At 41.9% G+C, this 72,089-nt stretch overlaps 2 protein-coding genes across 3 annotated transcripts; both read left to right on the forward strand.

Annotated features, from left to right (window-relative positions):
- The first annotated feature begins 21,457 nt into the window (after positions 1–21,457).
- Positions 21,458–22,878, forward strand: LOC147886005 (uncharacterized). Its single transcript, XM_087396811.1, has 2 exons — positions 21,458–21,863; positions 22,054–22,878. The coding sequence occupies exons 1-2, from the start codon at positions 21,487–21,489 to the stop codon at positions 22,334–22,336; spliced, it is 660 nt and encodes a 219-aa protein (XP_087252937.1). The 5' UTR covers positions 21,458–21,486; the 3' UTR covers positions 22,337–22,878.
- A 21,984-nt stretch (positions 22,879–44,862) lies between these two features.
- On the forward strand, positions 44,863–56,660 carry LOC147886006 (uncharacterized). Of its 2 annotated transcripts, none has more exons than XM_087396649.1 (6): positions 44,863–45,291; positions 45,402–45,454; positions 45,562–45,599; positions 45,739–46,047; positions 54,791–55,270; positions 55,486–56,660. In XM_087396649.1, exons 1-6 carry the CDS (start codon positions 44,940–44,942, stop codon positions 55,655–55,657), a joined length of 1,404 nt encoding a protein of 467 aa, XP_087252775.1. In that variant the 5' UTR covers positions 44,863–44,939; the 3' UTR covers positions 55,658–56,660. The 2 variants fall into 2 exon arrangements, with proteins under 2 accessions (XP_087252775.1, XP_087252777.1); XM_087396651.1 differs by having other exon boundaries at positions 45,739–46,030; positions 54,801–55,270; positions 55,486–56,654.
- Positions 56,661–72,089: the final 15,429 nt, after the last annotated feature.

Here is a 72,089-nt window from a genome sequence, read left to right on the forward strand (position 1 = left end):
GGAGTGATGGAATGTAATGCTCAGTCCTTCTTCGATTCCCCAGAATCATCATCTTGAGGGAAGGCCTACTTCATGATGTTGATCTTGAGGGAAGGTGTTGAGAGTTCACGCTCAACATCATGTGATCATGTGTGCATAGCACCATCACGTGATCATATGTGCATAGCACTAACCTTATAGAGTGCTATAAAGGAAAGGGTTAGCTCCCCTAACCCTAACCCTAAAAGGGTTTGTATATATTCTATTTTTTTTAACTAATTCTAGTGTACAGTTAGTCATTTGTGGTGTGCTCTCTAGCTGTGCCCTCTCTCCTCATCTCCACTCTTCTCCTCTCCCCTCTTCATATTTTGTCAGGAAGCATGTTAGGTAAGGCTTATGGAGGGAGGCGCAAGAGGGTGTCATGGAGGCAAGCCCTTCTCACACTACTTCTTGCATTGTTTCTTTGTTTTTTTAAACCTCACTTTTGAGAGCTTTGTGTAGGTGACACATGTAGAGAGAGTGTCAAGTTCTATAGAGAGAACGATGTCAATTACATATAGTTTAGATTTAGACACATACTTAAGGGTATATAAATATCCCTTGAGTGCACGCACATGCTATATAGGGTTCTTACAGAGTGAACGCCTCAAGTATCAATGCCATGAGCCAAAGCCACAAGCGTTCAAGACTAGTTGTGCTTCAAGGATGCCATGCACAAAAATACTATACCATGGCTTTACTAATTGCTTTCAAGGAGATTTACTGTCAGGAGCCTTCTACAAGGCCATCTATCACCTCTTACAAAGGTTTCTTCCTTCCCTCACAATCAAACCCCTGCAGTTCGAAAGAGTTATGATGCTCATCAAACCCTCACACCCAAAGGTGCATGTGGCTTGGCTCTATGCTCGTGATAATATCTTTCCATTTAATCCTTGTGCCATTGTCAATAGGACCCCCAAATGTTGCAAAAGTAAGTACCTATTCATTGCTAACTTTGGAGAATTTAGAGTCAATCGATTGATCTTCTAGAAGTTTTCAATGCTCTTGCTCTATTTTACTACCACCTTGCTATTCAGCTTTGAATATTCAAGAACATTGAACTTGAAGTATTATATACTCAATTTTTCAAGAAACCTAGTCTCGGATGACTGAAATTTTCAAAAAGCCTAGTCTTAGATGTATTGCATGTTAAACAATTTGTTTGCATCAATTTCATTTTCCTGCAAACTTATGGTTTTTTCCTTTGAAGGATCCATTAGGTACATATCATATCGTGAGGCGAGATGACATTCCCTGCTGCACAAAATATCAATAGCTAAAGTGGCAATGCATATTGATTGAGAGCCATATAGGATGGATCAAACAAACTAAGATGTGGAGCTTTCATATCTAAGAAAATGATACAAATGTAAACCTTGACTCGATCTTTGTTCAACCATGAATTTCATGCAACATCTTCATTAAGTACCATATCATATTGAGAGCTTGGCGAGATAACATTGCCTATTGCACACAATATCGATACCTAGTGGCTATGCACACTACTTGAGAACTATATAGGATGGATCAAATAAATCAAGACGTGGAGCTTTCGTATTTAAACAAATGATGCAAATATGAACCTTGACTCAAGCTTTGCTCAACGAAGAATTGCATTACCATCTTCAAATCAGAAAATTTGTATGCAGCATCTTCAAGTGAAAAAATTGTGAGTTCTATTAAGTCATATAACATGTAGACCTTCTCAACACCCCTAAAGGCTCTCACCTTATTCCTTCATTAGATTGCTCATCTATACTTCCCATCTACCTATTCTAAATGCCCTTAATAGCAACAAATTAATCCCCGTATATAACTTACACTAAGAAGAAAAGGCCTTTATTTTTCAACCGAGAATTTCAATTGATTATTAGGTGAAAAGGTGGAGTATGCCAATTAGGCTAAGGTCAAAGAGATAGCTTCAAATTTTCATGTAAAAGGAAGACTTCAACTCAAAACCTCAATTAGTCACTCTCAAGGTCTTACCACAATACTACATTAAGACATTGTATGAAAAGTATAGTATGAGGGCCATAATTTCTCACACTCATAAATAAGAGGAGAGTGGGGGCCATGTTCTCATAAATAGAGGAATGTCCTCGTGAGCCTTCTCTTTCCTTTCCACCCTTCCCCTCCTACCTTTTCCACTTATTAATACTTTTTTAGTTCTTTTCAATTGGGTTGGCCGATTCACTATTGAATATGATATAATATATAGCAAACTCTAATTGTGGGTTGCCTTACGTCCCTAAGGACTATTTCCATGAAGATTAAGTCCTTCAGGGACCAATAATCTCTAACCCTCTACCCTCTGTATGCATGCTATTTGCACATGGGTTGACCATATCTCAACACTCCTATGTCATTGGACACTCTCTACACCATTGGACACTCTCTACACAAATAAAGAATTGAAATTTTCAAACTTCTCTCAAGGATTAAATTTTCAGACTTCTCTTAAGCTAAGGCTTTAGTGAACAAGTCCATTGCTTAGGTACTCAAGAAAAGAATAGATTGACTAGACATCCCCTTCTTCCACCTAATGTTGTATGAAATGGTAGCAAATATCAATATTCTTTAACTTCTCTTATCCATTGGGTTCTTGGCCATTCAAATGGCAATGTACTTGCCAGAAAAAGATAACCATGGCATCATCTTTCACTGCTCCAAGATAACAAGTATATTGCCAAGATCCTTTAACAAACAATGTAGCAAATGTCCATGGGTTTTTGGACAATGCGATGGCACTCTACTTGTCAGAAAATATAACTATGGAATCATCTTTTATTGCTCCAAGGTCCATTGACAAACATACCAACCATATAGCCCTGCACAGACCCCAGGTAAGAGAGTTGTACTCTACCTCTATTGTAGATAATGTCATGGTTGCCTATATTGATTTCTCCAACAAGATACACAATGTGAATTCAACATCAATGTGTATCATGAAATAGACTTTCTCTCAGGGCCACCTTCCTGATTTGCCTGACATAACCCAACCAAATATGATTTCATGCCATGGCTATCTTTAAGATATACAACTTATGGTTCATAATCCTACTTAGGTATTTAAAATTTTGCTTTACTCCATTCCAAGAGTGGCCACACAACTTTGTCACAAATTGGATTACAATACTTGCTACGTAAGAAACGCCTGGTTATTCAAAATCATGGATTGCACTTGATGATACAATTTATGATCTAAGAATGGAAAGTATGTTGAGAGTTCATGCTCAACATCATGTGATCATGTGTGCATAGCACCATCATGTGATCATATGTGCATAGCACTAACCTTATAGAGTGCTATAAAGGAAAGGGTTAGATCCCCTAATCCTAACCCTAAAAGGGTTTGTATATATTCTATTTTTTCAACTAAATCTAGTGTACAGTTAGTCATTTGTGGTGTGCTCTCTAGCTGTGCCCTCTCTCCTCATATCCACTCTTCTCCTCTCCCCTCTTCATATTTTGTCATGGTATCAAAGCTCCCTTGCCTTCCGTTGAGGCATTGCGATTCTTGAGAGTTCTCTTGAGTGATTGTGAGATCCTTCCATTCACTTCCATTGAGAGAATTTTTGTCAGTTCATTTGAAAGAATTTCCTTTCATTGGTTTATTCATTTCGAGGGAGAGATTTCTTCCTCTTCTGTTGCATCCACTGCATGTCTGAGAATTCAGTTCATTCTTATTGTGAGAGAGGGATTTCATTGAGATAGGAATCCATTGCTTGTGAGAGAGATTTGGAGAGGAAATCCATTCGGGAGAATTCCTGAGATTTTGTTTCGAGAGCTCTATTGTGAAGAGATTCATCTCTTGTCACAGAGGTTCTATTCTATCACAAGCCCAACTACAAAAGCAACTGCAAAGGAGCCGACACAGACGACCTCCAATAAAGAAGCAAACCAGCTGCTGGTAAAGCAGCTCTAACCTCCGAGATCTCACGGCCTTCTACAAGGCAGCACTGACCGTGAGTCTCCAAAGCTCTTGAGGCGAGCTCCATCTAAGGCTCTACCACCACGCAGCAAATGGCTCCAAAGCTACTCCTCGCCAACAACTACAACTGATCGCCGAAGCCTCTTCATCTTCAACTACGCGACCCGCACGATGACCAACAAAGGCTCTCAGCAATCAACACCTTCTGCAGCAATGAGCAATTGTCTCCATTGACAGCAACGATCCGCTCTCTGCTTCAACAACTCGCTCTTTTCTTCAATGTGGATCTCCTGGACCAAGCGCCTCCTTTCACAAGCCTCACAACCGAGACTCAAGGCACCCCTGTAGCAGCGAAGCCCAAGCCTCCTACATTTTAGCCTTTTCTCTGAAGCCCAATGCCTTCATAGTCAGCCGCACCGACTGTAGCCTCCTATAGCCTCAAAGGCCATAGAGTGCACAACCAACCTTCCCTAAGGCTGTGCCAGCTCTAAGGCCATCGCGACGAGCCTCGAGTGATTTAAGGCCATTGCCTCTCCATCGCTCACAAAGCACAAGCTCAATTGCACGACCGACCACGCTCTCGGTCCTTCTCCACTGCACACTACTCGAGCGCCACCCGTGACCTGCAGCACCGACGGACTCCCGACAGCCATCAACTTGCAACAAGGCTCCTCCACTCAAGTTTGCAATAAGCACAGCCTCGACGGATGACAACCCTTCAAGCCCCTGCGGCGAGCAACATCTCCTTGAGCTTCATCTCCGTCCTCCAGCGATGACTCATCGAACTAGTGACGGAATCTAGAAGATTCTATCAAAATCTAAAAGATTCCGAAAGGCAACCACATCCCAACATGTGGCAAGCTGGCCACCCTTTATCAAGATAGGATAGGGTCTAGCTCAAGGATTGACACGTGGCACCTTATCTGCCACATCAGCATAGACACATCATCGATTGCCACATCACTTGTACCATGTCATCAAGGACACATCATTAGCCACATCATCACTACCACATCACCCCTACCAACTCAACAAGCCATGTCATCAACCACGTCAGCATTACCACATCATCTGCTGACATCATCAGTAGTGCCACCTTAGTTGTCCAATCAACACTGACCTCTGCAGGCACACAAAGTGCATGTGGCTCACAGTGACACATCATCATTGAGCACATTTGCACTCCTTTTGCTCCTCCACCTAGATCAAGTCATATCTCTTGATCCAGGAAGAATTTGAAGGTGCTCCAAAAAGGAAAGTCGCTCGTTTTTTTGTGCTCTACACGGTTGTCACATCATGCGCACATTTTGGTGCAAGTTACACTCACATTTGAGCCTTGTCGACAAAACCACTTCCTTCATGCACATTTGCCTCTACATCGACGCATCTGACCCAGCACTTAAACAAAAGAAAAGGAATTATTTGTTGTTCTTTCATCGATCGACAGTTGGTTTCGATCTAGATCAGAGTAGACTAGATTTCCATAGAGGGGACGCTTTGAATTTCCCCAAGTTGCCAATCTAAGCCATGCCCGAAATTCCCGACTAGTATCTACTCGAAGTTAGTCCATACGCTCACATACAGTTTCACATCATTACATTACCTAAAACCTTAGGTTCATCAGTTCAGTGAGTAGACTTCAGAGAGTACAGAGGCATTGCAAATTGTTTCAGTGGGCAGATAGAATTTGATTTCACACACACATGCTAACATTGTAAAGCCTATTCGGCTATTTCACGGCATCGTGCACATCATTTCAACCTTATAAAGCCTCTTGGCTATTCCCGGCATCATTGCCACAAGCCTTGTAATATAGATCAGATTTTATATACTACAGTTCTATCTTCACCGACGGTACAGAGATTTCACTTGGCATAGTGAGTGTATTTGCAATTGATTCATAGAGAGATTTTCACGACACTTTTCAGTACATTTCTTGCACCATGTCGACTAGCAACCTCAATTTGGAGGCATCTGCTAAGTTAGACAACTCCAATTACGGTACATGGAAATATCGAATGGAGACCATTCTTGTACTTCAAGACAAATGGGAGTATGTCGATGGGTCTACACCTAGACCATTGGACGATCTAGCTACCGATAGCTCTACTCCATTTGTTGTCATAGCACCAGCAACGAGATCTACATCGAAATCTACATCTACACAAATAGTTTTCGCACCAGTAGCAGATCCTACCATTGCCCGATCTCAGGCAGAATGGGATAAGAAAGACAAGTATGCCTATCACCTGATCAAGTAGAATGTGCAAGATGTCATGCTAGGACAACTCAACACAGTCAAGACATCAAAAGAAGCATGGGATATGTTCGCAGCTCTCTACGAATCCAAAAACACATCCAGGATTCTCACCCTGAGAAACCAAATCAACCAGAGTTTCTGCAACAATAGTGAAATTGGTCATGCTTATGTACTCTGCATAAAAGACTACAACAATCAACTTGCAGTAGCAGGAGAGACTATGAACCCCGCAGAAATGGTTCAAGTCATTCTGAATGGACTAGGAGAGGGATACGAGAATCTAGTCCAGAGTATTGCCATCCAATAGCAAATTTCGACACTGGAAGAACTTCAGTCACAGTCCTACTTGGTGAAGAACTCAGGACTTAGGCCATTCAAGCACATAAAGGTCATTCTAATGATCATGCATTCAGAGCTTCAGATAGAAGCAAAGGCAAAGGCAGAGGTAGATCATACCAGAAATGTAGTCATCATCAACAAAATCAAAGTCAGAATCAGCATCAGCCTCAGCAACATCAGAATCAGCAAAGAGGAAATCATTCCAATCAAGAAAGATTACAAGGACGAGGGAATGCATCCACCAATGTGTCAAACATTCAGTGCAACTACTGTTACAAGTTTGGACACTATGAAAGAGATTGCCGCAAGAAGCAATACGACCAAGGCAATCAATCCAATAATAATCGAGGGAATTTTTGAGGCAGAGGAAATCATCGTGGTGGACATTCTAGTCACAGTCATTTTGTAAATGAACATGGAAATATGTTTCTTGCAAGCGAGAAATTGCATCAGACTGATACAGTGTACCTAGACATTGATTTCAATCCCAAAGAGGATTACAGCTATCAAGTTGACCAAGTGGAATAGGATCCTTGGTACATCGACAGCAGTGCATCATCTCATATAACAAATCATCAGGAATGGTTCACAGAAATGAAGCCATTAGAAGGACAAAAAAATGTCATCTACACAGCAGACAATACACTGAATCCAGTACAAGGGACATGTGTTATCCCTATGAACAATTTCACTGGTACAAAAGGATTAGTCAAAGATGTGCTCTATGTTCTGAAGCTCAGTAAGAACCTTTTGTCAGTAGGTCAAATGATGGAACACAACTACAAGGTCATCTTCGACACTGATGAATGCACTATCAGAGACAAATCCAAAAGATGTTAGCTAGTGGCAAAAGGTGTTAAGGAAGGACGCTTATATAGATTGCTAGCTATAATACCAGATAAGCATGCCATGTCAGCTCAACCACAACAGATGCCACTATCTGCAAAATGGCACAAGAGATATGGTCATGTCAATTTCAAGTACTTGTTAGATCTCAGGAATCAGAATATGGCAATTGGGATTCCAAAGCTACAGTTTCTTGGAAAGGTTTGCGAAGCATGCTGCTTCAACAAACAAAAGCGAACCAACTTTGGTAGAAGTACCTCTCGTGCACGAGGTATTCTTGATTTGATACATACAGATGTATGGGGTTATGCCTAGACCCACAACATCAATGGTTCACTTTACTACTTGACCTTCATCGATGACTACAGTAGATATTATTGGGTCTACTTTTTGAAAGAGAAATCTGAAGTGTTTTCCAGATTTCAAGAATTCAAAGCCATGGTAGAAAACCAGACAAGCAAAAAGATCAAAGTCATGAGATCAGATAGAGGAGGTGAATACATGTCTTCAGCATTCATGAACTTTTGTAAAAATCATGGCATACGAAGACAATTCACATGTGCAAATACTCCTCAGTAGAATCAAGAGCTAAAAGGAAGAATGGGACTTTAGCAGACAGTGCTAGAGCAATGCTTAGTTAAAAGCATCTTTTGAATCAATATTGGGTAGAAGCAATAGCCACTACAAACTATTTGCTTAATTGGCTTCCTACCAAACTGATACAAGGTATGACTCCTTATGAAGCATTCATTGGACACAAGCCACACATTGGGCATCTCTGCATATTGGTTGCATAGCATATGCCCACATACATGATGATCATCGCAAGAAATTAATGTGAAGTCATGCAAATGCATCATGGTTGGCTACAGTGAAGAAAGCAAAGCATACAAGTTGTATGATCCCATCAACCACAAAGTCATTAGCTCGAGAGATGTAATCTTTGATGAGGAATCAGAATGGAAAACCTCACCTACACAGGAGATAGAAGCATCGACTTCACAGTCATCTATAGAATAGATTGATGAAGAAGAGTAAGAATTGCCAGCAACACCCCAAGTAGAGCCACAGTAGCTCAGACAGTCTACTAGGGAAAGCAGACGTCTAGCCAGATTGACATATGCTTAGAAAGGTAAAGCAATTCAGGTGGAAACCACCAACTATGCTCTTATGACTACCATCATGGCTATAGAAGAGCCAGTGTACTTCGAAGATGCAATAGACAAGCCAGAATGGAAAACTGCTGAATGAAGAAATGGATGCTTTGTATAAGAATAATACTTGGGAACTATGCGACCTTCCACTAGGAAAGAAGGCCATAGCAAACAAATGGGTATACAAAGTGAAGTACAATCCAGATGGCAGTATTCATAGATACAAAGCCAAATTAGTTGCAAGACTATGATGAGACTTATGCTCCAGTCGCAAAGATGGATTCCATACAATTCTTGATATCACTAGCAGCAGATGGAATGTGTATCAGCTCAATGTCAAGAATGCATTTCTCAATGGTTATCTAGACGAGGAAGTCTACATGCAACAACCAGCAGGTTATGTTGAACCAAGAAAGGAGAATAAGCTTTTCCATCTCAAGAAAAGTCTCTATGGCTTAAAGCAAGCACCCAAAAGTTGGTACAGTAGAATTGATAAGTATTTTGCTGATCTGGGTTACATGAAATCCAATGCAGATCATACTCTCTACTACAAAGTTCAAGGGGAAGACATTACTATTGCACTTTTGTACGTAGATGATTTGATTATGACAAGAAGCAAGGATAGCTTCATCAGAAAATTGAAACAAGACTTATCTGTAGAGTTTGACATGAAAGATCTTGGACTTATGCATGATTGTTTGGAGAGATTTAGATAGCACATTCATGAGTCAACTCAAGTATGTGGACAGTCTTCTGAAGAAGTTTCATATGGCAAATCGATTATCACAGTATATTGTTATTGGCTTTCACTCATCAAAGTAATCTATTTCTGACAATAGTCTTCTGAGCCATATAGCCTCACATGCACCTGTAGTAAGTGCTCTATATTATGCTTCAGTTGAAGACAAAGAAACAGTTGACAACCATGATATAGCACCTTGACCAAGGAGAAATGCATATCCCTTTGTTGATCTCCTAGTCTCATGATCTCCAGCATAGTCATTGTCATAGTATCCATGCAACCGTGGATGACTTCCTCTGTATTCTATCCCATAGATAGATGAGACTGCTGACCAACTTCCTGTACCTCCCGATGTCTACTGGTGATGAGGAATCCTCCTCCATAGACAACCTCGCATTTACCTCCATAGGTGTAGCTATCCCCTTACACTCGGACATACCAAATGCCTTCAAGATCTCCCTTGCATATTTCTACTAAGAGATGAAGATCTTGCCTGGCTCTTGCCAGACTTCAATCCCCAAGTAGTAATGCATCAAGCCTAAGTTTGTCATCTCAAACTCTGTGCTCAATGCCTTTCTGGTCTGCTGGATCATGTCTTCATAGTCACCTGTAATAAGGAGATCATCCACATATAGAACAATAATAGCAGATTTTCCACCTTTCTCGTACACATACAAGTTAGCATCTAAGGCATATCTTTTGAAGTTTAACTTATGAAATAATTTGTCTATCCATTGGTACCATGCTCTTGGGGCCTGTTTCAGCCCGTACAGGGGCTTCTTCACCTTACATATCTTATTCTCAGAATGGGGGGCCTCAAACCCAGGTGGCTGAGCCACATACACCTCCTCCTTGAGGTCACCATTCAAGAATGCTGATTTAACACCCATTTGATAAACTGGTCACATTTTATGAGCAGCCACTGATAGTACTGTGTGAATAGTGGTCATTCTAGCAGTTGGAGTGAAAGATTTCTAAAAGTCAAACCCTTCAACCTGTGAAAATCCTTGTGCAACCAATCTAGCTTTGTACTTCTCCAAAGTCCCATCGGCCTTATACTTTACCTTCCAAACCCACTTGGTGCCAATAACCTTTCTGTTAGGTGGTCGATCTACCAGCTCCCAAGTCTTATTCTTCATGATGCTATCATATTCTACTTGCATAGCATTTTTCCAATCTCGGTCTACAAGTGCTTCCTCCAAACTCGCAAGCTCCTTTACTTCTGCAATAATCTCAGCCATCTAGGCCATATTGACTATGTGAGTAGAAGCCCTCCTTTGCTCTTCGATTCTCTGAGACCGCCTTGGTCCATCTATATGCTGCTCAATAGACATAGGCATTTATTTATCATGGTCGTAGAGCTACCTTACCCATCGCAGCAATGGCTTTTTCGGTGGTGTAATAACAGGTTGGTGACTTATACCTTCATCATATGATATTTCCTCCTCCTTTATAGCCCCTGGGACAGCAGGTCCATAGTGAATTACCTCTTCGCTTGATAAAGTGGAAGAGCTCCTCTTTGCCTCCACTGCATGTGGTTGCTCCTTGAACACCACATCATGGCTCGCTATGATCTTCTTTGACTCTCGGTCATACAACTTATAGGCTTTCTTCTCATCACAATAGCCTAAGAAGATACATTTGGTGCTTTTTGGTTGTAGCTTGTTTCTCTCTTTGTCTGGTATATGCGCATAGCATTCACACCCAAACGTTCTGAAGTGGGAGACAGATGGCTTCTTGTTGCTGTAAGCCTCATGTGGTGTATTACCTTTGAGTGCATTTGTATAGCTACGATTAAGGATGTAAACCACAATATTGATAACTTTAGCCCAAAAGTGGTTTGGCAGTCCAACACCTTTCAACATACACCTCCCCATCTCCACGATGGTCTGCATTACATGTTCAATTTTGCTGAGGCATATGTGGTGTCGTCATTTGTCACTTGATCCCTTTGCTCTTGCAAAAATCTACAAACTCTGTAGAAACAAACTCACCACCACCATCCGATCTGATTTTCTTCACTTTTCTCCTTGTTTCATTTTCAACAAGCTGTAACCATTCTTTCAATTTACCAAAAGCTTGAGCCTTTTCACAAAGAAACTACACCCACATCTTCATACTACAATAAAAATAGGAAGATCCCCCCAAGGCTTGTGTAGGCATCTTACCGCACAAGTCATGCACTAACTCTAGAGGAGCGTTTGCTCTATTCTTGCTTTCTTGTGGGAATGCCTTTCTCTGTTGCTTGCCCATCATACAAGCTTCACATGGTTCTTTGCTTTCTGCTACTATAGGTAAGTGAGCAACCATACCTTGCTTCTGCATCTCCTTCAACACTGCAAATCCGATGTGGCTGAATCTTTTGTGCCAAAGTCTGCTTGTGCCCACTCCAACGGTGGCTGTAAGAGCACTTAGCTCATACAAGTTGTTCCTCCTTACTCTTGTGCCAACAAGATTGCCTGCACTATCCAAAATTTTTGCTCCTGTCTTGTTGAACCTCACCACATGGTCAAGGTCAGTTATGGAAGCAACTGATAGCAAATTTCACTTGATTTGTGGAACATACAGCACATTAGATAGTTTCTTAACATCTCCATTTACAGAAAAAAATGAAACCATACCGTACTTCAATAGGGCATTTTGTGTTATTACCAACCGTCATGGTGATGGGTTCCTATAGAGGCTGCATGGAACAATATAGACCCTTCTTGCAGGTCATGTGACGGGAGGCACCACTATCCAACACCCATGAATCAGTGCTTGAAGCTTCTTGAACTGAGGAATACTCTTCCTCAATGGCCAGAAATAGATCCAACTCTACTTCCGTTGTGTTAGCTGTCTCTTTCCCCTTATTTGTGTTCTTCAGGGCACCATTCTTTTCATCTGCTTTCTTGATCTCTACCTTGATATCTCGCCACCATTGGCACATCATCGCGCAGCACCCGCATCATTGTTGCTGCATCTTCTCTAGGGTATGACCAATATAGTGGCACGAACACACAGAAACGAACACCCCACCAATTTGTTGTCGATGGCTTTTAAAACATAGCGCACCAAGCAAAATCCTTTCTCCATAGAAATTTCACAACAAAAAGAATGTTTATGACTAACAAAAAGAATGTTTATGACTCGTCTCCTTCTAGCCTTTTTGATCCACTTCCTAGGCTCACCTTGAAATATCTGCATGTAGCGAGATGAATCCAAGAAACCTCCACTAAAGAACTGGCTTACTGTATTTGTGTACTTGCTTCACATGTCTCTATCAAGGGTTTCACTCAACCAAACATCGGCTAAACTAGATGAAATGGCACTTTGGTTGTTGTCATGATTGATGGATTGTATCTTAGGTTGGGTTCACACCGGTTGCCCGCCCACCCATAAAAGGGTCATGGTCACATGTGGACCAATAGAGAGCGGGGGCCGGGACTCTCTCTCCAAAAATTTTCATCCGACAGGGGGAGACCGCCCATCCAGTTGGGCAGGTGGATTTGTACCCGTGAAGCACAATGATAGGATTTTAACCCACGGTGCATGGCAGGGATTTTATCAATTCTACCACTCCATCAATGGTCTTTGAGTCACATTCAATGCGATGAGATTTGTTATAGTTTGTCCGCCGGGTGGTGTGAACCACACACCCAGCTGTCCGCCTCTCTTTCTACTTAGGCGGGTGGGTGGTGTGAACGAGCCCTTATTGTCCTCGTTGTTGCCTGTGACATGTCTAGGAAGGCCCCTCAATTGGCCTAATGGAGTAAGGGAAGGGCGATGGGGAGGCCTTTCCCACGAGGAATCCGGCAAGATTCCGGCAGCCAGCCGAGTATATCTATAACCAATGTCCTACAGCTGTTCTTATGAGTTGCATGTTTTTCCTTGGAGGGTTTCTGAGTTATAGGTTTGGTTGGACGTTTCATTGTAGGGTTTTTGGCATGCCCTGGGGGTAGACCATAGCATTCATGCGAAAACCACAAAGCAGAAAATAGATATTTCTTTGATATAGAAAATAGGAATTAGTGGACTGTCTACATGTTAACTTGCTGTTGGCTGGCATTGCATGCATGCTAGCAAAATTCAGGAGTTACCACGTGTCAAGGGGAGAATTCAATAACATGTGCATGGTTTAAAGCGGCGTCTGTGGAAGGAGTGTTCTAGATTTGGCATTCACAGGTTGGCAAGGTCTTTGGTGTGGCTCAATTCTCATTTGCTGTCACTTCTTCCTCATTTCAGGTGGGTGGGTTTTTCGTTGCTTCTCAAATTTTGGCTGGTTGCAAGCTGTGGGCTTCTTCACAATGATTGCACTATTAAATTCTTGTGCGTTATGTTCTGCGGCAATTCTTGCGCATTACGTTCTACCGAATAGCCACCCGCTGCTGACCAAGCTGAGGGTACGCATTGAATGCAGTTTACAGAATGAGAGAGAGCTTTTGTGAAGTGGCGACTCTTAAAACCTAAGTATCTTGATTCTTGGCTTTCCATTGTGCAAAGTTTAGTGCTACACTTTCTGGTGACCTTTCTTCGCAGATTGTAGACTCGCCAAACACATTAACTCGCGCTGTTTTGCAAAGGATATGGAGATACGTTCTACAGCAAATCTGAAATTCTGTTGTAAAGGATATGGAGATTGATTGGTTGCACATTATAATGGGTTAGTGGTAGTTAATGTTCTTTGCATTTCATTGACATCTCCAGCCTGCATGCATGTGGGTAGCTTTGCATGTTATTGATCTGTCAAATTACTAATCAGGATTCATTGCGCCAAATTGGAATGAGGATATCGAATCTAATGAATGTGTGGTCTTTGAGTTGTTTCATGGTGCTTGAATTAATTTCTGCGTTATCTCCAACTCAGCATGTGGGACGTCCCCCTACGGTGCTTGGCGTGGCTATATAAGCATGCATGGAGAATAGAGTATGCAGTTGAAGATTTTTTGGTCATTCTAGATATGGATGCTTCCGTGGAATGCATGGAAACCAGTAGTGGCAATTTTGCACAAGGTTGTCTTGTTTCATTGTCTTCCAACGTCCTTCATTTCTTCCGTGTATCAAGTATCATTTTTGTTGATTGTAAAGGTTTTGGTTTTGCTGTGTAAGTTGACTGTGATTTATCGACATTTAACAGACAAATTTATTGGTAGGATCAACAAAGGCGTGCCCGGATTATGAATCATCTCCTTCCAACAAACTGACGACTCGCGATGAGATTCAACCTCTGAAGAATCAACGTAATGCTATGACTGACTGTCTTTCTTTATTCTGGCCTTCTCCTTCTGTTCTGAATAGTCTCTATGTTCTAAATAGTTACGGCTCGTCATCCATGTTACGCCTCTCTTGCCTTCCTCCTTCCTTATCCCTTGTGAAAATGTTGCATTTGCTTCGTCTTCATCCAATTTCATCAGTGTATTCGATGATCTTCGTGCAATTGGCTAGTTATTTGCATGAATCTAAATAAGCCCAGCCGCATTTGGCCATTCATGAGCTCCAGCTCATCGGCATCCATCAACCTATCAAAACCACGATCTAGCTGTATCTCAGGCCCTTTCGCCCCGCGCTCTTCGATGCACTCTTTGTCTTCATCACATGCATGGCTAAGATTAGAAGCTAGCACTAATTTGATGATGAAAGCGATCGCAGAAGCATCATCTGGTTTGCACACCCATGCAAGCAGACTTTTTAGCATCGATTGATTCTCTGAGAAGTCCGATGATTTTCGGCGTAAATTCTATAGCAATTAGAATGCTCCATGCCCATTAACGTTGTTTTGCTCACCCTTGAATTATTGTTGGTTCCGATAAATTATTGAGTGGGGACTCGGAACTCCCCTTCCAACATTCCAACCCCCACTGTGGAGATACATTCATCAGTGAAATTTTTTTGACAGGTCATTGTAGTGCGAGTCGCTCAAGTTTCCCTCCATTTCGAACTTCCCTCCTTGCTTGGTTGACGATTTCTCCTTCGCAGGTTAAGGGAACAACATCTGGAGCAGAGTATCTCTCAGCTTGTTGTGTCATACTTGGGGAGCTCAGTTGCATTTGTGCAATCACAAGTGTAGAAGTTTCCTCCTTCCTTATCCCTGCTCATAAAAGTTGCACTTTATTCGTCTCTTCTGAAATCTTTCGCAATACATGCTTTGCTCTCCCTCTAGATTACTCATCCTATCCACAATCCTGCGTCCCCCTCCATCTTGACCTTCCCTCCCTACTTGCTGACGATTTCATTCGCATCCTTTCTGCTCCTTTTTGCGCAATGGCAGGTTCAGGGTCCCAGGTGTGTCTCTTGCAAGACACTTACGCTTCTTTCTTTTACCACTTTCATATCGTTTCGTGAGTAAGGACCTATGTTAAGGTCTTCTACTTTCATTGTCTTGTCTATGTCATAGCCACGACTATTTTCACAATTGTTTGGACTTTGAGAGGGTTTGCATACTCTTATTTTTCATTACAACATGGCTCTACTTTTTATTTGATCGTCGTACCCACAACTGGTTGGTGTTCCTCCAATTCTAACACTGCGACTGAGGCATTTTCTTATGTGTGTAGTGGTTCAAGTATTTTTTAAAGGTAGACATGAGACTGTCCGAATAGTTCCGCACCTCTGTCTATGTAGCTTTTATAATTCCTGGTCTATAGATTACCCGCCTTTCTGCTTTCACTACTTGTTGTGCTTACTTATCTTTTCTACAATTGTGCCACCTTGTTGGTTTGCTTTCTTTTAATAACGTCTGCTATTCCTTCAATTTCGCTCTTAATAACCACTAGATTGTAGGCCAATGTAGACATATTTCAAAGTTTATTGGTGATTTTGGTTTTGTGTTTCAAAGTTTATTGGTGATTTCAGTTTTGTATTTGTTCCAGCAATATCAGCATGTTCATACATGGAGAAAACTGCATCTCCCCCCTCTTTAAAACCAAATGCAATGTTGCTTGCACATCTCCAAGTTGCCCTCCTAAGGAAAACCTTCTAAAGAATTCACCTATTAGAAAGATAACATGATGGTCATTGAAAGGTGCTTTTCATGAGGTGGCCCAAGAAGCATATGCCCAAGGTAAAATTTCTTCTTTTTTTGTTGCATTTGTCTCTCAATTACTTGTTTTGACTAGTTTTTATTTTTTTTGAATTCAGTGAAGAAGCTTGCACGAGGTAATCTAGAGTATGTTAGTTTTAAGTCTACAATCACTTCTTATGTGCGACGCTCACCAAAAAATATTCATGTGGAACCCCCCCTTGTGAAAAAATCCCCACTAAGAAAAGTTGCAAGTCAAATCATAAATATTGAGTCTGAATAGTAGGTCAAAGCACTTGGAAATATTATTATTTCATTGAGATGTGAGGTTGTTGGAAGTACAATGAAATTCTTATTTCAGACTTTGTGTTATTATTGAAATTATTAATGTTCATTTCATTATTTTAGATTGTTACAAAATTCAATAACCTATGTTAGTATGTAAGAAATTTTAGAATATTGGAAATTTTATCATTGTATTCAAATTGGAGATGTTCAAATGACTTGAGTTTTCAATAACCTACATAAAATTAGAGCACAATTTAATACATTTAATGTTTGAGAAATATTGGATTATCTTATGTATAACTAGTAGAATTTAGTATTACATGTTGTCTTAAATTTTTCTTCAGTAATGATTAATCTTACTTAAACTTCTATTTGTATTGGCAGCAAGCCAACATCTTCTCTCAAAAGAAGATAATGATGAAGTCAACTCATACAATGGGGTTAATAGTTTGAAGAACATGCAATTCTCACCACTAGGGATTAGCCATCTATCTGATTGTACGCCTCATAGATTCGCTTATGAGGGCAAACTACTTTGTAAATATGGAACTTACAAAGTAGTTAACCCCAAATATCCTACTCTTTTGAAAGGGGATTTCACAGATAAGCATTGCCCACATACAGTTACTTTGCTCATCCCTTCAACTTATATTGATCAATTTGTAAAATTTTTACAAATTGGAGATTTTTATAGAGTAGAGGGAGCAACTGTAGTTGCAAGAGGACCAACGGAAGGTGGCACATCAAAGTTTTCTCTTCTTGTAGATGCAACCACTTGCATCATTAGAGGAGAACCTTTTGAAGGCAACCTTCGCTTGATGCCAAATCATTCACTTTGCACATACATTCCTTGAATAGCTGAAAATATCAACTTTGGGAAATTAAAGTGTTTCCAATGTCATGGGAACTATTGCAAATGTCATCATTAAGGTTGCAAGTGATGAAGGTATGGTGGACCAAATTATAGTTGCCGATGGACCTCGAGACCAAGATAGAGCAGCTGTAAGTTTCCACTCTTGTTGATTGATCGAATATTCGTTTGTGAAATCTATAGAGTTGCCTAACTTATTTGAATGATTCCTTGTTTGTTGATATAGTTGTCTTTTGTCAAAGAGCATAAAAGTACTCTCACCCAACTAGTACAAGAGTTTAATGAAGAAGGTGTTGTTATGTACGTGCTTAAAAACGTGTCATTTTTGAAGGCAAAAGGAACTATTTGCATCTTTGACTTCACCATTTTGGTGGAGTTGCCTAATGGTTCAATCAAAGATGGCTTGAAACAATATTTTGTTAGCCAAGTTCCAAGACTTGGATATGGCACACAGGTAATTTCTCAACATGTGTTAGCCAAGTTCCAAGACTTGGATATGGCACACAGGTAATTTCTCAACATGCATCTTTTTTTTAGTTTAACTTTGCTTGAATTAAATTACATAAAACTTTGCCCCATTGCAAGTGTTCGGTGTTATGCACTTCACCAACATCAATGCGGACTTGCTTGAATTCATATGCGAGTCATGTGGGGGTGTTCATGTTAGTCAACGTGCTGGTGACCAGGTGCCTGTTCATATCAGAGGTCCTTACATTGACATAGTCCTTTCCTTGGGTATTCCCTTTGTGGAGCTATATGAGCAGGACCTCATGATGGCTCATGAGAAGCTTAGGAGCTGCAAGCCTAGTGGAAGTTTCACTGTCAGAAATTATGGATATGTAATAGCTTTTGAAGCAAATGCATAATACATATTCCTCTAATATGCTATTTGACATTGTTTTATTTCTCCTTCTTTCAAATCTGAAGTTGTTTGCACATCATCTTCACTAACAAGTACAATGAATGCAATGGAAATAGAAGATCTACTTCGTACAAACCAAATGTCCCAAAATAAAGACTTCATGATGAAAAACCCTCTCAACTCAAATATACTTATTTGTATTCAAGAATTTTTCCCCACCATAACATATAATAAATTGCTAACACTTTATTTGAAAACATCCTTTCTACATTTGAGACTACAAACAATCCATGGCATACATTTACAACGATTGCACAAGTACAAGTGTCCATACACACAATCCAAAAATTAGTAGAAAAATCTTCTAGTTCTCATGCCTTAGTGGTAGATATTCTCCAACACTTACATGCCATTTTCAAGTCGTCTTTTCTTTTACTTGTCTTTAATAACAACAAGTTGTTGACAAAAGTAGCAATAGGGAATAAGAAACAAAGTGATATCAAACAGCTATTGCTTGATGAATCAACTTGTCCTTACACAATCACTCCATTGATACATTTAGAATGTAAGCGAGTTTACAACATATGGACTAAAGATGAAGAATTGTGTTTGCATAATCTCATTTGAGAATTTCCAAGTTGCCCTGTAAAGGAAATAGCATTTTTATTTGTTCAACGTTTTTTTCAAACAAATCATACAATGCAAAATACTTTGAATAAGATACACAAATTGAGAAGAGTACTACTATAATAAAAGCCTTCACTTGAACAAAGTAATGGAACAACAAATCCAAATGAAGAAGAAAACAAACTAAAGAGGAAAAGAACGACAATATCTCATGTTGAAAAATATGCAAAGAAGATTCTTGATACACCAAGTTTTCCATGCGTTTGTTGCGGGATATTAACTCTCCGAGCAAAATTACAAATACTGAAAGAGGATATGGCTACTTTCCTTGTATCTAATGGAATGTACAAAATAACAAATCAATCAAGTAAAGCATTTGTATGTATAGTATGCTGCAAAGACATCAAGAATGACAAAATACCAATGCTTTCTACCAAAAATATGAAAATAGTAAACGTGAAAGCTTACACAGCTAAACTAAATGATATTAAAGCGCACTTGGTTGCTATTAGAATTCCATTTGCTCAAATAAGGGAATTATCATATGAAGGGCAATTTGGTTTACATGGAAGTGTTGTAAATGTTTTTGCTGATGTCGATAGAGCACAACATGTTCTACCACGTTTCTTAGACCAAAATGACAGAGTTGCTATGGCAATTAAACAAAAATTGTTGTACCAAGATAATTACATGAGTGGTATAGTTCGTCCAACTTTTGCAATGCTTGCCTTAAGAGAATTGTTGAATACACCACTTTACAAATAAAATAATGTATGCGAACAACATGTAAGATACATTCAAAGTCTCCAACCAAAAGAAGATCAAATATTAATCGACTAGGACAACGCCGAAGAAGAAGAGGTTCCAACAGACACTTTAGTCCACGGCATGTATAGCAGCCAGCAAGTTGTTGACTATGAAAATCAAACTGTTGCTGTTGCACCATCTAAAGGCTTCACGCCACTAGGCATTTTCAAGGATAAATTTTGTGAGGAGCTCTTATATCCAAAATTGTTCTTTGGCACGGCTCGAGCATACAACATTCCTGAACGTACGTCCTACCAAGGCCCAAACGGTGGCACGCCAACGGTAGCACGCCCGTCCAAGACGCTACTTGCAGTCCCTCATCGAATTAATGAACAAAGATAGACGCTTTGCACTATCAATAGATAATCTTTTTTTTCAAAACAATGAAAATCCTAGTGAAGTAGATATTATCTTCATCTTGGGTTCGCATGCGCAAAGGTCAACCACAAGGGAGGTCAATCCAAGCAAAGGATGCCATAATAAATACTAATATTGAAAAGCTTTTGTAATCAAATATAGGTTATCGTGACTTCACCCACCTTCGAACATCAGCAAACTACAAACACTACCTCAAAAGAAATCTTTTTGCAATGGTAAGGCAATTAGGAACCCCGACTTTTTTCATCACATTGTTATTTGCAGAGAAACTCTGGAAACCACTAATAGATTGCCTTTCCAAACTAAATCCAAATGCTTGCATCGATCAACAAAACAACTCGAGCGCTCAACTTGAAAACCTTATATGTTCAGACCCAGTTACTACAGCAAGATATTATGTCCATAAATTTCAAGCTCTCAAAACATTGCTTCGCAATGACCCATCGATTGTAGATAAAATGAGTGACTACTTCTTCGTAACTGAGTTCGAAAATAGAGGAAGTCAACATGATCATGGTCTTCTATGGATTGAGAGTGCGCCTATTTTTGGAATTTCTCCAAACAAAGATATAGAAGCTTTTGTTGATAAATACATAACAACAAACATATCTTTGTTTCCATTTGAAAATAAGGAAATTCAAATTCATAAATATCGCAAAACTTGCTACAAAAGACAAAAGCAATGTAGATTTGGTTTCCCAAGACCACCAATGAGCACAACAAAGATTGTAATTCCATTGGAAATTCATTCTAATGATAAAACTCTAAAGCAAAACATGAAGAAAATCAGATCACTGTTACTAGAAGATTCAACATTGTCAGTAGACTATATCTCCTTCTTAGCAGCTACAAAAATATCCGAACACGAGTACATTAAAAAGACATCCATTTACTAAGAGAACAATAGATCCAAAAACAAAATTGTGAATGCTTGCTAACAATATTCTCAACTACAAATAGTGAAGAATTTGCTATAATCAATGTATACAATTCCCCTTCAACATCAACCACAACCCTCAATTCTTGCCTTCATGCACTACTTGTCGAGATACACAAATCCACAAAAATAACAATTATTGGTGACTTCAACATCAACTACCTCAAATCAAACAATAGTATAAAAGGAACATGACACAATTAATTCAAGAACCTACTACAATTCACGGTTCTACTGTAGACCATGTTTGGACAAATAAACCACAAGATCACTATATATATGGCACAAACTTTATTTATTGGACAGACCATTCACTAATTTAACCTATCCAGGCCTATTGAATTTAATTCATTTTGTTCTCTTTTCTGAAATGCGAGAAAATGCTGATGCTGCTGCTCTTTAACCGAGAATTCATTGCGTGCCTTTTACATGAGTCACAATGCAGTCTCAAGATCCATACAATCGGCTGGAGTAGCAGTAACAGTAGCAGTAGCGATGGAAGCAGCGGCAGCCCTCGCCAACAACAGGATGAGCAATGCCGGCAAGCAGCAGATGCAGATAGAAGACGCCACCAAGAAAGCAGTCGCGATTGCTGCTGTAGCTGCAGGAGGAGGAGGAGGATTGATAGGCGGAGGAGCAGGAGTAACGAGCACCGCTGCGTCCTTGGTATTTCTGAAAACGGCAGCCGCCCCAAAGGACAAGGGTTTTCCGCCCTTGGATGCGCAGATTGCCCGCCAAGATGCTCTGCGGGTTTGTAATCCCGACATCGACCGTCCTTTTGCCTCGCTCGAGGATGCTTGCGAAAGGTGAAGCCCACTGCTGATGGGTGTCCATCATCATGTTCTTTTGTTCTAAGACCTCCATCAACCAACCGCTTTTAGCCAGCATCAAGGGAATAGCACGGTGCACCGCAAATCTGATGTCTTGTACTCCTCGCAGCGGATCGAATTGCATTTATCTTTTGAAGTGTTTCTCTAATACTTCAATTTTGGGCAGGCTTTTGCCCTTCCATGTTGTTGCGGATTATGATGCGGACGATGTCAGCGACATGTTTCTGGACAGCACCGGCAGAGTACTTAGTCGGTCGCAATTGTGGAACGAAAGCTTGACCTTTAAAATCAACGAGTTCAAGTCTACCTTCGAAAAGCAGCTGGAGACGTTTAATTTGATGTCGAAGAAAATGGCCAACGGAGACATGCAGGCGGAAGAGAGGTTGATGATTGAGCAGTTCCTGGTGCAAGATGAAAAGCAGAAATTGATCGATTTAAAGGTGGAATAAGGCAAGGGAGAGAGCATCGTGCAGAGCAGCTCGTTTTCACGATACAACCCAGTTGCAGGATCACAATGAGGTAGCACGAATGCAGGCTCATGCGGAGGCAGTATGCCAAGAGGTCCACGCTGGGACAGCCACACTAGCCGGAGCAGTACGTATGCAGGTTGTTGAACCCTATCACTTCATGGGCTCCCAATTCAAGAGAACGCAGGCATAGAAATTGGCTCTCAAGAACAAGACCGTCGGGAACCCTGAGGATGCCAGCGAGACGATCTCTTCGATGAGGACCAGGTTGGGGTGGATAGAGGCTTTCACGACATGTTCAAAGCTAGTGGAAAGAGGCGGGAACACTTGATTTGAATTCTTAGAATGTGTTTGAGCCTTTTCGCTTGTGCTGATGTTAGTTTTTTGTCTTCTTGCTTTTGAGGTAGAATTGACCACTCGGGTGCCTCTATTTTATACGTTTTTCATGGTTTGCTGTGCTTTTTTGGTATTCTTTTTTTAATTAGATTATAATGTACTTTTAGGCACTCGTTGGTAACCCTTTACGCTGGAAAAATCCCATTTGATTATTGGTGAAACCAAGTTGATATTCTGAACAATCAAGACCGGTTGCCTGCTTCGTCATTGTAAATCAGACCTGTTACCTTTGAAAATTGTGAGCAGTACCATGAAAATCTACACTGAGATTTACGAACTTTGAAAAGGCAGTGGATTTAAGAGTTTTTAACTAATGCCATATAACACTCATGGTTTCACAGAGGAGAGTGCAGACGTAAGCCAGTGCTTTTAGAGACAAATGAAAGCTAGCAGTCACAACTGTAACCCGGCAAAGCCAGTAGGTGTCTGATTGTTATTTCTTAACATTTTAAGTGGGTCTCTTTCATTTTTCCTGGCATTGGGAAGAGAGACACTTGAGATGTGAGATGGTAGCCAATCACACGATATGCGTATGGTATTCAATGATATGATGGTATTTCTTATTATGACTGCTACCTGGGAATCTGGGATCAATGTCCCTTGTATCATATAGCATGACTTATCTATGACGTGTGTTGCTGATGGTCCGTTAGTTTTGCCTGAAAGTACTCTAGGACTGCACAGCTATCTGTCACAGAGTGCATCAGACATGTTGTGTGGTTCACTGTGTGGCACCAGGCAGTAAGGGCAGGCTGAGCTGCTGCTCATTGTATGCCTACTTCTTAGTATTGTTGCTGGCAATTCTCAGGTAAGTTATTGGAGCTGTTTTAGTACTGCTGGTGCTGAGCACACATTTTGGCTGCAAGTTGTGGCTTCTGTAGCACGTTTGGCTGCTCTCTGCACATTGCCAATTCGCTGCCATGCAAGTCCAATCAGGCAGACGCAGGAGTGTCTTATCAATTCAGATTTTATGTGATGTTGACTGACAGAAGGCTAGAGCATGGCATGTTACAATGTTGGGTGAGGTACTTTACTGAAGCACTGATCTGGGCACGTGGAATGTATAGTTTCCGAGCATGAGTGGAGGTAGGGGTCGTGACATTTTTGTACTCTCTTCTGTAAATGTTATGGGTGCCTTTCAGAGGGCAATTACAGATTTGGCACTTCAAGGATTTTGGAGGGTATACCTTAGGTTTGTTTTAATTCATGGACAGACCTGTGGGGGTGTTTTCTTCTCTACACAAGATGGGCATGGTTTCAGCAAGATGTGCTTGGACTTTGATCCTTCCATCAGGTCTTTCATGAGGGGGAGCTACTCTAGAAATGGAGGATTTTTGTGAAACAGAAGCGGGCTGACTGTAGGTTTAGTTCAGTCCAATGGATAATGTTAGACCAAATAATCTCCAACACTAGAGCAGAAATGACCAAATTAGGCAGAAATTACTCCATTAGCAAGAAGGGTAGGCTAGAGCATCTCTAATCGTCAGTCTAGAGTTACAATAAAGAAGTAAACAGAGAAGACCTCTCAGAATTGGGGCATATGTAAGTCATGGGGTGGCTTACCACAGAAACTTGTGATGGGCTGCACTTAATGTTAGAAATCGTCCAACAGAGGGTACGCACAGCGGAAGACTGATAGAATAGCCCAGGAGCTCACAGAGTCCGTGGTGTGGGTGGAATCACAAACTTCTTAACTTCATGTGGTTCTCATAGATGTATTGTGCAGACTAGCAAATATACAGTGAACCATACCAGATACAGAATCCACCAAAAGAATATATTTCCGTTGCACAACTCCTGATGAGAGTAAGAAACAGTATCCAAAGGTCGATCTCCGGGTATCAATATTGCTTGCCCAATCACTATCGCAGAAACCTCCCAACTCAATGCCTCTCGTATAAGTGATGCCGTAGGTATAGGTACCCTTGAAGAACCTTAGCACCCTCATACTTGCGTCCCGAGTGTGGCGGAGAACTGACAGAGCAATCCAACTGTGTATGAAATATCCGGTCTGGTATTGGTGCGGTAAAGCAAACTTTCCACCATGCATCGATACAGTGATGAATCAACCGGTTGAGATGGATCACGTACACTTAGCTTCAGACTAGTTTCCATGGGAGTCACTGCTACTTTGCAAATTTCCGTCTGAAAGCGTTTGAGCAGTTCCTTACAATATTTCTCCTGTGAAATAAAGACATTGCTCTTTCCTTGCTTCACCTCAATACCAAGAAAGTAGTGAAGTATGCCTAAGTTAGTCATCTCGAACTCCTCCATGAGAAGTCTCTTGACTTGAGCAATCTTCTTCGCATGATCCTTGTAATGATGAGGTTATCCACATATAGAATCAATACCAACCGCAAATCCCCCTTTGTGTTGAGATAAAGATTTGCCTCTGATGAACTTTGTTGAAGCCCGATGTTTTGAAAGAAAACATCTATCCGCTGGTACCAAGCTCTGGGGGCCTATTTCGGCCCGTATAAGGCCTTCTTGAGTTTGCAGACTTTTGATGGGGATCTTGGAATCTGAAATCCTGGTGGCTGTGCCACATATACCATCCATTTCTGCATGCATGCCTTCCGACCATTTTGGAATATCCTTCGCTTCCTGGAAGGAACGGGGCTCCTTAAGTTGAGCCACCATAGCATAAGTCATGAAGGGAGTCTTCATTATGTGTTGAGACCGTCGCACTTCGGAATTGCTCTCGGGAATGTTCGTGACTTGTGAGTTCGCTAAAGTCTTCAAATACCACTGCGGTAGCTTCTTCTCTAATGTGCCTTTGTTGGAGTCGCCTTAGGAGCCGGTTCTAGAACAACATGCTCCTCCTTGGGTTCTTCAGTTCTCTCCACCTCTTGGATGGTGACCTTGGGTGGGGGTAATGATGGAAGTTCAGGAACCTCTTCTACAGGCTATGGCTCTGACTCCTCAAAGATCACGTCCTAGCTCATAAGGATCTTCTTCTTTTCCGGGTCAAAGAGGCGATAGGCCTTGGATTCTTCACTGTATCCCACAAAGATACATCTTCGGCTATGAGAATCAAGCTTCGTCCGCTCATCTTTATGCACATGAACAAATGCATTAGAACCGAAAATCCGAAAGTGAGATCTCGTGGGCTTCTTACCATACATAGTAAGCTTCATATGGAGTCTTGTCATCAATAGCCTTGGTCTTGGTTCTGTTGAGAATGTGAACGGTAGTGTTCACGGCTTCACCCTAGTAAGCTTTCGAGAGATTCCTCCCTCGTAACATGGTCAAAATTGTCTCTGTGACAATCTTGTGCTTCCTCTCAGCAACTCCGTTCTGCTGAGATGTGCGTGCTATAGTGAGTTGTCTCTTGATCCCGTGCCTCTTGCAAAATCCATTGAACTCGGTAGAATTAAACTCTCCCCCTCTGTCGGTGCGGAAGGCTTTGATTACCTCCCCGCTCTACTTCTCTACTTGGGCCTTCCAGTCTTTGAATTCTTATAAGCCTGAGACTTCTTGGCCAGGCAGAATATCCACGTCATGTGATTGAAATCATCCACAAATAAAAGAGAATATTGCGAACCTGTGAACGAATTCATCGACATTGAGCTGCAGATGTCGGAATGAACCAACTTGAGTGGCTTCTTGGCCCGTGATGAGGCTTCCTATAGGAACTTGTCCCTATGTTGCTTGCTCTCTAAGCAAGCCCTGCAAACACGATCATTGCCTGCAATTGGTGGAAGTACATCCACCATCTTTGACTTCTGCATCTCGACGAGAGTGCCATAATTGACGTGACCGAACTGCTCATGCCACAATTTGGATCGGGCATGGTCCCCGTGCACCAACAGAGTGTTGAGCTGATGTAGCCATGAGCTCCTACTTGGACTTGGACAAATCCTTTCGCTTAAGGTCCGCCTTCACTGAGAGCGCTGGTTGTGACGTTTGCCGATTCGGTCTTTGGCTCCTCCTTGGAGTTGGACTCCTTTCGCTTAAGGTTCGCCTTCTTCTTGTAGCACTCTTTAGCAAAATGACCAAGCTTCTCACAGTAGAAGCACTTCATGTGCCTCTTTTTCTTTGCATCATCGGTCTTCTTGTTGTTCTTGGAGTCTTTGAACTTACCCTTGCCGGGCTTGTCCCTTGCCACGAGAGCGTTCTTGTCCGATTGAGTAAATAGCTTTTCCCGAGCCTCTTCCTGCAATAGTAAAGGGCCAAGCTCCTCGGAGGTGAGAGGCTTGGTCCTCTGTCTTGCAATGACCGTAGTCACGAAACGCTTGAAACTGTGAGGTAGCTTGTGTAACGTTAGCAATGATGTTAGCAATGCTAGATGCCTAGAGTCTATTTTCTGACCAACGGCTACGAGTTGGTCCCTTATGACCTTGACTTTTGTCAGATGGTCATGAACATTGTCCCCCTCATTCATATCCAGATTGTAGAGTTGATGTTAAAGAAGCAAGCTACGAGATGTGTTGTCTATTTCATACAGGTCCTTCAAAATAGCCCATGCCTCTATAGACGTCTCGGCCATTTGGATGTGCGGAAGAACAGCGTCCATCGTGGTCGCTATGATTAATGCTAGGGAGTGGGCATCTCTGTCTTCCCAATTTTCAAGCTCTTCTCCATCTACTGGAATGAGAATCTTCCCCTTGCTGTCCAGCATATCTTCTTGCTTTGCCTCCACCCGCGTTGTTAGTTTCCACAACTAGCCAGCCACTAAATGACTTCGGATTTTTACCTTCCAGATTGGGTAGTTCGACCCATCTAGTTTCCGTGACTCTCCAAAGTTCGGGATGGTGAGTGAGAGAAATCTGGAGGAGGAAGGAAATGAAGGGGTTGAAGAGGGAACGGTTGAATCCTTGTCCTCCATCTTTGCTGTAATAACGAACATCAAACTGAAAAATGATTTTGCAGTAGAGAGCTTGACCACGCAACAAACCTGAGTGTTGATTGGAGTCACCTTCGTGCTGAGGAACTTTGTTTTAGAGTTGGAAACCCTGCTCTTATACCATTTTGGAAATAGAGGATAGAATCACACACACCTCACACTCTCGATTGCAGCTCAAACAACACTCAAAGAGAAGGGGAGAGAAAGATAGCAAAACTATATTATATTCTTCCACAACAGTGGGTTGATAAAAGCTCAAGAGGTGAGCATACCAAACAACAAAGAGATGCTATACCAATATCTGAAGCTACTCCTCTCCCTGCATGCTTGCATGTGCAAGGTTGGTCTGTGCAAATGATGAGGAATGAGGGGGGGAGTGGGGGCTTTTTATAGGCCCATTGCTAGGCTTTGAAAACCGACCAGCAGGGGGTCGGCCTGTGCTGCAGTACCCACTTGTTCGGCTCCATCTTCAACCAGGCTGGTCGGCCACTCGGAGGCTGATTTGGTCGGCTTGGGCCAGGCCTATATAAAGGCCCATGTGCCTAGCACATGGGCTGCTGATGTAGTCCACAGGCCCCGCCATTTGCTACTCTAGGAGGCGCTTTTGTTGATGTGCCATGTCTACCCACAGTGTGGGTTCTAGGCCAGGTAGGTCCTCTTTCTTTCCCCTAGCCCCCTATAGTCTCCTGCCCCCTTGTCCCCTCAAATCGGGGCTCATAGGTGGGGTAGTGACATTCTAACACTAACAGCCAGGTACCCTTGTTCTTTGTGCTCTCTTCTTTGGGCATATGCCCTAGGTCTCCCTCCCCCATGCTCTCCTCATTGGGGGGCTCGCAGATGGGGAGGTGACCTTTCCAACACCCCCTCTCACTGACAGATCTCGGCCCAATGCCAACACGTCGATGATGTTGCCCAAGCAGCTCTCATGAGGAAACCCTTTGGAACAATTCAGTGATGATTCCGGCACCTAGCTTTTCAACTAGTGGCTCCTGCTCCTCCAAGTCGGGTCGTGCATAAGCAAACCATTGTGGTACACATGTCTCCACCAGATGGCACCACCACCTTCAGTCACATTCTCGCCTTCGAACTTGTGCAATCCAGATGCCACCATCTTTCAGTTGGCCCTCTCATAATGAGTGAACAACTTGGAGTCTTCCAGGCACCATGCTCTTAGGGTTTGTTTCAACCCATCCTTCCTCTAGCAAGGTCCGCATCAAGAGAACCATATGAAGACATGACATTCCAAGAATATCTCCCAATAACCTGGACAATGAACTCTCACTGAGCTCTCAAGCAAGTACTTTGCTGGCTTCATTATATGCATAATCACCTTCTAGCAATTTGCATCTGAGATTTGAAGCACCCACACTTCCCCTTCTGCCTTTGAAAAAAGCCTGTTCCTTCCAATCTCGCATTACCTAAGACATATGAAGAGCAAATTCTCTCCACACCATGCTATAAAGGCTTAAACTAATGACATCAAATACATCCCAGAACGCCAAACTGCATACGCGCTTGCTCTGAAAGCAAACCATGCACCTGTGTAATCCTGTACTACCCCCTTCTGAATTACAGCAACTGTCCAAACCTGAAACCTTAGGGCACTCCATGGAATCCACCCTTGTGTCAATATCAATAGCCACACACCTAGAAGAGTCCAAGCTCTCCATGCTATCCTTCACTTTCACAAAGGTCTCTGACTCCCCGTCGGCCCACATCTCAATATCAGATGTCTCATGCTCTAGATCTCACTGTGACTTCTAAGTTGGCATATTTGACCTCAGTAACACATCGCCAAGAACAGCTCTTTGATTACCAAATAAGCTTTGGGTTTTGTATCAGCATCTGAATCTGAGTCAAACTCCTTGTTCTTCTGATCCACCTTCTTCTTTATGCAATCCTTCGCAAAATGGCTTGGCTCGTCACAATAGAAGCATTTCTTCTTGTGCTTCCTCTTCTTGGAGCTGTCCTCTTTATCTCAAGAATCATCCTTCTTGGGCTTTCCACCGTTAGGCTCACCCTATCCTTTGTTGGCTTTCTCCTTTTGAGTAATGCCTTGTCATTGTTGTCTGTGGCAAAGCTTCTCCCTAGCTTCTTTAGTTACGGACCCAACTCCCCAAAAGTCAGAGGTTTGGCCCTCTGTCTTGCTGCCATAGTTGTAACGAAGCTCTTGAAGCTCCATGGTAGCCTCCTAAGTACCATAAAGGCCAATTGGCTTGAGTCTACGTTTTGCCAACCAATGCTAGTTGATCAATCACCACCTTGACTTTCGTCAATAGATTATGTACCGAATCTCTCTCATCCATATGCATATTGTAGAGTTGATGCTGAAGAATCGAGATCCGCTCCCGTTGTTAGTTTCCATAGTTTCGAGCCACTAAATGACTTTGGATCTTCACCTTCCAGATAGGATAATTAGTCCCATCCAGTTTTCGGACTCTCCAAAGTTAGGGATGGGAAAGAAGAAACTTGGAGGAGGAGGAAGGGAGAGAAGGGGCTGAAGAGGCTTCTGCTTCTGAAGTTGACATCTCTGCTGCTATCAAACTCAACTGTCTGTAGGCAAGAACTATTAAGCAACTAAGCAATTCCCACTTTACGGGGCAATCAAATGGCTTACAGGCCAGCCAAAAGGCCAGCTCTCTCAGCCAAACAAATGGCCTGCAAGTCCAGCTGGTCTGGCCGACCAGATCTGGCCGACCAGTTGGCTGACCAGCTGGTAGGCCCACCGACCAACTGGCAGGCCCAACCGACCAGCTGGCCGACCAGCTGGCAGGCCCACCGACCAGCTGGCCGACCAGCTAGGTCTGGCCTATAAGAGGCCTTTGCCCTCACTCTTCTGTTTGACTCTTCCTGGACAGGACAGGACCTGCAGCTGATCCTCATCTCCTCCATCTTTTGCTGCAGGCCCGCCTGCTCCATCTACCTCTCCTCTGCTGTCTCCCTCTCCTGCCTCTCCTTCATGCCTCCTGGTTGCTTCATCCTCTACTCCAAGATCTGCTCCCAACTTCTGCTCCTCTGCTCAGATCTGCTCCCCTACTTCAGCTCAGCTCCTTCTGCTCCAGATCTGTCCCATCCTACTCCAGATCTGTCCCCTTCTGCTCCTCTTCTCCAGATCAGATCCTTCTACTCCAGATCTGTCCCATCCTACTCCAGATCTGTCCCCTTCTGCTCCTCTGCTACATAACAGCTCCTTCTGCCCTAGATCAGTTCCTTTTCTTCATCCTATTGCTATTCTAGATAGCCTGAAGGTTCCTTCCTCAGAGCATGCTGGTTTCAGCCATCTCCAAGGGCAGCTCCAGCTCCCATCATCCTCGTCATCATTGAGCTACACGGAGGACTGCGTGACGCTCCCTCTGCGGCTATCTGTTCTACTGTCTCTCTACAGATTCACCTCAGCCACAGTCCTTTAGACACGATGGCTTGAGGTTCTTGTATTCAGTTTTTCATATTACCGACAGGCACTATGTTTTCTGAGTTCCGTTCTTCAATTGTATCTGAGTATTGTCTATTTTCTGATCGCTCCACTGCAAACCCTATGGTTTCTCTATCGTTTCTCTATATGGTATCAGAGCCATGGTGATGAGAGCCATGGAGATCAGAGCCATGGTGATCTAAAGACCCCAGATCTCAGGTGATCTAAAGATTCTGCTTCTTCATGGAGGCCATAGGTACAGGGAGCATCACTCCTATGAACATATCAGTTTCCTCTTCATTCCGCTGCGCACTAAGGGAGAGACCTCCATCTTCTACTCCCATCCCTCCCTCCCTTTCAGAACTCCATCTTCTACTGCCATCCCTCCCTTCCTTTCTTACCTCCATCTTCTACTACTATCCCTCCCTCCTTTTCTAGGTTTCTGGCTTGACATTCCCCATTCCTTCGAAAGAGGGGGTCATGACACTTCACCTCTACCTCCATCGGCATCGACTTCCAGGATCTACAAGTTCTCCCTAGGAGGGACCCTTTCTGTTCACATGTGTCTAGATGACTGTTGTTTCGAATATTCTACCTGCATGGAGGCGGGAATAGACTCCTCTCTCCCGAGGTCCAAGATCGGACACACACTGGCTCACTGTTCAGCTCCGATCTCTTTGGATTATCAGTACTGCTACGACAAATTTGTTCCTTCCCTTTGCACTTTCCTCCACTTTTTCGGCGGTGAGAGGGGGTGGCTTATTCTCTCAAGCTTCACAGTGTTCTTATTTCTATCTGGTATCATACGTGTAACTACGACACTTGAGGAAGTGAACAATTCCCTTGCAAGGGCACTCCTCTTGTGATCTTCTATTGTGTATTTCACAGGAATAGCCAGCACCACCATCGACATCCCTACACGAAGCTCCAAGCACACAATATTTGCCCCTCAAAATTGGCAATTGAGAGGGGGTATTAAGCAACTAAGCAATTCCCACTTTACGGGGCAATCAAATGGCTTACAGGCCAGCCAAAAGGCCAGCTCTCTCAGCCAAACAAATGGCCTGCAAGTCCAGCTGGTCTGGCCGACCAGATCTGGCCGACCAGTTGGCCGACCAGCTGGCAGGCCCACCAACCAACTGGCAGGCCCAACCGACCAGCTGGCCGACCAGCTGGCAGGCCCACCGACCAGCTAGGTCTGGCCTATAAGAGGCCTTTGCCCTCACTCTTCTGTTTGACTCTTCCTGGACAGGACAGGACCTGCAGCTGATCCTCATCTCCTCCATCTTTTGCTGCAGGCCCGCCTGCTCCATCTACCTCTCCTCTGCTGTCTCCCTCTCCTGCCTCTCCTTCATGGCTCCTGGTTGCTTCATCCTCTACTCCAAGATCTGCTCCCAACTTCTGCTCCTCTGCTCAGATCTGCTCCCCTACTTCAGCTCAGCTCCTTCTGCTCCAGATCTGTCCCATCCTACTCCAGATCTGTCCCCTTCTGCTCCTCTTCTCCAGATCAGATCCTTCTACTCCAGATCTGTCCCCTTCTGCTCCTCTGCTACATAACAGCTCCTTCTGCCCTAGATCAGTTCCTTTTCTTCATCCTATTGCTATTCCAGATAGCCTGAAGGTTCCTTCCTCAGAGCATGCTGGTTTCAGCCATCTCCAAGGGCAGCTCCAGCTCCCATCATCCTCGTCATCATTGAGCTACACGGAGGACTGCGTGACGCTCCCTCTGCGGCTATCTGTTCTACTGTCTCTCTACAGATTCACCTCAGCCACAGTCCTTCAGACACGATGGCTTGAGGTTCTTGTATTCAGTTTTTCATATTACCGACAGGCACTATGTTTTCTGAGTTCCGTTCTTCAGTTGTATCTGAGTATTGTCTATTTTCTGATCGCTCCACTGCAAACCCTATGGTTTCTCTATCGTTTCTCTATAAGAACTCTGTACAAACCTGACTGAACGTGAGTCACCCTCCTTCTCACAAGGGCACAGTCCTTCAATTGTGCAAGTAGATTCCCTAGAGCCTCTAAAACAGAGTCGTCCTCCTTCAGCATTTAAATGTCCAGAAAAAGGAAAAGGTACTATCGCTCTCAAGTCAAATGGAGTTGTAAAACACTTGTCCGATGTTCTTTATGTGCCAGATATCAAGAGGAACTTGTCCATTTCTGCCATCATGGATCGGGACCTCAAAGTTCAATTCGATAAGAATGGCACATAGTTTTTGGATCCTCAAGGGAAGGCCATTGGTAAAGGTACATGATGCAACAACATCTACGAACTCTTAGCTTTCAGTGCTCGAGCCGATGTGAGTAACACTTGTAAAGAATAAGGGAGAGAGATAGGAGACTCAAGTTCACCTTTCTTCACAACACACAAGAGAGAGAGGACACAAGGTTGGAGGGTGAAGCCTTTCTTCACTTTTGCACACAACAACAATACAATAGAAGAGGGAAATACCCTATATGTCAAAACCTAGAATACGTGGTTCATATGTGAACCCAAACCAAAAACATACGTGGTAGTCTAACTACACCACGAGTACAACTAACATAGGCGGTGACATAAATGATAGTCATCCAGGAGATATGTCGGGGATAGAGCTTGATATCTCAACACTCCCCCTCAAGCTCAAATCCATCTCACGTACACCAAGCAAGCTCCTAAATCTGCGAAGCTTCTCAGTACCCAATGCCTTCGTAAAAATATCAGCCACCTGCTCCTCAGTGCTGACATAGACAAGATCAATCTCACCAGCTAGAACCTTCTCTCTCACAAAGTGATAATGCACCTCAATGTGCTTCGTTCTAGCATGATAAACTGGGTTATTAGCAAGCATGATGCTGCTAATGTTGTCACAATGAATGACAACTGCTGCATGAACTGACTGTCCCATATCTGCAAGTAGCTTCCGTAACCAAGCTACCTCACATGCAGCCATTGCTGCACCCCTGTACTCTGCCTCTGTGCTCAACAAGGCAACTGTTGGCTGCTTCTTGCTGCTCCAACTGATGGCACCACTCCCAAGGGAAAACATAAAACCACTAGTAGATCTCCTGTCTGAGACACTACCAGCCCAATCAGCATCTGTGTATCCATGTACCTGTAATGCACACCCAGCTTCATAAAACAGTCCATAATGCAATGTGGACTTCACATACCGCAGTATGCGCCTAGCCGCATCCAAATGTGGCTTCCTTGGTGCCTGCATAAACTGACTCACCAGCCCCACAGCATAGCTCAAATCTGGTCTGGTTATAGTCATGTAAATCAAGCTACCTACTATGCGCCTGTACATAGTAATATCTTCAAGAAGCTCACCTGTCTCTGCATTGAGCTTCACATTCTGCTCCAATGGAACAGAAATAGGCTTACAGCCTGTCATCCCATATTTGGACAGCATGTCCAAACCGTATTGCCTTTGCAACAGCCATATCCCACTCGGGGATCTAATAACCTCAATGCCCAAGAAGTAACGCAGCTCTCCCAAATCCTTCATCTCAAATTTCTGCTTCAACAGCAGCTTCACTTCATTAATGTCTGCATCACTATCACCTGTAATAATCAAGTCATCAACATAGATGACTATAAGCACAATCCCTCTGTTTGTCCTTTTCACATAAAGTGAAAAATCTGAATTGGAAATCTGAAATCCAATAGTGACAAGATATTGTCCTATCTTGTCTGACCATGCCCTCGGCGCCTGTTTTAAGCCATACAAGGCTTTGCGCAACCTGCATACAAAATCGGGGTGTGCTTTATCCTCATAACCTTCTGGCTGCATCATATAAACCTCTTCCTGCAAGTCACCATGCAAGAAGGCATTTTTCACATCCATCTGATGCAAAGACCATCCCTTTGCAGCAGCCATAGCAATTACTGCTCTCACGGTTGCCATCCTTGCAACTGGGCTGAAAGTTTCCTCATAGTCAATTCCATATGTCTGTGCAAAACCTTTGGCAACCAATCTTGCCTTGTACCTGCTAACAGACCCATCAGCATTGTGCTTTACTTTGTAAACCCACTTGCAGCCAATAGCCTTCTTATCATGAGGCAAAGGCATCAAATCCCAAGTGTGGTTTGCATCCAAGGCAGCCATCTCTTCATCCATAGCTGCTTCCCAATTTTTATGCCCTGCTGCATCCTCAAAACATGTGGGCTCTGGCTCCTCTAGAACCTTGACCATATAAGCATAGTGATGTGCTGTATACCCATCATATCTTAGCCTGTCAACTGGATACTTAATACGAGTGGACCTCCGTACAACTGGATCAGTTGCAGGCGTCTTTAAATCATGCCTGCTTTTCCTTGCACCAGGTGTAACAACAGAAGGAATCCCAAGTTCCTCATCAAGGCTCATTTCAGAGCCGCTTGACTCTCCATCAACATGAGAGCTACCAGCAGACACATCAAATACTGGAGCATGGTCCACTTTTTCTTTTCCCTTATGTGATACCTGCACAACACTATCAGGACTGCCATGTGACGATTCACTAGATCTCAATCTCCCTGTCCATGCATTAGATCCACTAGTAGAGGACTCTCTGGGTCCACTCAAGGCTTGAGATTGCTGCTCTGCATTTATTGCAGCATTCCCATTTCCTGCATCTGCATCTCCTACCATAACAGTTGGTGCATACCAGCTGCTCATTTCATCAAAAACAACATCTCTGCTCACTTGCATTTTGCGAGTGGAAGGGTTATAACAGCGATACCCTTTCTGGTGCTGAGCATATCCAATAAAGATGCATTTTTCTGCCTTTGGATCCAGCTTGGTTCTCTTCTCATTAGGAACATGAACATACGCTATGCAACCAAATACCTTCAAGTGAGAAATATCTGGTTTTTGGCCTGTATACATTTCTTCAGGCGTCATGCCATGGACAGCTGCAGTGGGGGTTCTGTTCATAATATAAACAGCAGTTGCTACTGCTTCAGCCCAAAAATAATCAGGCATGTTTTTCTCATTTAGGATCGCCCGTCCTACTTCTGCAATATGCCTGTTCTTCCTTTCTGCAACCCCATTCTGCTGAGGGGTAGACCTGCATGAGTACTTCCTTTGAATTCCCTGTTCTTTCAGATATTCACAAAATTCGTCTGAAAAGTACTCTCCCCCTCCATCAGATCTTAGCACTTTAATATGCACACCTTTCTCTTTTTCAACCATGGCCTTAAAAGCCTTGAAATGGCTGAACACTTCACTTTTGTGTCCATGCCTTCAAGTTCCCATACTTGTCAGCCTCCTACTTGGGCTCTGATACCATGTTAGAAATCGACATCGGAGGGTATGCATAGCGGAAGACTGATAGAATAGCCCAGGAGCTCACATAGTGTGTGGTGTGGGTGGAATCACAAACTTTAAGCTTCATGTGCTTCATATAGATGTATTGTGCAGACTAGCAAATAGACAGTGAACCATGCTAGATATAGAATGCACCAAAAGAATATATTTCCGCCCAAAACTATGCACACAATACAAAAGATAGATCCAGAGTCCCACCAAGATGTGGTCCTCTGATCTTACCAAAGGATCTTCTACTATTTGTTGATCTCCGAGCTCGTGTGCTCCACCTCGAGCGTATGTAGACTCTGCATTCAAGGTCTTGGCACCTTGCTACCCTAGAAAACCTAGGTTCCAACCCTAGATAAGCTCAGTCTGCAGCACCTATGAGACTCCTCTTCCTCCTGGTGTAGGCTTGAGGGTGTCTTCTGATTGCTCCTACTGCTCACTAAACTCCTGGCTTGCTGGATGAGAAATGCCCCCCCAAGGGGCTCCGTTTATAGGCCCCAAGGGGCTCCCAAAACTGACCGACTGGCAGCCCTTCTGGCCAACTCAGTGTGCCCCCTTTTGGCACACAAAACTAGACCCTTATGGCCCACACTTCTATGCTCTCTATGGGCCGACTTTGCTGCCCTACTAGCCGACCCAGTTGGCTATAAATATGCCTCTAGGGCCATTCCCTTGCAGCCCTACTTGCTGTTACTCTTGGCCACCTGGCTGAATTTAGACACTTAATCAAAACTAATAGAAAATGAAACAACCAAATTTAGGCCAAGTCAATGAGAATAGTAGTTGCATCCATGAACACTTATGCAAATAGTTATAATTGAGGGGTCAAGATTTGAATAATGTTTAATGCTTAGGGCTTAATCAACCATTGAAATTGGTAAAAGAATCGAGTAGATGAATAATGTCAGGCGATAAGGTAGCAAAACAAGCTATTTGGCAAATTTGTTAGCAATATGGTTGCTATTTAATAGTCGGTGTGTTCTTTTAAGTGCTACTATCAATATCTTCACAAATTACATATTAGGACTGGAGGAAACTTGTAAAGCACTATTTTTAATAATTTTTGTAGCCAATAATCACAACAATTATGGTTATTCCACTCCCTTTTAATTGTAGTTCAATCAATAACCCTCACTTGTGAAAGTCCTCACACACAAGGTTCAAATTATACAAACTTTAGGACAAGCTCGCTTTAAGCTTTTCTCTTAATAGTGATAGTTAGTGATGGTAATACAATCTTTACGATAATGGACACCACATGTTTAGCTGAGAAGCTTTGATACCATGTCCTTAGCCACCTTATATCGCAAGCTCATGGGGACAAGGTAGATGGAGCACAGGGAGAAATTGAAGGAAGAATCCCACCTCATATAAATAATTAACAAATGGTATTATATAAAGGGGGAAGGTAGAATAGGGGCATTATGCCATGTGGGTGATCCCCTCCTACAAATCTTATGGTGATAAATCAAGGGTTTTTCGAGTACATCGGGGTGTGATACAACATGATGCTCCCTAAAAATCCTATCGTAATAAATTAAGGGCTTGTTAGCTACACTCACACCCCCCTTAGACTTCACATATTCCCATTTTATCCAAGGTGTCAACTAATTGCACCAAGTGAATATGGTCTTGTAATCCTCTTTTATACTAATTAGATATGTGTAAAAGAGTGATACATGCGATTCATTTTGCTAAAAGATTCATTCCATTTTTTTCTCCTGGCAGTGGTACCTTCCATCTAGGATGAAAGAAGACTTGAACAAATCTGAATCTTGAAACTATGCCCCTCCATATTTCACGAGCCAATACACAATCCCATAACAAATGATAATGCGCTGAAACTCTTGCAAACTTGTAAAGCCATATCATTTAATTAGTAATCTATTTTGGAATTACATGGGAAAGGTATCCAATTAGCAACAAGATAAACATGATCTTCTCCCATGAGACACAACATGGGCAATCTACATAGCCCCCAACCCACCCTACTCTATCATCATAGGCTTGCTACACATTGGTTGCCCTGCTTGGAATTAGCAATGAAAGGGAATCTAAACAATCTATGATGCTTGCTAATGTGATTGAGCATACACATAGGATCTTGTAAATCAAAATATATCTCTCTTTAGATTTTTAAAGCCTTGCAATTCAAAATTACAACACTCACTCCTTGCAACCATGCTCTATCCAAAGATCCTTTAAGTGAAATGGAAGAACATGTTTTTATGGTTGAATATTGCAACCTTGTTGGGCATCCAAATAAACAATTGGTGCACTTGATGATGATGCTCACACATTAAGTGACTAATTTGAGATGATCATTCTACAAACATTCTATTATCTCAAACCATAAAATGGAAAAATTTATTAAAAATTCCAATTATGTTAAATGTGAGTGCAAGATGCAAAAACAATTGGTAGTTACCAAGATCTCAATCCTCATGGTAGCCATCTTGGCAACTAGGCTGAATGTCTCCTCATAATCAAGGCCATATGTCTATGCATATCCTTTGGCAACAAGCCTTGCCTTATACCTATTCATTGTACCATCAGCATGATGCTTCACCTTGCACACCCATTTACACCTAATGGCTTGCTTTCCCTCTTACAATGGCACTAGATCTTAAATAGCATTCAAATCAAAGCATCCATCTTTTGATCTATCATTGATTCCCATTCAGCATGACCATGAGCCTCTTTATAACATATAGCTTAGGATGATGAATTACTTTTACCATGTATGCATAATGATGTGCTACATATTTCTCAAAGCCGAACCTCTGCGTTAGTTACTTATTGTTGTGCTTGATCTACAGTCTTTGCTCATTTGCATGCCTACACGCTAGATGTTTTTACTTTTGGTATATGCAGAACTCATCACATCTAAGGACTCTGGCCCACTCGAATCATCATTCACAAAGCTATGACCAATGCTACTTTCAAGAGTTGCATGTGACTGATTAATCTTTGCTTTCAGTGTTTGCTTGTTGAATTTTCATATTTATGTGCATTTTCTATTGAAAAATCAATGCCACTCACTAACAGTCTCAACCTCCCTGACCAAGGATTCATTTTCATAGCATTGATAGAGGAGTCTCTTGGTCCACTCAAGCTACACAATTTCTATTGTACACTAGTGCCAACAACATTATTTTCATACTTCATTTCAACAAATGTTGCATACCAAGATTTCATTTCCATACAAACATTCTTGCTCATTACACACTACGAGAGTACTAAAAAATTGTACATTGGTAAGCTTAGACCATATGTGTATGTTGTCAGTGGTCATGAAACTTTCCAAAGACCTTTCAATGAGTAAGTCCCTCATGCTTGCAAAGCTTCATAAGGGTCATATATCATCTTTATGGTGGGACATGTGCACGTTCTCATTTTGAAACATGCACACTACATAACTCCCATAAAATTGTGCATTGGTAAACTTGTACCGTACATGTATGTCATGGGTGGTCAAGGAACTTTGAAAAGACCTTTCAATAAGTAAGCCCTTATGCTTACAAAGTTTCATTTGATTAGTTGAGTATTCTAATAGAATGCATTTTTCAGTATTTGGCTCAAGCTTTGTCTCATCTAGTATATCCACATAATGTAACACGACCAAAAACTTTAAAGTGTGACACATCTGCTTTCCTTCTAGTGTACTTCTCCTCTAGTGTCACATCATGTATTGCTACAGTGGGGTTCCTATTCATAATAGATACAACCATATAAATTGCCTCATGCCTCAGCCTATAATATTTGGGTATATTTTTCTCAGTCAACATTGCTCTTGTAACCTCATCAATATGTCTATTCTTCCTTTTAGTAGTCCCATTCTATGGTGGGGTATACCTACATGTGAGCTGCCTTCTTATGCCATGCTCCTTCAAGTATTTGTCAAACTCACGTGAGAATTATTCACCCCACCATCTCTTTCTGCCACATTCATTTTAGCTTTTTGCCGCATTCATTGTCAACCATGGCTTTAAAAGCTTTGAAATGACCAAAAAATTTGAATTTTTGCTGCTAAAATATAGTCTTCAACTTTTTGGGAAAAGCTACAACTATTATCCCTTAGATTGCATCAACTTTAGGTGTTGCACATTCACATGGCCAATTCGCTTATGCAATATCTCTATTGTTGCAACAACTCCCTATCCCTTCGTAAACATTGCATCTTCCACACTCGGCATGCCCACATTCATGGTGAACATCCTACCAACCCTGCATCCTCTTGCAAAAATGTTGTTGCTATTCTTGCAGTCCTCAACAAACACTCTTTGTATTAAAATTGAGCTTAATCCTTGCTTTGTTTTTTGTCATGAGCTGAGAGCTAGGTTCTAGACTTAGTATCAATGTTGTGAACATGAGAGCTAGGCTCTACACTTAGTATCAAGGTGTAAAAGCAAGGCTCTAGACTTATTACCAATGTTGTGAATGTGCCTTTGATTTAGTAGGTGTGACTAGTAGGTGTGTTCAATGTGAGTGGTGTGCGATAGTCATCTCTAATGTGTATGTATGTTGAAGAGAAGTCTTGCCCAACCTATAAAAGAGGCATTGCACTTTTCATGACAATCAATCAAATCTGTACTTTGCTTTACGCCTGTTTTCATCTTGTGTCATGTGATCTTCTTCAACATCTCTGAGAAGATTCCATGGATGGAAGAGCATCTAGTTGAGTTAGAATGTGCGGATGTTAAGTATTCAACATGTACTCTTGGCAGGTAACAATATAGCTAGCCTCTATTTGGATTTTGGTTAGGAGGTAAGGTGCCCTTGAGGAAAGTTATCGCTAGAGTGATTTATAGGTATTTGCTAGATAATAGGTCATTGGTGGCTAATTTGAATGCTAAGTGGAACTTGCGATGGGGACCAGCTTGGTGGAAGGACAAGTTTGTTAATATCTAGAAAAGATGTCAAGTGGGGAAGGTAAAATTCTTGTTGTGGAGGATTATGCATAGTTGGTTACCTATTAGAGGTAGATTGGCAAGATGGTTTCAGTCTAATTCCCTCCAACCCTTATGTTGTTAATCAATGGAGATGGTATGCCATCTATTCTAGGAATTCCCCATTGCTAGAGGGGGGGAAAGCATGGGGGGTGCAACGCCGGATGGGCTGGTCTGATAGTCACATTTACATGTAGATTGAATTGGAGAGTGGCCATTTTAGGTAATCCATTGGGTTTCAGGTCCGCTACTATTTGACCACATCTAAGGGCCTTGGTGTTTCTTTCCATCTAGTAATTAGGATTAGGTTGATCTTTGATGGAGGAATGGCTATGGATGATAATGAGTCTTGTGTACTAGTGTCATTAATGAGCATGGCTATTAGGGTGAAAGACTCCCTAGAGAGTTTATGTTCAACTAATGTTGGGCGCTCTCTTCCTTAGCTATGAATTGGGATGTAGAGCTTCATGGGCCATGGGTGGCATGGCCCCTATTGAGTTGGCCAATGGTTTGCAAAATGGTCTATCTTGGGGTATGATCGATCCTATAATACAAGCCAGCAAGTTTTTCAAAGTTTTAACATTTTTAAAAACTGCTAGAATATAATATTATTACATGTATACATATCAATACCTACAAATAATCACATAATTATTTTGGATAGAGACAACACACTTTCTCTCTAAATTTCATAAAATCAAGGAATTTTCCCTCCCTTCAGTAAACATACTCTGTGTGGCATTTGATAGGAAGGGCCGAGGTGAGCTCAAGTTCTTCTTGGTAATTAAAGTGATTTGTACTGCTCTTGAGATATGGATGCTATAGCAAAAGATATATTGGATATGCTCTAGAAGTTTGGGAAGATGGTAGATAAGCAAGTTGTCACACCAATGGAAGAGAATTTAAAGTTCAGGTCTGATGTTGGAGAGGAGTTGGAGAATCCAACCATGAACGTGAAGTTGGTTGGAAGTTTGTTGTATGCTACCTTCACTACTAGGGTAAATATGTGCCATTATATAGGAGTGTTGAGCTAGTTTATACAACAACCAAGGGAGCACATTTGGATGTAGCAGAGAGGATGCTACAATATTCAAAGGCTACAATAAATTATAGGTTGTCTTATGCATATGGTACAACCATTGAGGAATTTGGATAAACCAATGTAGATTGGGTAGGTATCTCTTGTGATATAAGACTGATGCAACATATGCGATCTATGAATGAAGATGTGGTAGTAGGCTAGGGAGATTGTGAAAAAAGATGGCTAGAGTTGAGTGAACAAGTGTAAACATTGGCAAGTCCATGGTAGCATCTAGGTTGGTTAAGCAATGATAGCTCCCAAACAAAGGTAGTGGCTTGTCTAAGAGAACATTTTCTCCTAACAAATCCAAAAAGAAGATGGCAATATTAGTTGATATATTGAGTGGTGCAAGTCGGTCATTGTTAGAGATGATAAATGGCGACATAAAAGTCATTAGCTCTAGGAAGAATCGGCACCTTGTGGCAGATCCGACCAGATCTAATAGCATTTTGGACAAAGTAGTAGCGCAAGGTGCCAGCGAGCATAAACAATGGTGGAGCAGCTTAGCTAAGAAGGTGTAATAGAGGATCATGGTGCTAGATCTCCAAAAGTGGAGTGAAACAACAAAGGCAATCATTTATTGTATTCTATTGCGAATCAACAATTTGAACTTCACTGTAGGTAATGCAAACTTTGTTGCTGCAAAAGACTTCAAATGAGTTCAAAGCAATCAACCATTGCTCTCACATTGCTAAAGGCGCAGGGCTAGGGAGAAATCTCCTACTCTGCTCGAATACCATCTTGAAAATGGTGAAGAAGTTCATATGATGCAAGATGAATCCAAGTGTGAGGCAAAGTATGGATTCAATTGATTGTCACACACACACACACAGATTTTTTGTGTGGAATGACACCCACACACACACACACTCCTTTTTCTATTTTATCCATGCAACTTATCCATAGATTGCTTTCGCTTTATGGTCATGTAAAACACATGCAATGGACAATCACACACTCGCCACCCACTGCTAGCCACAATTGTGTGCTCTTCAGCTTTACACTCTCAGCTTTTTCTGTGTTTAAGGCATCCTCCAAATGACCACAATCACCATAGTTGGATCCTCATGGCATATCTTCAGGCTTCATAAATAGATTTTTTGAGGTTGAACATTTGTTTGTAAACCTCCTTGTTCCTCGAATGTCAAAGGGATATCCTGTGATCTCTCACTCAACCCTGACGGAGAGAGGACCACCATGAATATGATAAATGATTAGAAAGACCAGAAGTAAAAACATACTTTTCCCCTAATAGAAGCTACAGCCACCACCCCTCCCCCAAGGCACCTTGCCAGTTCCTCCGCCATAAATTTCCTGACCCTTTCTTTTGCCGTTCCATGAAAAATCACTCAAGCCACTTTGATCTCACTCATCACAATTCACTATATCCCAAGTCAGACAAAGATCCTCCCATGCCTCCAACTTGGAACAAAACATAGATCTCTTATTATGAGACCTATCCTTTAACCTTCCCATCATGCTCGAGTCACCTAATTAGGTTTAAGAAACTTACACAAAACAAAGAAGGGAGATACTCTGGTACGACCAAGATCTCATAGATCTTGAGCTTCCCCTAAACATGCTGAACAAGACCATCTAACAAAAGTTTCTTAAAGAAACACGACCTATAACTTTTCAATTGAGTAGTAGCCCATGGGCCCTAGCCTCCCTATGTTTGGTTAGGGAGTGAGAGACAATTCGAAATTAGAAGGGGGCAATCTTGCTCTCATGAAGGACCTCCTTGTGCAATGGTCCTTTACCTATAGCATTATTCTAACCATCCTGGGTTAGGTGCCATTTGTAACGTAACCAATTGAAGGGAGGCACACTCATTATGTACTTATGGAGAATGAGCTAGCATTGTAGGAGCGCGGAGTTTGCTCGCTTGGGATTCTTTCTGCTAGGGGAGCAATTTGTTAACTTGATTAGGGGGTCCACAATTGAGGTGGTAGTGAATACATTAGGTGGGTAAAGAGTTCCCAACGAGACGATAGGTGGGTGCAAGAGGGCCTCCTCATGTGAATGTTACCGAGTTTCATTCGGTAGTCTCATCGCTAAGCCCAATGATAAAATTTGTAGCATTTTTGCATCCTTGCGGTGGATTGCCAGGTCTTGGCAATTGAATGGAGTTGGGATAGATGAAGTGAATCATTCATAAAGACCCTTTTGGAAATCTTCAATGGCCGAAAATCTGACAAATAGTTCCAGGAGCTGACGTCATTGGGCTAGAACTGCAGAAAGAGAACGTTAAGCCTAGTGATGCAATGTTTGGACTAGGAGGGCTAGTAGCAATTCATGGGAACATTTGGAAAGGCATAGTGCAAGGGCTGGTTAAGACTTGCTAGCGAACGTTAGAAAACACGGGTCTTTACACACCGTCCAAGCCCGTGCGCGCCAAGCCTCTGGGACAGGGGCGAGGGGCGTGGTGCCACATTGAAAGAGATTATTAGATGTGGATGGAGCACCCCATCATCCCGAAGGAGTGCGCACCCGGGGCAAAAAAGAAATATATGAAGATATATTTGTAGCTTGTATGGTGTGTCAAAACGACCCACAACGCGTGTTTTGCGATAAGCCTTGTAAGCTTGCTTGCTTACCGTCTTCGTGCTCTCATTCATGGCTCTCACTTCTCGCGATCCTTCATTCGTCGGAACTTCCTCGCTAGCTTTCCACAAGAAACATTTGCTCTCATTGCCTCATCGTTTCTTTCTCGTCCAGCGTTACCCCCCTTCCAAGTTCCACTTCATTGCCTTTTGCGTTTGCGCAGTTGCAGCCCCTCCTGCCTTGCTCGATCCGCCCCCCCTCCCCGCAGCGCTTGCAGAATGCTGGGATTCTTCAATCGGCACAGCCCACGTCCAGATCGACGCGACTGACGAAATTGAGGACAAGGAGAGGATGCGTCGGCAGCGAATTGGTCTCGCCAACAAAGGCAGGACGCCGTGGAATAAGGGCAAAAAACACTCCCCTGGTAATGGCGTCCTTGTAGTCCTTTGCTTCGTCTTGTCTCATTTGCATTTCAAAGTCCTGCCAAAATAGCATCTTTCCAGCATCCTCTCATTGTCCGATTATTCCTTCCAGCTACAATTGCTCGAATGAAAGCACGGAACAGCGTAGTGATGCGGGACCCCAATGTAAGCTGTCTTTTACGTGTGCCCGTTTCTGTGATATCTTAATTGCTTTCTAATTCTGTAGCTGCAAAGCTTTCCGTCGTCTCTGAGGCTGGGGCTCCATAATACAGATGCGGGAGAAATTGAGGCAGCATTCCCGTCCTCAAAGGTGCCGTCTTTGTCGTGTGGCTTGCCATCGCTGATAAATCCTCATTTGCCCTTTGAAAGTCCGCAATTCCATGGAACATCTCCTTACTCCAATCATTTTTTTTACAGTGTGACCTTGTGCTGGCTAACATTTTATGCAGCGAGGATACCAAAGAGAAACTCCGGACGTTTATGCTAACCCGGATGGAGCTCCAAAGGAGACAGCTTTCATGTGTGGCAGATTGGAAAGAGAGAATAGCAGAGACGGCAAGGCTGGGGACTTTAGGAGATGAGGAGCTTCAGTGGGACAGCTATAAAAAGTTGAAAAAAAGTATGAGGCGAGAACATTTTGAGGTAGGCAAGAAAAAGAAGAGGAGAAAGGAGGTCAGATCGTGGTCAATGGAAGACAGGATGAAAATATCTGAAGCAGTCAGAGCTAAATGGGATGATCCAGTAAGGGCTTTTGCAGACTTTTGAAAGGCATGTAGGAAAGCTCTGTTCATGCAATTGTATATAATGATATTATTTGTCAGGCATTTGTGGGATTGTCTAGGTGGAAGCTGACGGACTGCTTCCCCACGGACAGATTGTACACACACACACACACACACACAGAGTTTTTGTATTTTTTTGGCAACACACACACACGCACATTCTCAACTTTCACTAACTCTTCCGTCCGGCCCCGCCCTCTCCCCTCTTTACAGCATCTACAGATTATCATCGTCTGTAGGTGACTCTGCAAAGAGGATAGAGGTGTGTCCTAGAGCCAAAACTGTTCTGCCATGGTACTACCCCAAGCGAAGTGTGAGTCCATATGCCCTCCTGTCCATGTCACGCACTCACCTCCATATATCTTAGGGCTCATAAAACTGTCCACGATCCACAACAAAGCAAGAGCCCTAGCAGACTACTGATGCATTGTAGCACAATTTACAGCCACCAAGTGTGGGACCTTTGTATGCTGTATGGGGGACCAAATCCGCTGTCAGGATCTCGGCCGATAGTGGCTCTGATGAAGGTGGAGTCCTGTAGAGAGGAAGTCAGTGATAGGACGCTGCTGATGCTCAACTTGGGCAGCTTACTTGGGCCCCTCTCTCAGAAGCTCAACAACAACCTCTTGTCTCCCTATGTCAAAGAGTAAGTAGGAGATAAATGCGGTCCTCATGTGTGGATCAACATGATGACGAGTCTGTCATGTCTTTCTCTCTAGATTTGGATTGCGTCATGTCTCCTACGGCTCTAGTGAGGGTCTCTTGAATGTAAGAATCTTTGGTCGCGTCCTCTGATTGGGGCTCCAATGGGTCCTCTTGGTCTTGCCTCTATCCTCAATGAAGTTGATCTTTATGTTTTTGGGCCTTGAGGAGAACGTCACTGATTCTGATGAGCCTGGAAAACTGAGTGGTCCAAATCCACTCTTGAATAGGCAATAGTAGCGTTTTCGTATCTGATAGTACCCAGGGCTAAATGTGAAATGCTTCCTTTACTCAATCGCTTGCATGTTGCATATGGCCCTCACCTCGGATGCCCTTTGTTCGTCTTGTCTCAATAGGTAGTTGGTGAGAGCACACTTGGAACTGCCCATTGAGATCCTCGAGGCATGTGGGAGATGGATCCGGGTATAGTCGGGAGAGATCGAAAAAACCTTGCCCTGAGATGTGCACACAATGATCTCTTTAGAAATTAGTTGTCTTAAACATGTGGAGCTGTTGCAGATCCTCTCTGATGATTTCGTTCACCTTGTTATTGGAGAGGAGAGAGAGAGAGAGAGAGAGAGAGAGAGAGAGAGGTCTTCGAAAGACGAAGGGTCTATGAGGCTGAAAGCACCTGATACAATGAGCTGAATGGGTGGAGCCTCTCACTACAACATGATCATAGAAACACTAAGACAGAAAATGTATTGAGTCCACGGAGAGGATGGAAAAGTGTCGTGGCAACTGCGATGATCCTTAGAGGCTGGTGGAGGGGTCAAGCCAAAGGGGGAGCCTGGTGGCATGGGAGGTTGTGGTGGCATAAAACCTATGATACAACAGTGGAGGTGGTCTGTATGTATGGTCCACTCTGGTCTCCTAGTTGTGGCCCTACGTCAGACAAGTGCCACTATCACCCTTGTCAGCCATGCCGGTGAACATGGAGGGAAGGTCCTGATCTATTCATCAACCCGGGCCTCGGCTCTGCCGTCGCGCTAGGGCCTGCTGGTCTGTGCTTTTTGGCTGCAAAAACTCAGTGATTATGCTTCGAGTTGAGTCTAGCTCTAATCTCACCTATGTGTCCTGAGTAGATGCTCTCTGTGTTGGACATCCTCATGAATGAAAGGCGCTAGGCATCTCTGATTTGGATAGGACAGGAAACTGGAGAGGGGTCCCATACAATCCTTGAAGAGACAATGACTCGATCTCCTGGCCAATTACATATTGTACAGATGTGAACCTCTCTAGGTATGCCCCCAACCTACCCACTCTGAATGTGAAGTCGTTATGATGAGACACAGAACTGCCTGATTGATATCCTGAAGGAATGGGGGAAGTGGATCCGTGATTAACCTGGTGGGTCAATGAAGCCCTCCTTTGAAATCTGCAAGCAGTAGTTTCTATAGAAGTTGAGCGTTGCATGAGGCTCGCTGGATGCCAGCCAGGTCTTGAATGTGAGATCGTTGCAGATAACTTGGTTGAGCTCGTGGCATGTGAGCGGATCAGAGGGGCCTTAGTGCTATACGGAAAGGGGGTAATCTGCCCATAGAGTCTCAAATCATCTGTATTGTTACAAATAAACCCCTTTTTATGTTTTAGTAAACGTTTGCTAAAAACAAGGGGATGAGGATGAAGAAAGCCATGAGACAATGACACTAAAGCATGACTGCTGACCTCCAGCCTGCAGGCATGGAGTTTGGTAGTATTTTTTTACAAATAAGGATGTTTGAATTTTAGTAGCCTGGAGTTGAAATATTAACTGCATCTATTAAAATTGTAGGTCTATAAGTTGCCCACGTTTGTTTCAAACAGGACCAGCAAGCAATGTGTATGCAAACTGTACAACATTTGCTCCTTGCAAATGTTTCCTTGCATTTTCGAAATCTATAGGTCTGCAGAGACCATTTTAGTTGTCCAAGCTAAGGGCAAAGCACTCCCATGAATGGAGACTAGCAGGAAACCAACGGTGCAGGAAATCAATGTTTGGGCAGCAAAGGATACTCCTGAATCTAGAAGGGGAATTGTAGATATAGTGCAACGTTTTGTTGAATTTATTTCCCTTGAGGCTAAACGATGCCTCCTCTTGCAGATCTTGTAGCTGGAAACAGGCTCCCGAGACCAAAGAATCAAATTGTGGCTTAACACTGGTTCTGAAGTGCTTTTGCACATACTCCCCTTGACTCACTGAGTATTTCTTCCGCCGAAGTTTTGAGTGCCTTTTGCTTTAGACCGAGTAATAGCCTTTGTAGTGCTGAAGTATTTCGTCTGCATTTATAATCGGTTGCCTTGAGAAGGTGTAGCTTGGAGAAACATTCCCACAATTATTTGATCGGAGCTTTAGAACCTTCGCTTGCCACTACGAAGTTTGGGAAACATCTTCATGCCAATTGGAGAAGACTGCACCAAATTGGCGAGGCAAATACCTCACATACAAATAGCTCAATAGGATGCTCAAGTATGTGTGGGTGTGTGGATTTGTATGTGTGAGAGCATATTTTTATACTATGGTCTACCCCCACTGTTGGGCGCTGATGACGTCAGTGGGGATGTCATAGTAGCTAGTCCCTGCTATGCGTGATGGAGTTTATGGTTTTCAATCTTATGAGTGACTATCGTGAGGTTGAAACTACACTATGTTGTGTTTTTAGAGGATGAGTTTGGGAATGTTCCTGGGTTCATCTAGGTATATAGTGTTTCCTCCCTGTGTCCTATTCCGTAGTGCTTTATTTGAGCAGCACTGTTGTTGGAAGAGCAAAAAAAGGAAAAAAGAGACACCTTTTTTGCTGTGCTATTCAAACAGGTACGACTCACAAGCTTGCTTGTTTCACCAAATCATCGCAAAAGTTGTAATAAACAGAGGAGCACATCACGAGATTCGGATCCTTAGCAAAGAGGTTGCAAACAGAGAAGCCACACGCGATCGTTGGAGTAGTAGGACAGGGATAGGATGTGTTGTCGAGAGTAGCAGAGAAGCTTGCAAGGCTCTAATGTAAATTGATTGAATGATGATGCTGGAGAGTTAGCAAAGCCATGAAGTACAGAAATGCATAGCTGAAATAAAGAGAGACATGAGAAACTGCTCTCTCTTATTCAAATGAAAGGCCTCTTAAATAGGCTGAAGATACAATTTCTATACATCATCTATGATCTAATTCTTGAGAATATTGATCCAAATTCTCTCCTCAATTATCTCAAGTTACACCATCTAGCCAACTCTCCAAAACACCCCTACACGCATACATGTGATCACACACACACCCACACCTGCATGCTTGCACGCGTGCACGCACACATGCGCACACATGACTCCGAATCCCAACAAATACATCCATTCATAAAGCCCTTCCCAGTAGGCCCCAAGCTTTTTTCATATTTCAAATCCCAGGCTTGCATATTCTCTAGGCCTTGGTTGTTGGTAGGCTTCTTTTTCTGACCCTGAGACGACTCCCCACAAGCCTTTTTCCATGAAAAGCAGATGTACGAACAGTGGCCTGGAGGAAAAATTCCTCCCATCGAATCTCACAACTGAGGTGTTAGGCTGACCTGTTTTGGACATGGACTTCCACCACTTCTCCATGGCAATTTCATAGAGCGACCGAACAGCACACAGACCCTCACCGGCCTTGTTGCTCTGATACCAATTTTTGGTATTTATGACTAATGACAATGCATATAATATGCATGCAATGAAGAGAAGGTAGTTTGCAACGAGATAAATCACATTTATATTGGAATAGCAAGACCCCAAACACAAACTGCGCAGCCCGACCAGGCTTGTAGCAGATTCCAAAGAAGAAAAGTAGCCACACAGGTAAGTATTTTCTGCATAAAATGAGTTAATCACATAGATGAACTTCTAGAGAACACCTAGGCTGCTGCGACACACACAGCAGATATCAGACGCCGCCTCTCCACACGAGATGCTCATGGTGAACTTGCTGGTAACAGCTGCATACCAACGTACTGAACCGCCACTGGCTATGGCGAATCTTATAGACTGAGAACCACCTCACGAGTTGGTGGAGAGACAACCGCCAGCAGCTAGCCTCAATCCCTGACTTACAATGCATCATGAGATCTCTCCAGTCTGCTGCCAAAGGGCACGAACCTCCCCGACTCTCATGGAGCTTCCAAAGGGTCATGAACCGATATAGAGAGAGGATTAGAAACCACGATTTGCTGCCCTAAGATCCATGTTCACAATTGCATGTAGAAGCTCCACGTGTCCAGCAATTTATAACCCTCTCCAACATTAAAGCGACTTCACCACCTACGAGGTTTAGCAAGCAACGAACCCAGCAACCATCTGCATCTACATGCGTTTCACCTTTGATGTCCCTGAGCTGCCAAATTCATGGACAAGATAGGGCTAGTCATGGTAACCTACGTTGGCCTAAGGTATAAGAGCCATATTCCCTGATTGGTATAGGTAGGCGATAACCTGAAATGTTGCGTCAAGCTGTAATGGTGGCTCCACGTCCACCTCCAACAATGTCTGCACAAGATCTCCAGCAGTCCCAATCGATGTGGCAGTACCAATCAGCCTTGCAACAGTTCTTGGAGCCTCCACAGCTCCAACAACCATAGTCACAGCAGTATCTTCAGCATCTCTCTAGGAAGCCCATAGCCTTTACAAAGCATAGCTCTAGTCATAGCCTCAGCCATGGACAGAAGTCTTATAGCTTCAGAATATCCCTTCAGTGGGCACTTAGACACATGCCCTCTTCAATGAGGAGACGAACAGATGTACAAGGGGATATTAGTGGTGATTGCCAGGCCCCAACAGATCATAGATATGTGTGCTTCACTATTGAAGAAAACTTCTTAACTTGTCTTGGGCCTACATCCAGGAGGCGAAGGAGACATCCAGAGGGCAGCAGACTTAGCTCAAGGGCAAGCTGCCCACCTAGGCTGACTATCCGGGCAGTAAGGTGGAAGGGATCAATGGATAGAGAGTCTACATAAGCTCAGAGGAGTACGCGCGCTCAGAGATCTAGAGGAACCCCTTTGCTGCTCATTTCTGCTGTGTGGATTGCTGCTTCAAGTGATGCCATGAGGAGGCCCTTATATAGGGGCTGAGCCCCCTTCACGAAAACTGACCAGGCAGGGGAATCCTGGCCAACTCAAACAGCGCCGCCCCCCCCCCCCCCCCCCCCCCCCTCCCCCCGACTTTTCTTACTGTATATCAGCCCGGCCCAGCCAAACCACGTGGCAGGCTGCCTCTGGCCCTGGCCTGTCCAGCCCTAACCCTAGCTCCATCTACCCTCCAAGATTTACTCATTTCTGCCACGAATTAGGGTGCCACCCTGTCCTGGTGATTCCGCATCTGTCAGCCTAGTTCCCCGGATCTGCTTTATATCCACCCGGACCTGCTGCTGTACTTTTTCGTACCAGGGCTGGGAGCGTGGCATTCCACATTCTAGAGGAATCGCCGAGAGACAGGAATGGTTCTGCAAGGCCTGGCCTGTAGGCGTATTCTACACATTCTCTACAGGAGATATCCGCTGGATGTATAGGCCACTACCCTGGTTGCTAGCCCTTGTTCTGGACCATCCCTAGGCAGTGTGTTGGGATTGCCGACAGGCTGGTACTAGGCAGCCGGGTCTTCTCTTTGTATTTACCATCATCTGCTCTAGTTGGTAGCTGATATGTATGGGGTTTTTTCAAGCATTAATAGAAAGTTCTTCTCTTTGCCCCAAAAAAAAAAATCCTCTATCCAATAGGACACGGGAGAGCCTGTAGATGTGGCCTCTCTATGATGCAGATGAGCCAGCTTCATTTGAAGAAGCTGAAGAAGATGCACATGGGCAGGAAGCCATGCAACAGGAAATGAATGCTATCCACCATTAAAGATAGCACATGTGATCTAGTGGATCTGCTACATGGCAAGATTTCATTGGCACTAAATGGCTATACAAAGTCAAGAGAGGTTGATGGTACCATTGACAGGTACAAGGCCATACATCTTGCCTAAGGCTATACTCAGCAAAAGGGTCTTTAGAAACCTAGCATAGCTGCTTATGCTTGGGCACTGATGACGACAGAAGTGTTGCTTTGCTTCCTAAGTATGTTTTTTTCATAAAAGTTTTTGTTTACCTCCTTTTTCTTCTCTTTCATTTTCTCTTTTATATTCTTTGTAGATTTTTGATCTTTAGAACAACAAAAAGTCTAAATTTGTATGATTGGACTTATTCTAGTCTTACAAAGGTATATACTCAGCAAAAGGGCATGGATCTTAAAAAACTTTTGCTCCTACTTCTAGGCTATCCACTATCAGATGTGTGGTTGCACTAGCTGCCCATCACAGATGGAACAGGCATCAACTGGATATACAAAAACAGCATTTCTAAATGGTGATTTGTAGGAAGAATTCTTTGTGAATGAACCCATTGGTTTTGTTGTGGTCTGGTCAGGAAATCAATGTGTCCAAGCTGAGAAAATCACTTTATAGTCTCAAACAAGCTCCCAAAACTTGGTATGAGAAGGTACATGCCTCCTTGGTCAGCCAGAAATGGGAAACAGTCCATCTGAGAGCACCCTCTACATTAAAGAGGATCGTGGTGTTCTACTTGTGCTCATTTTGTATGTGGACAACGTGCTGTGGACTGGAATAATCAGGATGCCATCTCAGCTTTCAAAGCTGATTTACAACAGACATTTGAGGTGTCAGATTTGGTATTTTGCACTATTACTTGGGCATACAGTTTGTACAGTCAGATTAAGGCATAGCGTTGCTTCAGTCCAAGTACATACAGAAGAACTTGCATAAATTTGGTTTTCAGGATTGCAAGCCCGTTTTCATTGCAGTGGAACCCGGGCTGAAGTTGAGTATCTACGATGCAGGAGAGCCATATGATATTTGTATGTACAACCAGACAATTGGCTGTCATATCTGTCTATGCAACACCAGATCAGATATTCAATCTGCTATTTCCCAAGCCAGCAAGTTTAAGCATTGGCAAGTGGCGAGCAGTTAAGCATATCTTCCATTATCTACAGGTACAGGTACACTAAATCTTGGATTTTATCCAAGGGGGGCAGCTTGCAGTTACATGCTTTTAGTGACTCAAACTGGGCAGGTGATTATGATATCTGTTAGTCCACTAGTGGAAATTGTTTTTCCTTGGCAATTACTGCATATCTTAGTTGAGTAAGTGACATCCCTCTAGTTAGGAGGTGTTTCCTCCTAGGGTTAGTATTAGGGTTAGTCTCCTATGTAGAGAATATAATCCTCATTTTACTTATCCTAAAATATACAACTCTTGCATTCTCAATATAACTCACATTTTGATATTCACCTCTCATCCCCAAAACCCAAATTGAGGATGCTGTTCTTCACACGATTAGAGTGGCTTTAGAGATTGGCGATTGTACATGATTTGTCACCCCTCTTGTTATCGGTAATCCATTATGCCTTTGGCTGGATGGTGTCTGCCATGGCGATGGATTGATGAAATGCTCGCTCCATAAGAATTTCTTCTTCTTTGGCTAGTAGTTCCACTCTTCAAACTGATTGCAATAGCTTCATTTCTTTTCTTGTATGTTTTTGTTTGAACTCAAGTCTTTCACATGATTTTATCCTGGATTGTTGTATTTCAGTCATACTTAATAGGAGTCCACTCCCCCCCCCAAAAAAAAAAAAAAGAAAAAAACATAAACTTCTTCTTGTCGGTAGTTTGTAGTATGTACACACTTCAAAGAAAAAATTCATTAACTTGAAAAAGTAATGCCCCACCGTTACAAACAGCTCTCTTCATATCTTTCAAAGAGGCTGGGGTTTTCTCTGTATTGTTTCCAGATACCGTATCCCGATTCTTTGCTAACTTAGCAAGGCAATTATATTAATGCAATGCTGAGAGCAATTATTTTCCTGACCTATTTTCTGAAGTGCCACTTCAAAGAAAAAGTTTATTAACTCGAAAAAGTAATGCCCCACCGTTACAAACAGCTCCCTTAGCAAGGCAATTATATTAATGCAATGCTGAGAGCAATTATTTTCCTGACCTATTTTCTGAAGTGCCACTTTGTCACAGGCCTACCGTGAAAAGGTGAGCAGAGGTATGTGCGAGTATCACAAAAGGCGAGGACGTGGGCTTCAACCCAAAAGGAGATCCGATGATGCAATCTCTTTTGATGATGAAATGGACCAATATTTAGGTTTTGGAAGTACAAAAAGTCATGAACCTACAGCAGTCAGCGGGTATCCCAAATCAACAAGGCTGATGGACCCAGATTCAGTCAAAAATGATATTTCTACCAGTAATGGATCTCTTGGCACAAAAGTAGGATCCTATAATGACCCTTTGGCCAAGGAAAAGCTAGCGAGGATCAAGCAACTTCGTGCTCGAAAAACAGACCAAAGACAACCATTGCAAACAATGACGAGAACTGCCCAGCATGGTTACAGTGGGACGACTTCCTCTCATGAAGCTGCAAAGAATTTCCGACAGGCAGAGATTGGTGTTATAGAACAAGCACAACGTGAAGCGAATGAAAGGGCTAGGTATAAATCGGGCATTCATTCTTGGGCATCCTGTACCTTTAAGCTTCAGGTTGATTAAAAAAAGAAAGAGGATTTAAGGGGTCACTATGTTCAAGCACTTTACATCACAGGGATTTTGTAAGAACTGTGCTAGTAGCATGTAGTCGTATGATCTTGTTTTGTGTTTCCAGATACTTGTGGTTTAATGTGTTGTTCGGTTTGACTGTGTGATACAGAATCCTTTTGGCAGAAGCAGAACGTGCTGCTATTGCTGCAGCAAAGGCTCTAGAAGCTGTAGGAACTGATCATGAGCGTTTGAAGCTCTCTCTGACTACAGCCCGAAGTCTATTGGATGAGGCAAACCGTTCAATAATAAGTGTGGAGTGTGGGACTCTTCCTTTGAAGTAATAAAAGGCAGTTTAAACACAGGCCAAACTCAAAGGCAGTCAGCATTGGGGAGATAATATAGGTGATTCGGCCAAAAGCAAAAAACCATGCTACCTCTCATCTCCTCGCTCATTCTGTAGATATGTATTGGCAGGTTAACAATGTATAATTGAACTTATTGTGAGGTCCCAGTTGACCATAGCAAGCAATCAGATCTTTGTTATAAACGAATTGTCCTTTGATCCCTGCAAATTAATTCTCTATGTAGGGAGCTCACTAGTATACTGAGTATCTCTGCAGGATTGGGTGTACATAATTTGGGTGGTGGCCTCAAGTTGACAACATTTCCTTCACGTCACAAAATCTTATGGAAGCATCAGAAAACTTGAGAGTTTGAATTCGGTCTTAATAAGCAGCATATTTTTTGGCTTCTTGATTGATTTACTTTTGCCAACTTTGCTTTACTGAAAAGTGCCTAAAGGTTTCCAAGTTTGAGGGACTCGGATATTGCTAGACATTGTGAAGAACTCAGAGATATGGGTTAGTTGGACATCAGGTTCATTCAATTAGGGATTCGGAGATCCATCTGATGGCATGCACAGGAAGAAGGGAAAGGATTTACATGCTTGGGGATAAGGAAATCGTGGGCTGCTTGATTTGTGATGTCTAGATTCCATGGATGGGCCGAGTGCAATTGGACAAACGAGAAATTTCAGCATCACAAAGGTATGATAAAAGGCTTAAAAAAAGGTCCTTATCTTTGGATGATCCAAGTATCCCAATGCATCAAAAGAGTATGCTTGCTGCAAAATGACTTTGTGTCGAGGAACAGGATGTGGAGGCCCTGATATCATGATGGAACAGACCTTCATTTTGGGGTAAAATGTATGGCTTTGCTAAAACAAAGTGAGATCACGGGATGTGCAGCTTTTGAAGCTGAAGATGAAAGCATAGCAATGGCTATAACAACAGACAATAATTGTGAAAGACAATAGTGAGATTCTTCCCTTTCATGATTGACTGTAAGAATTATAAAAGACTTTTGAGGCATGCATTTACTATTGCAAAACATATAAGGAATAAAGCAAGGACTCATTTGTTGGACATTCTCAATTGTGAATGCACAATATGCAAGTCTGTAATCTTACAGACTTATCTCTATTGTAACACAGTCCAATTATTTCTACAGTAGGCATACAAAAGGTCAATCTAGCAGAAAATTGAGCTTGAGTTCAACTAAAGCACACTGCCAACAAATCATTATTAACTACATTGATGGACAATCATTAACAAACAAATACATAATTATTTTTGTTTTAAAAGCATGAAAGATGCAAAAGTTGAATAAGAGAAACTTGAATGCACAAATCATTACGTTGAGTTAAATCAATTCAAAGTTATTTAAAATAAATAACTTGGAATAGGTCCTTATGCTTGCAGACAATTGAGGAGTGGCATATAATTAAGTATGCATAGGTAATTATAAGCAATACGGTGGCATTATTGATCTTACTCAAAGGAACTAGATTAAGTCACATTTTTCTCAACATGGTGGGGACATGCTTAGTCACATTGCTAGAAACTCATGTATAGCTTATTTCCAAGAAAGACTCCTACATGGTTCTATACTTGTTGGGACGAGAGCGTTGTTTTTTTGGGAGAAGTGTGGGAAATGTTTGGAACATAATGGTACCATATGATAGGACCCAAGGAGCTTCTTGGAGTCATTCACAAGAAGTCTTTTACCATTAAGGTCCAAAGCACCTTAGCCCTAGTTTGTGGGTACACATGGGAGTTGGTATACCATGATGAGATAACATAGATAGATGGAATTCGTGGATCGAGAAGATTGGTGGTTTTATAGAGATCCTCTCTCATTCAGATGATCTTGGTCGAAAGGCATGATATACATATAAGGTTTCTTTGGATTTGGGTCTCATGCACTTCTCCACAAGGTCTTGTCATGGCAATGTGCTAGGTTTCTCTTGAGACCTCACATTTCGCCAGGGATATTTGTGAGGAGGCTGAAACCTCGTCATATGTAGCCTTACATCTAAAGACCATGCATTTTGAAACCTTGGCAAAGTCCTTGTTAGGAACTTCAGCGCGAGGACTATTGCTCATCAAGTACCACTCATTAGACACATGGCAAGAAAGTAGGACATGACTCTTGATGGTGCCTTTCTCACATTTCCTAGTTTCATTAGTAGTTTTTTTCTTAGATCTGGGATAGACATCTCTATTCCCCCCATGGGTTGTATATACATGATGCTTTCAATTCATGATCTCCATTGACGTTAATAAATGTGTGTGTACATATATATTGCACGTGTGCGTGCACATGCGTTCACACCTCTCTCTCTCTCTCTCTCTCTCTCTGTGTGTGTGTGCCATTTTTTAGATAGTGATATTTAAACGGGTTTGGGCTTTTCCCAGTTGGATATTATTGAGGTTGGCTCTAGAGTCATCTAAGCAAAGAGCAAATAGTGGGGTTATCATGGCCTAGTATGCATGTATATCTAATGGTTTGTTAGCCTAGTTATTCAAATGGATCGACTTTTGCCTTTCCAATACAATTTGAAGGTCCCACCTTCTTGAATTCCACAAGATGAGATCAAGCATATCATACGATTGGATCTGCATGAAGTCCATACGTCATGGACTTTGGGGGGAAACTAGGAGTTCCCCACCAAGCTCAAGTTTTATCATGATCACTCCTTGAGAGTATCCAATGATAGAGTGATCATCAGAACCGAGTATATCGAAGGCAGATGAGTCTCACATGTCTTAAGGATTGCCATTGCATTGTTGTGAGTCTTGTCCCACCAAACAGAGAGGACTGTAGCCACACCTAGAGAGCAATGAATATGTAAACTATGCAAATTGGGGGAGGTGTAGACAAAGGAGCATTTAGTGCATGCCCAATTTACTACGAGAATCATGGAGAGATAATGTCATTGCCTCTTCCTAGAGGGGCATGTGTTTGGACAACTATCTTGACTGATCCACTTTCATGGCTAAGGTTGCATCCACCTTTACTTTGATCAAGGTGTGACGACACAAAGAGACTCTATTGAGACAAATCAAACAACATAGGAGATGATCACACCAAAGACAGAGCTAGAGTGGACACATTGGCATGTTATAGCTTCTACACATTCAAGTCGGCATTGGGAAAGGAGGAGGAGCTAGCCAAGATGAGGACAGAGTAGATTGCCAAGAAGAAGAGATGAGGAGCAATGGAGCTAAAGCCACAGAGATCACATAGAGGAAAGATGGACTTGAGCATGCACAATAGAGGTCTAGTCTGTCGTGGCCTTACTCAAAGGGGACCGTCTGAGGTGAGGTATCACTCTTTATATGGCCCACTACATATAGAGATCATAGAGGCTACACCTCCCACCACATCAAGAGACAAGGTCGATAGAAGCGGTATGATATAGAAGCAAATACAAGATATGCTCATATCCATTGGAGGACCCCATCATGATAGGCACTCCTAGATTGTTGAGGCACTAGGATGCTAGATGGTACTTTTGGAGTTTAGATCTTTGGTTTTTCATGGATTTTGGGTTTTAGTATAGCACTCAGCAAGGGCCCTTGTGACATCGTGGCTTGTACGAGGAAATATTATTTGTTGTACTTTGTCCCAACACCCACGACTCCTCCAACGTTCATCTCTCTCTCTCTCTCTCTCTTTCTCTCTCTCTCTCTGTCTCTCTCTCTCTCTCTCTCTCCCTCTCTCTCTCTCTCTCTCTCTCTCTCTCTCTCTCACGATTGATCCACTTCCAGGATCAGGTTTGCATTGGGCTATATTTACTTGAGATGCGCCGACACAAGGAGACCCTACTAGTACAGATCAAAGAGCAACAAGAGGCGATTAAGCCACAGGACTGACAGAGCACATCGTCACGTCACAGACTTCTATGCATTTGAGTGAGCCCCAGGACACATCGGGATGGAGGTGGAGGAGATAGCTGACATGTGGGCAGCCTAGATTACTGAGAGAGGGATGCAGATACCACCTGCAGCACGGAGAGTGACCAGAGCACACTCTATTGAGGTTTGTCCTATCATAAATATCCTCCTCCGAGTGAGACTGCCCGAGGTGAGGGGTAACTCTAAACATAGCCCAACATGTTCAGAGATCATGGAGACCACGTCCCCCTCCACCACCAAAGCATGACACAGCCCTACAGACGCAGATCTGAGACATTTTCAATGCTCACAGGCAAGCTACCATGGTGTCGGGCTTTGGCTTCTAAGCCCGAGTCTCAGATCTTAGCATGTTATCGCTCTCAGATAGTTGCTAGTTGCTAGTCTTCGGGTTATATATCTGATTTTGCTTGAGCTATTGAGCCCTTTAGAGTTATCAGGTTATCAGTCTATCAACTTATCAGTAGAGTTGTTGAGCTCTGTAGAGTTATCAATAGGTTATCAGTCTATCAGCTTATCAGTCTATCAGCTTATCAATTTATCTGTTTTTCAGCTTATTAGTTTAGTAGTCTTAGCACCCAGTAAGGGCCTTAGTGCGCCCTTTGCCCATAGGCCTGTGAGGTCTTTTGGGGATGCTAATACCTCTCTCTCTCTCTCTCTCTCTTGGAGGAAAGGTGCAGGACATGGAGAGCAGTGGAAAACAGGAAATTGCGGTAGAAGTACTACACAATGCAGCAAATGTCCAACACCACAATTGGTCTTTGCGATTAAGGAGATAATCACTAATTAAGTTTCATCAAAGAAAGGATAATTACTGATGCTAGTAACAAAGGAAATAAACATGATCTTTATGTATAAGAGAGAGTGAAAACTAGAACGATCTTATGCATTGGGGGTTGAAAAATGGTTTCCTTCATGATGATGAGGAGATGGACACATACAGCCCTTCTGAATTTTCCAACTCTGAAAGCCAAAAGTGGTGTGAAAACTAGCATCATCTAGCTGACCCACTGAAATGATACTCTTAGTCAGCTAAGGCACATGTCTCACATTTTTCAAAATAAATGCAGACCCATTTGCAAAAGAAAACTTTATGTCACCTACTCCCACTATGTCACATGCATAGTCATTTCCAAGATGCACACAACTTGTCTTTCCACTGTCGTAAGTGGAGAACCATTCCCTATGGGGAGTAACATAGAATGAAGCACTAGAATCCAAAATCCAATCCTGGGAATATGCATCATTTGAAGTGGTAAGCAGCTCTGTAGATAAACTAGACATGAAGAGAATGTCATTGTCACTATCATGTGTGGCTGCATTGATCTCCTCGATCTTCACTTTTCCTTTGTCCTCCCTTGGACTCTCTTCCTTCTTATTTGCACCCCAATTTGCATTCTTTTTCTTATCCTTTTGCTCTCTTTTCACCTTGTAGCAATCCTTTTTCATATGGCCCTTCTTGCCATAGTGGTAACACTTAATGTTTGGTGCCTTGGATTTGCTACAAGACTTCCCTCTTTCTTGGGACTTCCCCTTGAACTGTGATCTGCCCCTTTGCACATTTAAGGCTGCATCTTGCTTGTTGCCATCCATAGACTTCCGTCTAATCTCCTCAGCCAACAAGCTACCCACAACATCATCAAACTTCAGTACTCCACCAGGTGCAGAGTTACTGACAGCTGTATGGAAGGTATCCCATGAGGATGGCAATGAACATAAGAGAAATATTACCTTAGTCTCTGCATCAAAATTCATCTTCTGAGCCTGAAGCTAGCTGAAAATAATATTGAATTCATTCAAGTGAGAAGCAATGGAGACCCCTTCCTTCATCTGCAGCTCAAACAACCTCTTCATGAGGTAAACTTTATTAGAGACAGTTTCCTTCTCATAAGTGGCACACAGTTTCTTCCATAAATCTTCCATAGTCTGCTCATTTACTACTGTGAAATAAACTAACTCTACAAGATGAAGTCTAATAGTAGACTTTGCTAATGCATCCAACTCATTCCAATAATTCTTAAACATATCTACAGGCTTAGCTTCAATACCTGCCAAGGGTTTAATCTGCTTCTTTTGAATAAGCACATCCCTTATCTGTTCTTTCCACAAAGAAAAGTTTGTCCCATCAAACTTTTTAATGCCGAAAAACTCCTTTTCAGACATGGACGAGGATGCCATGATGCAAATCAAGCAAAATCCCAAACGCTAGTACCTGCAAAAGAGAAATCACACCAAATACTAGGTGCACCCAAATGTGTATGCCACAATATAGTGAAATATCACCAAAACTCAAAGCTTAAAGCATCAAAAGATGCAGCTGCCTCATGTGCATGTACTATGCATTTATATGAGCAAATCTGGCCCAAAAGAAAATGCCAACTGCAATGGCAATCCAAAATGCCAATAAGTGCCAAATGGCTCAAGAATAAACACCGTCCATGGGCATATACATCAATAATATCTCATCCAAGAGAGCATAACACTATCAGTGCATCACCTGCAATGTGTCAAAGCTGTCCCTCAGCATAAAATAGCATTCATGTGCAAAGCGTCCATAAAAAATAGCATCCCACAAGGCAATCTGGGCCTATCAGCGCATCCAATAAGGATCGTAATGCATCCAAATGGCCTATAAATCATCCACTGCAACCCAATGCACACCACGAATGAGCGCACACGGCTCAAACCACAACTTGAGTGATCTGCGTAAGGTATGCTCAAGAAATCATGGTCCCACAGCAATGACCGCTACTGAAAATAGAACCTAAGATGCCTCAAAACATGGGCACCATTGCATAATCGGACTCAGCAAGAAAATATGCAAATATCTCTCTTCTGTAGAAACTTCAAAATCCCAACCGATGAGTGAGAAATGGCAGTCAACACTTATCCAGTGCCATGTGGCATAAATCTAAGGTTTCAAAACCTTAGAATGAAAAATGCATAACAGAGAGATGAAATCCAATACACAGAGATCTATAACTCTGAAAATACTCCATCGAATCGTGCAAGAATTGAAAGGTAGGGGTTTTTAGGCGTCTGGAATGCAATGGGACAGACGATTTTGGAAATCGTGGTCTCAATCACTGGGTCCAACACGGACTGAAAAACGTTTTGGAAACAAACTGTTTGTAAACTCCACTAGAGTGCAAATGATGAGCAACATAGAAGTTTTAGGACCTCTTGAGTCCATCGAAATTGATAGATCTAGAAATGGTTGCTCCAAACTTGAGTTCCAACGCCCGGGTATAAAAACGTAGAAACTGACACAGTGAGTCAGAAATCCAATGAAATGATCCCAAATTCAAGAATGGTGTTTCCAAGTTCTTGAAGTGAAGTGGACACTGAAAGCAAGCAATAGTTGCCTCTACAAGTCAATACGGAGTCTTTGTCGTCGAATGGAACAGGGAAAAGCTTAAAAAATGACTTTTTGTTTGAAAACACTTAACAGGCTCTCAAAACCACTTCGCAAAACCAAAGTGACTTTTCCAAAGGTTCCTTCAAGGTCTCTGCACACTCGGATGCAAGTAAAGTTACCCACAAAGCTTCCCACATAACTTTTCCTTCCTCCCACAGAGCTGCTGAGCTTCCAAGCATTCACGCACACTTAGCTAGATCACCCATGGGCTCTGATACCAGTTGAGAGTGCTCTCAACGGAAGCAAGAATGAAAGAGGGAGAGAGAGAAATAGAGAGCCACACAAGTTTTTGGTGGGTGCTGAACACCCTAATCTTTTTTTTCATTCAATTATATATGTGTTTGAGTATTGTACATAACCGGGGTAAAGTCATAGTGACCTTTAACCCCCACAGAGAAGATGCTCATGATAGGGAGAGGAGAGAGATGGTGAACCATGCAACTAAAGTCAACACATCACATCGTATTGGCTATCAGCCTCATCAATAAAGAAGCTAAGGTGATCCACACATATAATGGGGAATAACACCCACTAAATAGAACTAGGTCTCTCTCTCTCTCTCTCTCCCTCCCCAAAGAGTGCACATTAAGGATAGGAGTTCACTTAATATTAATGGATGCCATCACAAAATGATATAAACATCCAAAAAAGTGTTAAAAATAGCTTGCCTAATTTATGTGCCAAAATATGACTGATAAACACTATGCCATGAAATTTGGAGTTAATAATGATGTAATGATCATTGATAAAGTGTTTCCCCATTGACAATAATGGGTTGGTGCCAAATTTCCTTTGATTGACACCTGATTGACATTTTCATTATATTGCCAATATCTTGATATTCTCTCACATGATTGTGATTTCACAAGTGCTGATCTAGAAATCCTAGCATTTACTCGTACTAATAGAGTGAGAGAAGACAAAATACCACTATATTATTTGTTACTATGGTTGCTGATGTCTACATCAAAGGAACACCACACCATCATATTTTCACTATTGAAATGGTTGAGGTGAGTGCCTCCTCTCCCCCTAACCCACTTGCCTTGCCATGGCCTCTAAAACATAGCTCAGGCCAAGGGTTTAATGGTCAAGGCTCTAAGGTTTTTTAATTTAAGCTTTTTCTTTGGTTCTTTTCAACTCGCATGCCTCTTGAAGGTTTGTATCTGCTTTTGTTTTGTTTAAGAAACCAAATTCTTGTTTTTCACCATTCATCCTCTTATTTTTACATGTTTCTAATTTAGTGTGCATAGTAAAAGACTATTATTTTCATAATAAACCCTCAGATTTTTCGTAATAAGGATTCTTATTTTGGCACATTACCAATGTGTGTACATGTGATAAGGCTAGGGATTTATTCTTTTCTTTGATTGAAAGATGCTTTAGGGGCTCAGAGCATCAAGGTGTAGTTCTACACATCTGCACATTTATGTTGTTCACATTATTCCTATCTTTGATCTAGAAATGGATTGAGGAACTTCTACATTTGGAGGTGATGTAAACATGAAAATATTATGTCTATGATTTCTTATTTCTTATGAACCCACATAGTTCGAGCATTGTAGTACTTTTGATTTGAAAATCGTTGGGGGAAAATGGAGTCCATGAGACAACATGAGTTTATAAAGATCTAAAACCTTTTGCAAAGTCACATGAGTTTATTCCTTTCTTTGATCTAGAAATGGATTGGGAGAACATGGCATTTGGGAGGCAACATAAGTTTTCATAGGTGATTGGCTTATACATATTATATTATGAACTTTGACAACACTTGCATCAATAACGTAGTATTACTTTAGGTTAAAGTGTACACCTCTTTGCATGTAAAGTTACAAATATTAGCTATAGAATCATGAGAAAATATTTGTAGTCATGATACTAAAGGTAGTCTAAATCCTAGTTCTAAGAGAAGGTAGAATTTAAATAACATGCTAGCCCCCATAGAGATTGGAATTAGGTCATAGTTTAATATATACTTAGGATATTCGGGGACCCTAGGCACTTCTCAAAGTATTGTAACTATCTCAATATGAAATTATGCATGATATCTTTTAGCTTTTATAACATATGAGTATTGACCCCATTGTAGACTCATATCTACTACGTAGGATTTGTTGTTCAATATATAGTTCCACCCTTCACTGTCAAGTAATGACATCTTAAAAGAGTTTAGTATTTTATAAATAATGGTAATTTTGAGTGGTCTATGTGAGGATGTATTCAAGGCGTATGAATTATGATGGAGGCACAAATGTGCACTCACATATTGAGGTGAGTGATTTCCATAGTGCAAATATTGTTGAAGAAAAATGTTAAAAAAATTGAAACACATAGCTTACGGGGATACTCAATCCTTCCATTAGACTAGTAGCTTGTTCAAAGTTTGATTTAAAAACCTATCACATTCTATAATGAGTCACTTGTTGAGATGTAATCATTATTTTATAGCATTAGTTGTGTGGTATGGGTAGGAATCTAGAAGACGACAAGGCAAAAAGAAATCTATCATGAAACACACAAGGGTGTAGATGTAGAAAATAAGATAGAACGGGTGTCTTTTTTCATGTTCAAGCAATCTTTCTGTGCACTAATGGCTGGTGCACCATAGCTACTATTAAATTCACATCTAGACTCCATGTAGATGGATTTAAGAGATTGGAGAATAATCCATGTTGATAAGACTTACAAAGCCATGAGCCGCTTTGGGACAATACAAATTCTATGGTTTGTTAAGAGGTTAAGAAGATTACTTTTGTTGATAACTCTAACCTTGTTGGCATGAAACGATCTAAAAGACATAACATTAGTCAAGGGTAGGCAAGTCACAAAGGCTAGCATGAGCAATCAATGCATCATGATTTGAGTTCTTTTTGGCACATGTGAATGACCTAGACATGTTGAACCAAATTCTACAAGAAACATTGTAGTGACTTACAAAAAAGGTAGATCATCTCAAGCAAGTTGAGGCTCATTTAGCCAACCTTACATGATCCTTAGAAAATCCATTCCCTCTATGCACTTGCAATTCTCACAATGTGGCATTCAAGTTTCCTCTATTGGAAAAATGAGCATACGACCAAGATCTATCCTTTCAATTAAATTTTTGCCTTTAATGTGCATGGAGAGTGCATAAAATCATAAGCAGAATAGGTTTCAACATGTATTGTGAATTAACATAACTATTTGGATTAGATCTCTTTTTAATTTGGTTACAATAAATTTTCAAGCCATATTAGGCTCATATATTTATAGGAAATGCATGTAATAAAGTTTAGTAATAAAATTTTAATATAATTTGGGTTGATTCTATATTTTATTTGGTTACAAAGTTTTAGGATCTATTAGGCTCATATGCATATAGAGATGTTGCAAGTACTCTCAGAGTGGTGAAACATGAAAAATGAAGTAGAATGGATAAAATAGAGTGAGTGACAACTAGTCACTTCACACGACACACAAGTAAAAAGATACATAGCACACCCATGATCACATAGAGTGTGCTAGCTAAGCACAAAACTGATAAGGGAAAAGAACCTCCACTAGCTGGAGTAAAAAGTGCCTCGGCACATGATCACTCAATACTCCTATAACATAATGTTTACAAACCCCCTTGAAGTGATTTGGTGATTAGGTATAAGGTAAGATTGTGACATCAATCACTAAAAGGAATTAAGTTTAAAATCTTGTGAAAGCCTTTAAACTTTTCATGAGGCAAAGCCTTGGTGAATGTACCTACCATACTACCCTCTGTAGGCACATACATCATGTTGATCTCTCTTGCAAAAAATCTCTCCCTAATGTAGCAATAATGTACCTCAATGCTCCTTGTGCAAGCATGAAACACAAGATTCTTTACAATAGCCAAAACACTCTCACTATCAGTGAAGTCAATGATAGTAGTGAACGGCTATCCCACACACAAATAAACAGATAACCATCTGAGCCACACACTCAATGGTTTAATGTTGCCCTATATTTATTCATTTAAGGTTTCTTATTACTCAAACAAGAAGTGCATGAACTACCCAAGAAGAAGTGAAAATTAGAAGTGGACACCCGCATGTCAAAACAACACCCCAATCTAAGTCACAAAATGCATACAAGTGCAGACTAGCCACCCTTGAATAGAACAAACCAAGGTGTTGAGTACCATAGAAATAGTGGAACACCTTCTTCATAGCTTGCCAATGCTTAGTCCTTGGGCTATGAATGAATCTACTCAACTCTGATACCCCATAGTGTATGTTCGGCCTCGTGTTGCATAAGTAAAATCAAATAGTCCACAACTTACTAGTATATAGTTTGATGAAATGGGTCTCATGATTCTTTAAGGCTAAAACTCATACCTAGGATAATTCACAATAGTGTCACCAAGGATTGAGTTGCAATGAGCTACTATATGGACTTTTTGGGAAAAAATATGGATGGACATAGTAAGCAACATTATATATTTATTAAGTCATAATTGTACACATACATCATACATAATAATGCATGTGTATGTGCATGATTATAGATGTGTTATATCAACATGATACAAAAATTCATGTACAATACAATGGGAAAATTTTATAAAGTGGTAAATGATCAATATAGAGATTTCACAATGGCTTTAATCAAACTCATAATCTACAAAAAGGGTCATCAGCTAGAAATCTCAAAATGGAGATCCATACAAACATTGCCACCGATTTTTGTGTGCAAAGTAGCATCTCTATTATTTATTAAAACCACCAACATAGAAAATAGTTACACAACTGATGCTATTAATTGGAGCACTCAATGTAGGAAGGGGAAATAAAGGACATGGAATCTAGTTCTCCTACACATGTTATGAAGAATGAGGATAGTTTGAGCTCATTTGAGCATGTCTTAGAACTCTCTCAACTGCTTTGTATGAAAGCCCTCATGTCAATAGTGAGCATTGTAGACAACTTTGGGGGATAAGGTTGTCCCCGAGTTGCTTTTCATGAAAGCCCTCATCAGTCTCTCTTTGTTTTTTTGCCTCATCTTTTCCAGTCCATTTCTCCATTTCTCCAAAATTGTACAAACAAAAGTTGTTGAATTTCAATATCAAGTACACTCATCTTTCCTTGCTTCCCTTGTTTTGTGGAATCTCACCCTCTACCCTTGGATCATATTTATTATCCTAAAGTTGAGGTATGGATGGATTCAATTGCACTAAATACCTACTAACATAAGACATGGGCCCTTGCATGATCCATCCTTTTACTTGGTTACCCTCTAGTCTTGCCTTTTGTCTTACCTACACTTTTAACAACTTTATGAATGTTTCTTACAAAATGTCATCAGCTATGCATAGTCCTTGTGTAAGAAATTTCATCCATTAGGTGCATGATTAAATGTGATTGGATATCCATAATACTCACTAAAAATTAATTCAAAATTAAAAATATAGCTTCAATTTCTTGTATCCTCATCAATGCAATGGAAGATAGTGTTCAAAACAAATGTATCAGCTTATGGAGCTAGAAAGCCCTCTAGACAATTAAGATTATGCTTTTACATCATACATCTAAAAATCACTCAATTGATTGATGGCATTTAACATCTTGAGTTCAATAGCCTCATAAATTGATTGGGGTTAATACAAATTAAAATGCAGGTAGAAGGTTGAACTAAAATATTGAAACGTGTAAGAGCTTATGCCAATCATGTGATTAGAGACCACTAAGTTTCCCCTCTGTAGTAAAGGGACACTTCAAGGAATACATATACCTTGTTGGGGTTTCCAAACTGATGGTAATGCTTTTCACATATATCTTCTCTAATTTGGTAAGCACCATGTGCCTTTGATAACATCATCTTGCCATTTTTTATTGTTGGGCACAAGCTCCTCTTCATTACCACCTTCTTCAAGTCTTTGTGGGCTTTGAAAGAGTCTCTATAACTAATCATATGCTCCCATAGACTTCCATTCCTATGCATGAATATATGAATCAAATCCAAAAGATATGTGACTTCAAATGTTTCCGAGAGTTTGCCCGAATGGGTGGAAATGTTCGTATGCCAAGGTCCATCTCACATGGTATGGGTGATCTGTGGGAAGGAATATCCCATGGTACAACCTTGCCTAGCTTTTTAGAGTCACCAGCTAGCTTTCTAAACTAGCAACTATGTAAACAATCTCCACATAAAGTGCAATAATAATATCCTAATATAGTGAGTTCTAAAAATGATAAAGATGAGTCATTGTACAACATATATGATCCATGAAATGAAAAACCAAGAAATCATGGGTTCTAATTTGTACCTGAGTAATCATGCAAGTTGGGACAATCATGTAAAGTCAACATCTGAATTACTCTTAGCTAAAGATTTTGTTAGTTAATCTTGAATATCATAGAATTGAAAGCCATTCCAAAATTTTTGCACAAAGGACATGTCAACGTACACATCCACTTTTTTTGCCTTATGTTTCCTTGAGACAATAGGTGCTCACATCAAATATCCCTTCTTTATAGTGAGCCATGGAGGAACCCACCACTGCACTCAACAAGTAGATCAAGATGTGGGTTAATGATTGAATGAATTCACACTATCCAACCCATCCATAGATGATGAGTCTTGTCTTTGAATTTCGTCCACTTTTTCCCCACATGTCTCGATGCCTTTTCATTAGGTGGCATCCTAAATGTTCCATCCATGGAAGAGTTATGGTGGGTATGCTAGTCCATAAGTTGAGCCAATAATGAGTTTTCTTTTAGAGTAGGATGGAAGATGGAGATGGAGACGTAGTTGGTAGAGTTGGTGGAGTTGATGGAAGATAGAGATGGAGTTGGTGACTCCCTTGACCTAAGACGCTCGCATTTTTCTCCCCTCCCCCCCTTCAGACCTAACTTTGGTGCCATTGGAAAGACAGAGATGGGCATAAATACTTCTCTTTTATTTGATACTAAGAATGATGAAGAGGCATTTTGAAATGTACTGACAAGGAAATCTACTGATGGGACTGCACACTCACTTTAATAAAATATATTTTGATTTTGTACATTATTGCATTGTTGAGTAACTTCTCCATGTTTATAATAGGTTCTGCTTTTTGTTTTCAATGTTTAAATAGTAAATAATGTATTCTGTCAAATCAAAAATCGGCAGAAGACAAAAGTGTTTAGGATGTCACAAGAAGCCCAAAATAACAAAAACCTTCCAGAAATCCCAAAACCCACCACTATGTGAATTTGGGCATTCTAGGAGGCTCAAAATGCCCAAATTCACACTGTGGAGGGTTTTTGGAGAGTGCTCCCTAAACTATAGCTCAAGACACTATTCAGAATAAAAGAAGAATATCCTAGGTAAAGGGTCAGAATGCACCCCAAAGAGTCCTGTCCCCATGGCAAAAAAGGGGGAAAATAAAAATGGTAAATAAACCCATTTCTTGCCTTTCTTTAAATGTCAGTGGCTTAATTGATCCTATGAGAGGATAGGAACTTGCCTTTTGGCTTAGAACAAATGCTCTCTCCCCTATCTTTCTCTCCCTCCAAGAAGTTAAAGTCATTGATGAGATTCTTGAATGAAGACTTAAAGAGGTAGATAGAAGAAGAGGCTGGTTCTTCACTAAACATGAAAATGGCAAAGGTGGCATAGCTATAGGAGTCCTCTCACATTTCAGTGTAGGGATCCTAGACAGCCAAATTGACCAAGATGGTAGATGGATCTCCTTATCCTATAGGATCAAAAACATATCATTTACACTAGCTTCAGTTTATGCTCCCACAAGTGCTCAGTCAAGAAGAGGTACTTGGGAGGAACTAAATGGATTGGGACTGGACACTATAATGCCAGGTGACTTCAATATGGTCGAGCTCTCTAGTGATAGGTGGTTAGTGAAGTGCTCCAATCTAAGAGGGGATGAGCTCCTAGCTTGGGAGGAACTGAAGGAAAATATCCAACTGGTAGACTCAGGTATGGAGTCTTTACTTGGAGCAACCAAAAAAATGGGGAGGTTAGAAGAGAAGCAAGGCTCAATAGGGTATATGTCTCGAACAGCCTACCCTCACTGACAATCTCCTTCAAGACTACAACTTTCTCTATAATAGCTCTCTGGGACCACAAACCTATCTTAACAACACTTGGTTTTGGCAAAGGTATATAGGCCATCTTGGTTCAAGGTAGACCCCAAACTCTTTTCTCCTAAGTCTATTCAACAGGAGATAATCCAAATATGGGCACATGCCTTCTCCCTTGACACATCAGTTGAAGAGGCTTGGTTGATTGCTATCAAAAACACCCAAGAAAGTCTTAAAAAAGAAAGAAAAATACAAACTTTATATGTGCCAAAAGAACGGATTGCATCAAAAAGACTATTGAGGATCGAGAAGAGAAGGCTAGATCACAAGACCCTTAAGCCCAAGAAGAACTAGTAGCAAAGAGAAAGGAACTAAGGGTACATGAGTAGATCAAGCTAAATGATTCCAAGGTGTACTACAAGGATTGGTGGGTAGTGAAAATAGATAGATCGACTAAAGATAATTTCAAACTTATCAAGAGGAAGAGAATCCAAGAGGAAATCCCCCTTCTCAAAACAAAGGCAATGGCCTCTTAACTACATCAACCAAGGAAAACTTGGAGTACATAAGACCACTTCTAGGACATGATTTGCAATGTTGACAATGATACTAACCCCACTATAGAAGCAAGAATTCAGTGCAGTAGGGCAAGAAAGGTTGTAGTGTCAGGGTATGACCGAGTGTACCTTAACAAGGACCTATCTCTCCAAGGACCAAAAGAAGCAGCCTTTGCCATGATTGAGGGCAAGACACCTAGGGAGGATGGGCTCCCATGTGAATTTTTCAAATGCTTTTGGGATACAGTTGGTCCATGTCTCCTCAAACTTTGGAATGAGAGGCTGGCTTGTGGCTCCCTCCCTGCCCATCTAAATGGAGGAGTTATAAAACTTATTCCCAAGGAAGGGGACAAAACCCAATTAAGAAGTTGGAGACCCCTCACAATGCTCAATTGTAGCTACAAGAATATAGCAAAGGCTCTAGCTTTTAGAATCCAAGGTAAAATGGACAAGTAGATCCAGCCTGAACAGAAAGGTTTTATTAAAGGGAGGCACTTGTTAGAAGCCATCAT

This window comes from Dipteris shenzhenensis, chromosome 25, assembly GCF_047967505.1.
Source record: "Dipteris shenzhenensis isolate YYH24624 ecotype China chromosome 25, Dip_SZ_1.0, whole genome shotgun sequence".
Lineage (NCBI taxonomy): Eukaryota > Viridiplantae > Streptophyta > Polypodiopsida > Gleicheniales > Dipteridaceae > Dipteris > Dipteris shenzhenensis.

Bases quoted from the DNA above. Each gene is read 5' to 3' on its own strand.
- LOC147886005 (XM_087396811.1), top strand. From the start codon at position 21,487: ATGAGTCACAATGCAGTCTCAAGATCCATACAATCGGCTGGAGTAGCA. The intron at 21,864-22,053 runs GTGAAGCCCACT...AATTTTGGGCAG, and splicing joins CTCGAGGATGCTTGCGAAAG to GCTTTTGCCCTTCCATGTTG.
- LOC147886006 (XM_087396649.1), top strand. From the start codon at position 44,940: ATGGCTCTCACTTCTCGCGATCCTTCATTCGTCGGAACTTCCTCGCTA. The intron at 45,292-45,401 runs GTAATGGCGTCC...TATTCCTTCCAG, and splicing joins GGGCAAAAAACACTCCCCTG to CTACAATTGCTCGAATGAAA. The intron at 46,048-54,790 runs CTTTTGAAAGGC...CTGAAGTGCCAC, and splicing joins CCAGTAAGGGCTTTTGCAGA to TTTGTCACAGGCCTACCGTG.